Below are 72,089 nucleotides of genomic sequence, written 5' to 3' on the forward strand. Positions count from 1 at the left end.
TCTTGGTCGAAGATAGCTAAAAATGACCTCTTCTTACACATAAAGAATCCTCTATGAAACACTATATCTGACATCAACTACTGGACAAAATTTATCCAATTTTCTTGTTTCTCTTTCTCCCCTTTCATTTCTGATCTACTGTATTGAGCTTTCTGTCAAGTTTATAAACCTGATTTGAATGAAATTCGTGCTTCTGATTTGGCCTCAGGATCAGATTGCCTGGATAATATTTCTTCTATAAATAACTATAGATAGGACTTTAAGTTTCTCTCTCTATATATATACACATATTCTACAATAGCTAACATATGTATATTACATATGCATATATGTATAATATTTATATAGATATATTCAACAATAATCCCTAAATATTTTCTAAATGCTTCCTTTAATTCCTTTAAAAGCAGTGCCCTTGAATTTTAGCATTAGTCAATCTCTGTGTATAAATGTAATAGAATGTGCCTTAAAATAGATTGAAACCATAATTAGTTGCCATTTTTTTAGGCCAAAAGGAGTCAAATAGTGACAATTTGATATGGTAAAACCTGGTATAATATCCATGCATCCCACAAATACCCAAGTGCCCATGTTGTGCCTTCGGCCAGTTGCCATGGGAGGTGGAAAATGAGAATGAGTGGCTCCTCCTCGGAGCCTCTAGTCTATACAGCACAACTTGAGTACTAGGTAGAAAGCAATTCATTCTTTAGAAGAGTAGCACCTTTGTTTGGAGGAGCGGCCCATGCTTTCAAGAGTAATTCCCTACACTTTCACTGCAGTAACTAGAAGTCCACAGAATCCATGACAAAGCCCTATTCTCAAGAATCTTTGGTGCTCTAAAGCCTTCTACGTCAAGTTCAGAGCCCTTTGTCAAGCAAGCAAAGTACCTTGCTGTCATTTAGTCGCTAAGTCATGTCCAACTCTTTGTGACCCCATGGACTATAGCATGCCAGTCTCCTCTGTCCTGCAGTATCTCCCACAGTTTGCTTAAATTCATGTCCATTAAGTCAGCAAGGCTATCTAACCGTCTTATCTTCTGCTGTCCCCTTCTCCTTTTGCCTTCAATCTTTCCCACCATCAGAATCTTTCCAAGTGAGTCGGCTCTTTGCATCAGGTGGCCAAAGCATTGGAGCTTCAGCTTCAGCATCAGTTGTTTCAATGAATATTCAGGGTTGACTTCCTTGAGAATTGACTGATTTGATCTCCTTGCAGTCCAAGGGACTCTCAAGAGTCTTCTCTAGAATCACAACTCAAAAGCATCATTTCTTTAATGCTCATTCTTCTTTAGGGTCCAACTCTTAACTACCTACCTGACATTATTCCCTTCCCCTTATGTTTATATCAAGGGCTTCCCTGGTGGCTCAGCTGGTAAAGAATCTGCCTGCCATCTGGGAGACCTGAGTTCAATTCCTGGGTTGCAAAGATCCCCTAGAGAAGGGAACGGCTACCTGGCCATTCTGGCCTGGAGAATTCCATGGACAGAGGAGCCTGGAGGGCTGCAGTCCATAAGGTCGCACAGAGTTTTGGACACGACTGAAGCAACTTAGCATGCACGTAGAGCCTGATGCAGAGTAAGCACTCATTAAACATTTGTTATCACAATTTCTGCATGTCCAAATCTCACTTATCATTTTTTCCTTTCTAAAATTTTACTTATTAAACTACAGCTGATTTACAATATTGTATTATTTTCAGGCATACAGCTTAGATTCTTTCTCTTAATAGGTTATTATAAGATGCTGAATATAGTTCCCTGTGCTGTACAGGGAGCTGCAGGGCCTTGTTGTTTATTTTATATATAGTGTTTATCTATTAATCCCTTACTCTTAATTTATCCCTCCCTCCCCTTTCCCCTTTGGTAACCAGAAATTTGTTTCCTACATCTGTGATTCTGTTTCTGTTTTGTAAGCAAGTTGGTTTGTATCATCTTCTTTTTTTAGATTCCACATATAAGTGCTATCATAAGATACTTGTCTTTCTTTGCGTGATTTCCTTCAGCTGGTATGACAATCTCTAGGTCTGTCCATGTTGCTGCAAATGGTAATATTTCATTCCTTTTTAAGGCTGACACCCATCTTTTAAGGCTCCAGGCAGGGCCACCTTCTCCCAAGGCCTCCTCTAGTGTCCCTAGTTGCAATTTCTCTTTCCTGTCTTTAGTTTCCCACAGCACATCCGTAACTGTTGCATGATGCTTTTACTTCTCATTAGCATCTATGTCTTATCTCCTCTACTAATTTGTGAAGTTTGACGATGGGAGCTGCAGGGCTGCAATGCAGTGTAGAACTACTGCTGACTCCACAGGTGAGGAGCACAGTTCTTGACAAAACTGCCCTCCCTTCAGGTTCAGACACCAGCTGCACTGCAGGAGGTCCCTAGGCCACTACACTTCTAACCAACTGGCTACAAATTCAGGATTTCCCACAACTCTCTCAAGTTTTCTAATTACTAGAAGGACTCACAAAACTCAGGAAAGCACTATACTTCTGATTACAATTTTATTATAAAGGACCATAAAGGGTATATGAAATGAAGAGACACATAAGGCAAGGGTCTCAAGCACAGAGCTTCTGTGTCCTCTCAGGGTGGACTCGGGACATGTCATCCTCTGGGCACTTTGATTTGTTCACCAACCAGGAAGCTCACCAGAAATTTGGGTACCCCAAATTTTTATTGGGGTCTCATTATTGAGGCACGATTGATTAAATCATTGGTCACATGACTGAATTCAATCCCCAGCCCCCTTCCTTCCTGGAGATCAGGTTGATAACACCTGGATCAAAGCCCTAACCCTGAAATCACATGCTTCATCTCTCCATCATGACCCCACCCTCCATGAGTGATCTCCTTATCAAAATCTCAGGTGTTGTCCAGGGGCCCACCAGTTAGAAAAAAGGCACTTTTATCACTTGGAAAACTCCAAGAGTTTTGAATTCCTCTCTCAGAAACCCAGGACAAAGACCAAATTCCTTATTATGGAAAAACAGATATTTCTGATTGGCTTCAAATCCCCTCCTAAGTCTTGTACAATGCATTGCACATAATAGACACTCACATTTATTAAAAGAATGGGCAAGGTGTGCTTTTGGAAGATAAGTTTATATAGGATGGATTATACAGACCAGCTAAGGCTACAGTTGCTGATTGACTTGATGTTATTTCACTGACCCTTTCAATACTTTGTTGATAGTGAGACTGAAGAAATAGAAACTTTACAAAAGTTAAATCCTTCTATTGCTCTCTTTGATCTCCCCAATTATAAAGTCCTTCAGTAATTCTCCGTATCTTTAATTTTTCCAAGAGCGCCCTCCACTAGGAAGTTAAAGGTAGTCTTAAGTGGGAAGAACTCGGGCCTCTTCAGTTCAGTCGCTCAGTTGGTCTAACTCTTTGCGACCCCATGAACTGCAGCACATCAGACCTCCCTGTCCATCACCAACTCCTGGAGTCCACCCAAATCCATGTCCATTGAGTCGGTAATGCCATCCAACCATCTCATCCTCTGTCATCCCCTTCTCCTCCTGCCCTCAATCTTTCCCAACATCAGGGTCTTTTCAAATGAGTCAGCTCTTCGCATAAGGTGGCCAAAGTACTGGAGTTTCAGCTTTAGCATCATTCCTTCCAAAGAACACCCAGGGCTGATCTCCTTTAGGATGAACTGGTTGGATCTCCTTGCAGTCCAAGGGACTCTCAAGAGTCTAGACAATCTCTTTAACAAGTGGTGCTGGGAAATCTGGTCAACCACTTGTAAAAGAATGAAACTAGACCACTTTCTAACACCATACACAAAAATAAACTCAAAATGGATTAAAGATCTAAATGTAAGACCAGAAACTATAAAACTCCTAGAGGAGAACGTAGGCAAAACACTTTCTGACATACATCACAGCAGGATCCTCTATGACCCACCTCCCAGAATATTGGAAATAAAATCAAAAATAAACAAATGGGACCTAATTAACCTTAAAAGCTTCTGCACATCAAAGGAAACTATTAGCAAGGTGAAAAGACAGCCTTCAGAATGGGAGAAAATAATAGCAAATGAAGCAACTGACAAACAACTAATCTCAAAAATATACAAGCAACTCCTACAGCTCAACTCCAGAAAAATAAACGACCCAATCAAAAAATGGGCCAAAGAACTAAATAGACATTTCTCCAAAGAAGACATACAGATGGCTAACACACACATGAAAAGATGCTCAACATCACTCATTATCAGAGAAATGCAAATCAAAACCACTATGAGGTACCATTTCACACCAGTCAGAATGGCTGCGATCCAAAAGTCTACAAATAATAAATGCTGGAGAGGGTGTGGAGAAAAGGGAACCCTCTTACACTGTTGGTGGGAATGCAAACTAGTACAGCCACTATGGAGAACAGTGTGGAGATTCCTTAAAAAACTGGAAATAGAACTGCCTTATGATCCAGCAATCCCACTGCTGGGCATACACACTGAGGAAACCAGAAGGGAAAGAGACATGTGTACCCCAATGTTCATCGCAGCACTGTTTATAATAGCCAGGACATGGAAGCAACCTAGATGTCCATCAGCAGATGAATGGATAAGAAAGCTGTGGTACATATACACATGGAGTATTACTCAGCCATTAAAAAGAATACATTTGAATCAGTTCTAATGAGGTGGATGAAACTGGAGCCTATTATATAGAGTGAAGTAAGCCAGAAGGAAAAACACCAATACAGTATACTAACGCATATATATGGAATTTAGAAAGATGGTAACAATAACCCTGTGTACGAGACAGCAAAAGAGATACTGATGTATAGAACAGTCTTATGGACTCTGTGGGAGAGGGAGAGGGTGGGAGGATTTGGGAGAATGACATTGAAACATGTAAAATATCATGTAAGAAACGAGTTGCCAGTCCAGGTTCGATGCATGATACTGGATGCTTGGGGCTAATGCACTGGGACGACCCAGAGGGATGGTATGGGGAGGGAGGAGGGAGGAGGGTTCAGGATGGGGAACACATGTATACCTGTGGCGGATTCATTTTGATATTTGGCAAAACTAATACAATTATGTAAAATTAAAAAAAAAAAAAAAAGTCTTCTTCAACACCACAGTTCAAAAGCAACAATTCTTCAGCGCTCAGCTTTCTTCACAGTCCAACTCTCACATCCATACATGACTACTGGAAAAACCATAGCCTTGAATAGATGGACCTTTGTTGACAAAGTAATGTCTCTGCTTTTTAATATGCTATCTAGGTTGGCCATAACTTTCCTTCCAAGGACTAAGTGTCTTTAAATTTCATGGCTGCAATAACCATCTTCAGTGATTTTGGAGCCCAGAAAAATAAAATCAGCCACTGTTTCCACTGTTTCCCTATCTATTTCCCATGAAGTGATGGGACCAGATGCCATGATCTTAGTTTTCTGATGTTGAGCTTTAAGCCAACTTTTTCACTCTCCTCTTTCATAAAGAAGCTCTTTAGTTCTTCTTCACTTTCTGCCATAAGTGTGGTGTCATCTGCGTATCTGAGGTTATTGATATTTCTCCCAGAAATCTTGATTCCAGCTTGTGCTTCCTCCAGCCCAGTGTTTCTCATGATGTACTCTGCATATAAGTTAAATAAGCAGGGTGACAATATACAGCCTTGATGTACTCCTTTTCCTATTTGGAACCAGGCTGTTGTTCCATGTCCAGTTCTAACTGTTGCTTCCTAACCTACATACAGGTTTCTCAAGAGGCAGGTCAGGTGGTCTGGTATGCCCATCTCTTTCAGAATTTTCCATAGTTTATTGTGATCCACAAAGTCAAAGGCTTTGGCATAGTCAATAAAGCAGAAATAGATGTTTTTCTGGAACTCTCTTGCTTTTTTCATGATCCAGTGGATGTTGGCAATTTGATCTCTGGTTCCTCTGCCTTTTCTAAAACCAGCTTGAACATCTGGAAGTTCACGGTTCACGTATTGCTGAAGCCTGGCTTGGAGAATTTTAAGCATGACTTTACTAGCATGTGAGATGAGTGCAATTGTGTGGTAGTTTGAGCATTCTTTGGCATTGCCTTTCTTAGGGATTGGAATTAAAACTGACCTTTTCCAGTCCTGTGGTCACTGCTGAGTTTTCCAAATTTGCTGGCAAATTGAGTGCAGCACATTCACAGCATCATCTTTTAGGATTTGGAATAGCTCAACTGGAGTTCCATCACCTCCACTAGCTTTGTTCATAGTGATGCTTCCTAAGGCCCACTTGACTTCACATTCCAGGATGTCTGGCTCTAGGTGAAGGATTTTTAAAACTAGCTTGCAATAAGTTTGCAAAGAAAGATTGTACTCTATATTGCCATTAATAATACTCTTTTAAGACCTTTGAGATTACTTAACACAATGATCCATTCACAGTATCTGCACCTCATGACATTAGGAATTTGCTTTAAAATAATCCTGGAAGGGAAGGGGTTACAAATGAACAAGAATGTTCATGAGTTAATAAATGTTGAAACTGCTGATGGATTTCATTAAGCATTTTATGTAATTTTTGTGTTTATTTTATAGAATATATTTACGTTATACTCTTTTTTTTCTGCTGTATATTTTTGGGAATTTTTCATGATAAAAAGTTTTAAAAATTTTGTCTCCAAAACTGGGGATCTCACACAAAGTGGTATGTAACAACTTAGGGGCCATTCTACTTTAGGTAGTGAGTCTTACAAACCAGTACTTCACCCAACTGATGTGTTTATAGTATCCAACATCCAAAAGGTGAGTTTTGGAAGACAGGTGTCACTGCTGCCTCAAAGACTGCCCTCATCCATCTTCCTCCATGCATCTGGAACTAACTTCAGTTGGCAAGCCCTATGCAAGCTAGTCCTCTCACTGGAAATGTTGATGTTTACTCAGGTACCCCTGAGTTCTGATAATTACCTCCAAATTCCTCACTGAGAGTCAAGGAAAGAGAAAAGCAAATCAACAAACCTGGTTTATTCTTTGGGAGATGATAGGATCAAGGTGGAAGTCAAAAATAACATGAATGCCAGGGTTGCTGCTGAATGTGAGACCATGCCCCTCTGGACCATGACTGCTGCTGCTGCTGCTGCTAAGTCGAGTCAGTTGTGTCTGACTCTGTGTGACCCCATAGACAGCAGCCCACCAGGCTCCCTCGTCCCTAGGATTCTCCAGGCAAGAACACTGGAGTGGGTTGCCATTTCCTTCTCCAATGCATGAAAGTGAAAAGTGAAAGTGAAGTCGCTCAGTCGTGTCCAACTCCTAGCGACCCCATGGACTGCAGTGCACCAGGCTCCTCTGTCCATGGGATTTTCCAGGCAAGAGTACTGGAGTGGGGTGCCATTGCCTTCTCCGGACCATGACTAGATGGACAAATCTTCTGAAATGACACAAAATAAGTCAGGGAAACAGGAATGTGATTCTTCAGCTTTGAAACATACTCTGTAATGAATTGGAAGAGTAACAGATTCACCTAAGCTGGGCTGGCTATTTATGAACCTTGTGTCTCAGACCCAAAGAAGGAGCCTCCAAAATGGCTAGCTTTGGGGCACACAGAAGACAGGCTGCAAGAGACTTCTGGAGGTACTTTTTTTGTAGGTGTAACACCCTCTGGGGTTATGGATCTCAGAGAGTATGAGGTTCATTTGGAGCATACACTGAAAACAATTGCACAAGCCCAGGCTGTTATGAAGTCTGCTTAACTAGCAGGATCGCAAATAGCAAATTAACCATAAAGACTTTACTTTCATGAATTTGAAAGGAATCAGAGTGATTAGCATCAACTACAGGAAGCATCCTAGATCAGAATACAGAAGCTCCTAAACAGTATTCTTTAAAAAAAAAAATCATTTAAATTTAATGTTTATAAACACAAAAAATATAACTCACACTGATGCAAGTTATGATGCATAATTAAATAAACACTTAGGAGCCTACTGTCCAGTTAAGGAACTAGAACATTACTAGTTACATCCCTCCCTCCTTCTCTCCACACTGCATCAGTAACTACTATCCTGAATTTTCTGTTTACCATTTCCTTGTTTTTAATTACTTATTTTGATCCCTTACAAAATATACATTGGTTTTGCTTGGGTTTGGCCTTCATAAAATGACATCATTATATTTGTAGTCTCTCAGGACTTGCTTTTCCCCTCCACTTAGTATTGTGTTTCTAAGCTTGATCCATGGCCGTGTGAAGAGTTGTTTGTTCACTTTCACTGCTGTATAATAATCCATCGTGTGAGTAGAGCACAGTTTATCCATTTGCTGTGGGCTGTTTTCAGTGTTTCAATGTCATGAGCAGTGCTGCTATGACCATTCTCATGTCTGCCTCCTAGGGTACATGGATAAGAGTTTTTCTGGGTGGAAAGGCTGGACATCAGGACATCCATGTTCAATTCTACATGATAAACGGAATATCATTACAATATAAGGGAATGTCAAATTGCTTTCCAAAGTAGTTGTATTAATTTCAACTCCCAGCAGCACCGAGCAAGCATTACCATTCATTTACATCATCTCCAATCACTTACGCTGTTGGACTTCTGGATTTTTGCCAACCTAGTGGGTATAAAATATCTCACTGAAGGTTTAAATTGCATTTACCTGTTACTAGTGAGAGTTGGACTGTGAAGAAGGCTGAGCGCCGAAGAATTGATGCTTTTGAACTGTGGTGTTGGAGAAGACTCTTGAGAGTCCCATGGACTGCAAGAAGATCCAACCAGTCCATTCTCAAGGAGATCAGCCCTGGAATTTCTTTGGAACTCCAGTACTTTGGCCACCTCATTCGAAGAGTTGATTCATCGGAAAAGACTCTGACGCTGGGAGGGATTGGGGGCAGGAGGAAAAGGGGACGACAGAGGTTGAGATGGCTGGATGGCATCACCGACTTGATAGACGTGAGTTTGAGTGAACTCTGGAAGTTGGTGATGGACAGGGAGGCCTGGCGTGCTGTGATTAATGGGGTTGCAAAAAGTCCGACACGACTGATCGACTGAACTGAACTGAAATGAAGTTTAACATCTTACCTATGCTTATTTACCATTCGTTTTTCTTCTGTGAAATGCTTGCTTATGCTTTTTACCCCTTCTTTTATTCATATAAGGCTATCTTTTTTCGTTACTAATTTTGTAGCATTTTTTATATACTAAGCAGTGTTTGCTATCATTTATCAACTTGTTGATGTTTAAAATCTCAGATGTATGGCATTTAGAACTGGAAGGACCTTGCAAAGTATATTGTAAATCTCCTTCAGATTACCAGTGAGAAAAACTGACCTATAGAGAGGTAAGACAGCTTGTTCAATATCACAATTTGTGTTCATCAGTAGGACTGAGATGAGTACTTGAACCTTTTAACCCCAAATTAAGTTGTGTTCCCATTTTACTATGACAACCTCCTTTATTGGTTTGTCTCATTTTTATTTCAGAGAAGGCACCGGCGATCTACTCCAGTACTCTTGCCTGGAAAATCTCATGGACGGAGGAGTCTGGTAGGCTGCAGTCCATGGGTCGCTAAGAGTCGGGCACGACTGAGTGACTTCACTTTCCTTTTTTCCCTTTCATGCATTGGAGAAGGAAATGGCAACCCACTCCAGTGTTCTTGCCTGGAGAATCCCAGGGACAAGGGAGCCTGGTGGGCTGCTGTCTATGGGGTCGCACAGAGTTGGACATGATTGAAGAGACTTAGCAGCAGCAGCAGTATTTTTATTTAAAAATTTTAAAAGTGCTCAAGTAATACTTGGCCATGGAAAAAAAGGGAAAAACAAATATGAGCAAAAACAAAGAAAGTAAAAATCAATTTAATCCCTCCTTCTAGATGCACCTCCTGTATACATTCTGTATTTCCTTTCCAGATAATAATGTAATAGATAATTATTACAGATTGCTGACTATGGGATAATTAGTATGGAGCGCTTACTGTGTGCCAAGCACTATTCTAATCATTTTACATGTGTTTGTTGATTCTTTTGATCTTCTTCACAACCTCATGATGCAGATTATTACCATTATCCTGAAGGTGGTAGGCAGAATAGCCATTCAAAGATGGTCCACATCCTAATCCCAGAAGCCTGTGAATGTGTTATGTTTCATGTCCAAGGAGAATTAAGGTAGTAGATGGAATTGACGTTGCTAATGAGCTGACCTTGAAATAGGGAAATCATCTTAGATTACCCAGATGGGCTCAACATAATCACAAGGGTTCTTAAATGTAGAAGAGGAAGATAGAAAAGTCAGTGTGGGAGTGATACAATCTGAGAAAGATTCCACCAGCCATTGCTGGCTTTCAAGAATAAGGACTGAAGCGACTTAGCAGCAGCAGCCATGAGCCAAGAAATACATGAAGCCTCTAGAAGCTGGAAAAGACAAAAAGACAAATTCTCCCTTAGAGTCTCCAGAAAGGGCTGCCACCCTGTTGACACCTTGATTTTAGCCCTATGTGGTAGAATAATGTTTCCAAAGACATCGTGTCCTAATCTCTGGAACCTAAGAATGTGTTACTTTACCTGGCAACAGTGACTTATCAGATGTGATTAAGAATCTCGAGATAGATTATCCTGGATTATCCAGGTATTATCACAAAGATCATTTTAAAAAGGGGACAGGAAGATGAAAGTCCACCCAGACTGCAGAGATTGGTGTGCTGTGCTTTGAAGACGGAGGATAGGGCCACGATATAAGGAATGCAGGCAGCCTCTAGAAAAGGCAAGCAAACAGATTCTCCCCGTGAGCCTACATAGGGGAGATTTTGGCCTAGTGAAAGCTAGTTTGGGCTATCTCCAGAGCTGTAAAATGATATTGATATATCTGTGTTGTCTTAAGCCACAAAGTTTGTGTTAATTTATTACAGCAGCAATAGAAAACCAATGTATTTAGTTTATAGCTGACCACAGCCATACAGCTAGTTAGAGGTAGACTGTGCTTAGTCATTCAGTTGGGTCTGACTCTTTTCGACCCTTTGGACTGTAGCCTTCCAGGTTCCTCTGTCCATGGGATTCTCCAGGCAAGAATACTGGAATGGGTTGCCATGCCCTCCTCCAGGGGATCTTCCCCATCTAAGGATTAGATCCCTGCACTGCAGTCAGATGCTTTACCCACTGAGCCACTGGGGAGCCCAGTTAGTAGTAGATCGAGATCTGAACTCAGGCCAGCTGGCTCCAGAGCCCATCTCCTTTACCATGATGAGATAAACATAGAGATTTAAATAGTATATACATTTCAATGTAAATCTTTGACATTATTTTAATATCCACTGAGTACCATCATACTAAATAGTTGTGTTACACTGAATAATTACTAGATTGGCCAAAAAATTCATTTGAGTTTTTTGGACAACGTTATTGAAAACTCCAAATGAAATTTTTAGCCAACCCAATACCATATTTTATCTAATACATGTCCCTATTATTGGATACTTACATTGTTTCTAATGTTTCAGTGCTCTAAAACTAACAGTGATAAACATCTTTCCAGTGATAGTAATAATTTCTTTAGGAAAAACTCTTAGAAATGCTAGTTCAAAAGAAGTGCATTTAAAAAAAAACAAGGACCAGATTACTCTCATAAGATTGCACTAGAATAGAACTTAAAAGAAGTAAAATACCCAATTAGAGCAAGACTTCCTGTTTCTGCAGCACTTCTGATATTAGTCTATTTTTCTTACCCATGGTATACACTACATTTTATTTTTGTTTTTGAAGGTTTTAACTATAATCTTTTTTTTCCAGTAGAATCATAGGTGTTAGAGCTAGAGAATGTATAGAGGTCATTTAGTGTAACCCTTTAATTTGTAGGTAGAGTCCCTGAGGCTCAGAGAGGTGAGGGGATTAAAAAGGCTACCCCAGTGGAGCACATTTGGCCAGAACCCACTGGCCTGACTCTAAGCCCAGCATCCTTCCACATTTGCTGCAAATGTCATGAGGATGGCCCCTAAATTGGTAGAGTTATTTTTTTTTCTTTAAATCATGCCAGAAATCTCTTGTCCTCATTAATCAAAAGCATATGTTAAGGACTGTAGATTAATAATTAATTAATAATGATCCATATATCCAGTTCATCCAAAGATGAACTCTAGTCCTTTCTGGAGACAGCCTGTTTTTCTTTTCTTTTCTCATTGTGAAATTTGGTAGCATAGAGGCAGTCGATAACCTCCCCCTTCCCAATATCTTATGTAGCAGTTCTTAGAATGGATAATCTGAGGTTTCCATCCCACTTTTGCCTAAGAATGTATAACTTTCTAACTTTGGTTCACAGGTCACCCAACAGCACTAAGGTTACTCTGTCCTGGAATTTGACGTACATAGCTGTATGCAAACTCCTTCCTTCCCTCTGAAGCAAACAATGAAATAGGAAAACACACTGCCATTTTCTGACTGACCTCAATCGCTGAGGGTGGACCCCGCACGTTACATCAGCAGCCCGGCTCCATTACACTGCCCTGCGCTGTGCTCGAGCTACTGAAATATTGATTTTTACAGAGCCGGCGCGCACACACTGAAAAATCAATATTCCAGTGCACACAACTGAACAGGCAGCAGAGCCAGGACCAACTCCGAGGCCCAGCAAGCGCTGCCGGCAGGCCTTGGCCGAGGAGGGGTTGGGGGGCTGGACGAGACAATGCCAAGGGAGAGGCCCCTGCAAAGCCGGGAAGGGTCAGATAAACCCAGAGTGCAGAGGAAAGAGAAAGGAGAGTGGAAAAGCTCCTTGAGGATAAAACAGTTGGAAGGAGCAATGATTTATCTTTCCATAGGGGGAAAGGGGAGAAGGAGAGAGTAAATTAAGAAGAGAGGATGGGAAGAATTTTACAGGTAAGAATCTTCCCATGAAAATGTATCTTTTGCTTTTCTGTATCAGACTTTTGATCGACAAAGGATTAAAATGATACAGATATTTTATTACACGAAGGAAAAAATAATTAGGCCAATTTTGAGAAAGGTTTTTTTTTTTTTTTTAATGCAGTCCCTGTCCTTTTCCTTGGTGACTAGAAGCTGGCAGATCTTACAATAACCATCAGAGTAAGCATTTATAATATGGGCTTTACCTTTGCATTTGCTGCTACTTTCTTTTCCTTGGGGAAGGGGGAGGGAAGGAAGAGGTCTTGGTCATGTGGCCATTCATCGATTCCCTTTCTTTCTAAAGAGCACCTTCCTTGGCATGCTTGGGGAACCACGTTAGGCATTGATTGCTTTTACATGCCTCGTGACTTCTCACGGAATTCTGAGCTCCCGAAGTCACACCTCCATCCAGATGTAGGGAGGAGAACGCGTCCCTGGGTTCCACTCTCGGCTGCCCAGTACTCAGCAGAGGGCGGGGTGGAGATGGACCGGCCTGTCGGTTAGTCCTTGTAGACTCGTTTGCTTGTTTTTTAAATCAGGACTTTTAGTATTTTGGTTTCTTTTTATGGGGGTGGGGAAGAGGCAGAAGGCAGTTAATTAAAAGGGAGTACTTTTAACCCTGACGAATTCTTGATTTCGCTTTTGTCCCAGAATTCTCTGACTGGGAATCTCGCTGTTAGTTCTCTCAACTCCCTGCCAAAGGAGGAAACTGCCCTCCTCGAGGTTTCCATTTCGTTCTCAGCCCTGCAGGCAGCTGGCTGTCTCCCCTTCCCTGGTCTAGGAGACCCGCGGCCCAATCGGGCTCGGCTCGGGTCTGGTGGAAGGGACTCGGGAGGAAGCGGGCAGTGAAGGGTATCTTACAAAAGCCGGGGTTCCTGAGGCCCAGCGGGGCTAGCGGGGGACAAGGTCCAGCAGACTCACTAGAAGCAGAAAAAGCACGGAGCCGGGGTGGGATGGGGTGGCAGAGGGGCGTGGCGGGACGCCGAGCCAGGTGGCCACCTGGAGCACCCCGCCCCTCCCGGTCCCTTCCCGGGCCCCGCAGGCGAGCCGCAACCCCGCCCCCGCCCCCGCCCCCGCCCCGCGCGCCCCCGCCTACTCCCGCCTCCGTCCCGCCCCCAGTCCGGCGCGGCCGCTGTATTTGCATAAGGAGGTGGCTCCGGGGCTTGCCCGGGGCGCACGTGACCCCGGGGAGGCGGAGGGAACCTGCTGACTTGACACGAGCCGCTGTGCGGCTCCCCTTGGCGCGGAATAGCGAGAGCAGCCGTGACCTCCGACCCCGCCCGCCGGCAGCCAATAAGAGCGCAGGTCGTCTCCAAACCCAAAATTTCCACGTCGGCAAAAGTCAAGATGGAAGGGAGCTGAGCGGAGCGCGAGGGGGGGAGCCCGCCCGGGAATGCCTGGCTGCTGCTGCTGGAGGGGCAGGCTGGGGAGCCTGTGGCGGGCGCAGGAGGGGCCACGCGGGAGGGCGCCCCGGCCCTGGGAGGCCGGAGCCCGACCACCCGCCCCCAGTCCCCGGCGCTTCGGGGCATCCCGCACTTCGTCAGCCGCCTGTGCACCCCACTGCCCCTCCGGCCCTGGTTCTGGGGGGTTGTAGGGTAGGGGACTGTGGCGAGCGGTTGGGGGGGGGAAGGTGGGGAAGACACTTTCCAGACCTGTTGCACGGGTGCAACAGCTGTTCAGGTGCGGTATGTAGGGGGAGGGGGGCTGTCGGGGTTGGGAGGGCGCTTGGCCGCAGAGACTGCAAGGGCCGGGGGTGCAGGGCGGGGGCTCAGAACAGAGGGGCTGGTGTGTCCTAGGGGGAAGTACAGGGGATCAGCGGGAAGCTCGCTAACTACTGGGGCAGAGAGAATCCCAAAGAGTGGGTGGGTGGAGCGGAGGGGAGAGGACTGCATAGACGCGAGTTCTGGGACTGGGCGCGGGCAGTGGGAAGACCGGGAATTGAGTGGTGGGAATGGCTGGGGGAAGGGGGGCCGCTGTGGAGGCCCCGCGCTGCCTTGCTTCCCTGGGCCGTCCCATCCGCGGGGCATTTCCCGAGCCTGTATTCGTCCCTCTTCCCCCTGCTTTAACTTTTCCAGCTCCGAGAATTCGTCTTCGGGCAGCCCCTTCCCCCACCAACTTTCCAGAAGGGAAGGTAAAAAGTTGCCACGAGTTAGGTGGAGTGAGTTAGCAGCTTGCAAAAGTTTAAATAGCAGGACCGAGGAGAAGGTGGGGTTCGACCGGGAGTAGGTTCTAATCTGGGATGGGTTGGAAGACGGGGGAGGGTGTGTGATTGCAGCAGCCCGCTTGCTGTGACATTGAGACCAGAATTTGTCGAACCGGGCTGTTGAAACACCATTTTTGTTGGGCATTTGCTCCTGCTGACTGCAGCAGTAACTTTCCATAATTAATGACCCGTTCCATTATCGGTCGCATCCTGAGCTAAATTGCTTTTAACGAGTTGTTCTTTGTTTTAGCTGGGGGTTGGTGGGGGAGCACACCTGCAGGAAGAAACTTCTGGAGGAGGACAGTTTGGTCTTTTGAGGCAAAGTTCTGAGACACTCCGACTCTGAGTATGATAGAAGTCAGTGCACTACAGAACTTTGTCTCTAGGGACTGTGGTCGTCGTCGCCGCCGCCACCACCATCATCACCCGCTGCGAGGGCGTCGGCGGACTCGGGACCGGGTAGCCCCAGTGGCCACGTCGCGGCGCCTTTCCCTTGGGGGGAGGGGCGAGGCCAGAAGGGGTCCAAGCACTGTGGGGAAAGTGGTCAACATCCTTGAAGCCGGTGGCTTAAACCGAAATCCGAATCTCCCTTCCTTCATTTTGCCATGGTGGACTCCTGACTGCAGAGATTTTGGTTTAAAAAAAGAAAGAAAGGGGAAAGAAAAAAAAAAAAAGGTTTGGGCTTTTCAAGGTTATTTAAAAGGTACTCAAAAGACCGACTTCACTTATTGAGCGAGGAGAGGAGAGCCACAGGTTTATTAATGGGTGTGTGGGTGTGCAGTGCCTTACAGGAATTTAAACTCTACCCTTGAAGAAGAAAATGTATTTGTACAAAAGCCATGGATAATGGTCCTTTTACTCAAGTGACCTGCTAGATAAATGAGATCCTGCAAGGACTGAGTTTGGCGATCTAGTCTCAATTCTGTTTCTGATTTAGGTCCAATTCACTTTTATATTTTAAAAAATAGGTTTTATTAATGGAAAGGAAGCACTTTTGTCAAGAAAATTTTGAGAGGCAGATGGGGGGGAATATTTACTGTTTGGGGCTGTAGAGATACTTTTCGCTGGAGACACTGCTCCTCATTGCTGGAATGTGGGTTTTGGTTGGGGAGTTCCTGTCAATAGCCTGCTCTGTGCAGTGGGCCAGTGACTGGCACCCGTGTATAGTCCTGTTCCATTGACACTGCCCTATTTTGATTTTATGAGCTTTTGGCTGGAGAGCTGATTGATCCAAAGAATTACAAAAACTTTGTGTTAACAAAGGCATTTATCCAGCAAATATGCTTGAAGTGTTTGCTGGGTGCCAGGCCCACGGCACAGGGTGGTGAGTAAAAAGGAAACAGTTCATGTGCCATGTTGCTGACAGTCAAGTGAAGGAATGACTCAATTTTGATGTAATTTTTAGGATTTTTCAGAAGCCTTGGGGGTGGGGGTTGGGGGGTGGTTACCTGTTTGTGTCTGTGAGAGGTCCTTGATTTTGTAAAAGCCACCATTTCCATCCAGAGAGGGTGATAATGGAGGAAGGATCAATGGAGGGCAGGGAGGGGACAAGTATTCAGTTGCTTGATAGCAGAGCTTAATGGTAAGACTTAGTTGCTTTTCACAGGAATGGTGTGTCCTCATCCTAAGACATCCTGTATTCTCTTTTATGTGGCTATTATCCATTCGCCTGCCTTTCAATCATCAGTGACTGTTTTGCTTCAGTTCTTCAATCCTTTACCCCAAAGATGGCTGGATCATATCTGTGCAGTAAAATGAAGTATTTCAAACTCATGTACTTGTATTCATTTGAGATATAAGATGTGCTTACTTGTAAAAAGGATTCTTCCCCCTGATATTTGTATACGAATATGTCCATAAGATATTCTAAAAGAACTAAACAACAAAATTTAAACCGGCCTTGCAAGAGAATGAAGGTGACTCTTTGAGGGTGGGGCTGTGGAGTGGTTGACTGGGAGAGCAGTCATCCAAGCAAAGAGATGAGATCAGGGTCTCACCTCCGAAGAAGGTTAAGATTTGGAGTCCCCTGGTGGGATCATGTCTGCTTTCACTGTATGCTTTAATGATTTGCTTAGGAATCTTTTGCTTTGTCTCCTGCCTGTGACTGCTGGTGAGTTAAAGGACTAAGTAGATGGGGCTGTGGTATACTCTGGTGCTGAGGATGATGGGGGTGGAAGCAGGAAAATGGGCAAGCTGGGGGTGCTTAAGATAAACTTAGTATTTTCTCATTGACCTTGGTCATTCAGCAGCCTGTGTCTTGTCATCTCCTGAGTATCAGGTGTTACTCTAGAGGCTAAGGATTGGGGAGTGAACAAATAAGCCAGAATACCAGGTTGGAGGTTATTCTTGTGCCAGAAGTGGACAATAAAAATATCAAAGAAGAAGGGAAATCATGCCAGGAAGAGGAGAACGGGAAGTGCTAGGGAGGCAGAATGCTATTGGAAGTGGAATCGTCAGGCTGAAGGGTACCATCACCAGCAGCTTCCTTGGCATGGCCCAGCCCTCATCTTTATTTTCAACATTTCAAGTGAATAAACTAAGGTGCAATGGAAACTATATATTATTAAACATGGGTAGCCTTTCACTTTTTAAAAAGAACCTTTTAATTTTCAAGTGCAAAAGTTGGGAAATAGGGTGCTAGAAAAATCTTCCCATGAGAAACTGGTGAAACACGTCACTGATTCCTCACCTGAATTTAATACCCAACCCCACCTTCTAGGAGCAGAATGCTAGGTAACCTAGCATTTCTAAGAAAGCTTATTCCAAAGAACTCCCAAGTGCTCCCCCAACATTCTTCAGATAGTGGAGGGGAGGACTGGGGGGTAGACACGTTTTTTGGGATTCCCAAGAGCCAGAGGAGTCCACCATCTAGGCCCCATGTGATTTCAGGAATGACTCTTCCGCTAAACTTCTCTTGTTACTTGACTTAAATTTTTCTTATTCATGCGGGGAGTACATACAGGATGCTCTGATGACATAATTGCTACAGACACAGAGGAACCTTCAAAAAACTAAAGCTGTGGGCAGGAAAAGAAAAAGACAACTCATTGTGCACCCTGCTGTACATGACATGTCAGGAATAAAAACCTGTGTCACTTTGGTCACCTTGGCGGAACCAGATGGAGGATGGTGTGTCTTCAGCAGACCCCTGGCGACATTAGACACAAGGTCTCATGATTCTGACCTGTGACTTTATTAACTGGTGCTAGGAGAGCTAGCAGTGACTTCACCATAGCAAAAAGCTACTCTTGAAATGACTTGTCTGCTTTGCTCCTCAGACATGCCTCTCTTTACCTTTTAATAGGGAAAAAACCAACCAAACAAAAAAACTAGTAGTTAAATAGTACTTTATTTATGCTAAGTGCTATTATAAACATTCTCACTTGTTAAATCATTTACTCTAAGGTCAGTTCTGTTAATGCCATTTCCATCTTACAGATAAGGAAACAGCCTTTAAAGAGGTTAAATAACATGCCCACAGCACAAAGCTGGTCAGTGGCTAAAGCAAGGCACGGGCCCAGCTAGACTTAGCTCAGAGTCTATAGTCTTAGCAGCTGTGCTGTACTGGGTATCATTCAGTTGTCTAGTTGGTTACAGCAAAGGGTAAAGCCTGAGGGGTTCAAAGTTAAAAGCATTGAATACAATCAGGGTTTATACCTCAATGCAAATCTTCGTCTATCTTTAGCATGTGAGGTTGGTTCCCAAGGCCCTGTGGTAGCACTACTTTAAGCATTATTTTACTATTTTGAGTCCACTGGTCACTTTTGCCACTGGGCAGAGTTGAATCCTGAAAAGAGAGAACAGAAGTTTCATCAAAGTGTCCTGCTTGATACAGTACAAAGAAAGCAATAGAAATAAAAAATAACTCTATTAATGTACTCATTGAATAACTTTGCATTCCTACCATGAGTCAGCCCCTGGATGTGAGCAGTTTCAGTGTAGTGTGAGATGCTCAGAGTGCTGGGAACTACTGATCACTCAACCTGGAACGTCCAGGAAAGCCTCCCAGAACAGGTGATAACTGAGCTGAGTGGTATAGGATAAGTAGGAGGTAGCTGAATGGAGGGAAGGGCATTCTAGTTCAAGGGAACAGCAAGTACAGATTTGTGAAAATGTGTAGCAGTATGATGTGTTTAGGAGTCTGCAAGTTCTTATGTGTGGCAGGCTAAGTCATGTGCAAGTGAGTGACAGGAAATGAGGCTAAGGAGATTGGCGGGTGGGGTTGGGAGGGGGAGACCATGATGGGCCTTGTGTGGTATATTTAAATTTTTGAACTTGATCCTGAAATGGAGTAACTAAAGGATCTTAAACCTGATGAGCTCTGCTTTTTTAGATGTATTCTGGCAGCAAAGAAGTGTGAGTTGTTTAGAGGTGGATGAGCCAGTTTCTAAGCTATTAGAGTAAAGCAGGGAACAGAACAAGAGCCAGTGGGATGCACAGGAGGGGTGTGGACAGACTGAGCAGGAAGACCAGCTGACCAAGGGCAACCTTCCAAGGCAGCCTGCTCCTAAGGCCCTTACATACGTTTTGCTGGTCGTACTCACCCAGGGAATGAAATTGGCACTAAACTGCACTGTGTATGATATTTCGAAATATTAAACTTGCTTGGCTATCATCTCAAGTAAATTCTGGAAGTGTAATATTAGAAACATCTCCTTAACCCTTTATGGTATATTGGAAATTTTATCCTAGTTCATCAAATCTGAGAAGTCAACAGTTTCAAGATGTACCTTCATTTATGTGTCACTAAGAAGGAAAAAGTGCTTCCAACTAAACTATGACACAATGCTTATGTGTCACTTAGGTTTTCAAGGAAATTTTAAAGAACTCTTTTAGATTAATTAAGATATGATTTTAAAAAAACGCAGAACCCCAGCCAGAAACAAAAATCACCCTCTAAAGCCCAGCCAGAAACAAAGAGCACCCTCAAAAGTTGGAGGACTGTTGAGGGTTTGATGAAAAGAATACTAAACAAAGGGTGTAGGCAGGGTTGGGGGAAACCAGTAGGAAAGAGTTAGATGCCCTGGGGTTGGTTGGCATGGAAAGCAGGTACCACTTCCAGGCCACAAAGGGTGAAGAACAGATCCTGGAGAGAGCCAAGGTTGTAGAACAGTGGTCCCCAATCTTTTGGGTACCAGGAACCAGTTTCATGGAAGACAGTTTTTTTCAGGAACCTGAGTGGTGATGGTGGGGGGAGGATGGTTTTGGGATTATTCAAGTGCATTGATTTATTGTGCATTTTGTTTCTGTTATTTCATCAGCTCCACCTCAGATCATCAGGCATTAGATCCCAGAAGTTAGGGACCCTTGCTGTAGAAATCAGCTGTCCCATAGCATAGGATCTGGGGCCTGTGGTGGAGGAACGCAATAATGACCAACCCACAGCCCAGTAAAGAGGAGCCAGGGGAGTAGATGTGTGTGTGCCTGCTGTGTGTGTGCTTGCTAAGGTGCTTGGGTCGCACCTGACTTTTTGCAACCCTATGGACTATAGCCTGCCAGGCTTCCCTCTCCATGGGATTCTCCAGGCAGCAATACTGGAGTGGGTTGCCATTTCCTCCTCCAGGGGAATCTTCCCGACCCAGGGACTGAACTCACGTCTTTCATGTCTCCTGCATTGGCAGTCAGGTTCTTCACCACTCGAGTAATCTGGGAAGCCCAAGGGAGTAGAAACTTGGAACCAAATGTCCATAGAGTTCAGCCTTCCATGAGTAGGAAAGGGTAGAGGGTGCATCTGCAGGCTCAAATAGAGAATTGCCAAAACAAAGTGTGTCTCCTGTCCTCCTGTGCGTACATAACAAGGAAAACTATCAGAGAGAGAAATTGCTTTAAGTCTTCCTAGAACCTCATATTCAGCATCCTCAATGGCTAATTTTTTCACATAGTCTCATCCTCTGTGCCAATAAGAGCACAGGTAAAGATGAATTGTTTCTTAGAAGGGTACCCCACTGTTGTCTCTGCATCCAAGCCACTGATACCTTTTGTGTAAGATTGATGCTGGGCCTTTAAATTTTTTTTTAATTTAAATAACATTAAATTTACCATTTCAACCATTTGTAAGTGTATACTTCAGTGTGTTAAATGCATTCACACTGTTGGGCCACTATCACCGTCATCCATCTCTAGAACTTTTCGTCACCCCAAACTGAAACTCTCTACCCATCAGACAATAACTTCCCGTGATGCTGGGGTTTTCCTGGCCTTACCAGAAGGGACCTACAGAAGATTTTCGGATTGAATTTGTGCAAAGGTAGAAAATGTCAGTGAGATGATACCTGCTGCCTGGCTGGCAGTACTTACAAGGTGTTATCCGTTATAAGATGCATCTTAATTTCAGAGATAAAAATGTGAAAAAATACATTGCTTAGAATTAATGAGATACGATAAATCTCTCTAGAGTATCACTCACAGTTTGTGTTCCATGAATTGGTTTCAAGTGGGCCAAATATTGTTCTCCTCTGCCCTCAGGGAGGCCAGGCAGCTGGAGCCCTTAGACTGAAAACTGTTGGCTTTGAACAGTTTTATCTTTACCCCAGTGTGCCCTAAAATATTATCATTTACTATATGTAGTGTTATATGAGAAAGTCTAGGAAGCACAGTTCTGGAAGTTTCCCATCTTTAGTCTGGCCGGATTTCTGATTTTATATTTATTACAAAGGTGGTGCTAGTGGTAAAGAATCTACTTTCCAATGCAGGAGACATAAGAGACCCAGCCAGTTTCCATCCCTGGGTTGGGAAGATCCCCTGGAGGAGGGGATGGCAACCCACTCCAATATTCTTGCTTGGAGAACCCCACAGACAGAGGAGCCTGGTGTGCTACTGTCCATGGGGTCACAAAGAGTTGGGCACAACTGAAGCGACTGAGCACACACACACAGTATCATCTGTGTGCATCAGAAGGTAGGGGACACTGAGGGATGCGCTGTTTAAATATACTTGGACTACTGTAGCTAATAAAGCTACATTATTAATGGGAGTAATAAAGCTCCCATTCTAGAGAAAGAAAAGAAAGTGAAGTCACTCAGTTGTGTCCGACTCTTTGCGACCCCATGGACTGTAGCCCACCAGGCTTCTCCGTCCGTGGGATTCTCCATGCAAGAATACTGGAGTGGGTTGCCATTTCCTTCTCCAGGAGATCTTCCTAACCCAGGGATGGAACCCAGGTCTCCCACAGTGCAGGCAGATGCTTTGCAATCTGAGCCACCAGGGAAGCTCCTAGGGAATGGAAGATGTATCCAAACCACTAAGGTCCTTTTCATATTAATGCTATGAAAAGGTTAAACAGAGATTAGAGTACTTATCAGAATAAAACTCCTTTCATACCCTTTCAACCAGCAATCCCATTTGCATTGGTTGAAATAGTTTGGGTTCTAAGTATTACAAACCCAAACTCAAATGACTGAAATACTTAGCTCACTTGACAAGAAGCCCAGAAGGAGGGAGACTTCAAGGGGTGGTTAATTCAGCAGCTCATCAGCGCATTAAGGATTTGGGTTTTCCCATTTTTCCCTCTGCCATTCCAGTTCCTTTGCCTCATTCTCAGACTAGGTCCTCTCATAGCTGTGTGAAGGCTGCATCAACTCTGGATGTGACAGGAGAATGTCCCAGGGCCTCTTGTTTTCTCAAAGGCCCAGACACTTCACACTGTTTCCCATTGGAGCCAATCGAGTTGGATGCTCAGCCATTAACCAATGACTGCCAGTGAAAGTGGAACCATATGACTGGCCTGGACCAAACAGAACTTCATTCTGACTCATGAGGAGTTGAAGTGGACCCTGATTTGAATTTATTCAGTTAGTAAAGACAAGATGGAGGAGGGTGTGTCTTTTGGGTAGGCAAACAGAAATGTCTCTTGAACCATTTTTAAGGAGCAGTCTAACAGAGCAGCAACTCCATGCTGAGTGAACGCTTGTTGCAATACTATTTTTAAAGGCAAAAATTTAGAATTAATCAAAATGTCCATCAGTGGAGAACTGATAAACTGCAGTATTGCCATACAGTGAAATAGCTACTGCTGCTGCTGCTAAGTCGCTTCAATCGTGTCTGACTCTGTGCGACCCCATAGATGGCAGCCCACCAGGCTCCCCCGTCCCTGGGATTCTCCAGGCAAGAACACTGGAGTGGGTTGCCATTTCCTTCTCCAATGCATGAAAATGAAAAGTGAAAGTGAAGTCACACAGTCGTGTCCGACTCTTCGAGACCCCATGGACTGCAGCCTTCCGGGCTCCTCCGTCCATGGGATTTTCCAGGTAAGAGTACTGGAGTGGGGTGCCGTGGAGAGGGTAAGGTATTAGGTTGGCAAAGATGTTCATACAGATTTTCTATAATATTTTATGGGAAAACCCAAATGAACTTTTTGGCCAGCCCAATAGCTATGCATGCAATCAACATGGATGAATGAATGAGATTTACGTTTCAGCAAGGAAAACACTATAGAACAACAGAGGAGGTTGATCCTATTTTGATCCTTCTAGGTTCACTTAAGTATTGTATATATATACTCAGAATAGGCATGTTTGTATGTTCTGCTCTGAAGGGGATTAAGATGGGGAAGGCAGTGGTGGTGGAAAGAGGAAATTTCACTTAATAGATTTATACACTTTTGGTTTCTTACCTTTTTTAACAGTATAATACTTCTGTGATAAAAACAATTTGCCACATGGGAAGAAGGCAAATAGAATATGACTGTGACAATAGTATACTGCTGCTGCTGCTGCTGCTAAGTCGCTTCAGTCGTGTCCGACTCTGTGCGACCCCATAGACGGCAGCCCAGGTTCCACCATCCCTGGGATTCTCCAGGCAAGAACACTGGAGTGGGTTGCCATTTCCTTCTCCAATGTGTGAAAGTGAAAAGTGAAAGTGAAGTCGCTCAGTATACTGCTAGTAATGAGGTAATGCTCTCCCACATTATAGTTACATGTGTAAATAAATTAATCCCTACTTTGTTACTATCTTTTTTGAAGTCTCATGCCCACACTGGATGGGCCTAATCTTCGGTAGTTAACAGTGTAGCCTTTTGAGCTGGCCTGTCCAACACAGTAGCAACGAATCACACGTGGCTGTTTAAATTTAGATGAATTAAAGTGAAAGAAAATAAAAAATGCAATTCCTTAGTCACACCAGCCACATTCCAAGTGCTCAGTCATCGCATTTCACTGGTGGCTGCCATGTCGAACAACTTAGGTTATAGAACATTTCAATCTTGGGACGAAGGTCTATCAGACTGCGCTGCTTGAAACCTGGCTGCTGGAGTTCAAGTGAGGTCTTAGCCTCTTAGTAGCTTTGTGGCTCTGGGAAAGTGTTTTTAACATCCTTGTTCCTTAGCTTTCTAGTCATTAAAACAGGGAGGATAATAGTACTTACCTTATAGGACTGATGAACAGATTAAAATTATTAGTGCCTGCTACATGGTAAATCATCAATGTTTATTCATTCTTATGAGAATTCTTATTAGAAACATTTCTACCCACAGCAATTGAACACTTACTGAGTGTTGGGTACTGTCCTCGCACCATCATTTTATGGTTAAAACTGTGGTTTGACAAATGAAGTAAAGCAAGCCTGTCTACCCCAAAGAGGCAGAGCAGAGTCCGAGCCAGGTCATGGACCAAGACTTGTGCTCTTTGGTGTTTAATCTGTAAGTGACTTTTTTTTAAGGGGATGGGAGAACTGAGTAGTCGCTGCCCCCCCTTCTGCCCTCCTTCTCCCTTTCTGAACAAGAGCTAACTGATTCAAAAGCACTATCGATTTTAGATTTCTGGTTAGCTTTTCTTCTTTTCTACTTTTTTGACAGCAGAAGGATTGGAGGTGAGAGGACAATGAAATTTATTAGCAACTCCGTGCCCATATTCTGTGGTATGTGATTACTGTTTCTTCTTGTTTTTTCCAAAATTCGAATGGTCCTTTTAAAAGGAAACCACTTTGTGACCAAATTAGAGAAGGGGAGATCTTACTTGAGGATGAAACAGGAAGAGACAATTATCTTCAAGAGCTCCTAATCAAAGTTTAAAATCATCATCATATGTCGCTGCTTAAAAAAGTTTAGTTACACATCCCTTGCTTAGGGGTAGGAAATTTATAGGAAAGGACAGGGATTATGCAGACATTTACCATGGGCCTCCATAGGCTCACAAGAAGAGGCTGCTGCTGCTGCTAAGTCACTTCAGTCATGTCCGACTCTGTGCGGCCCCATAGATGGCAGCCCACCAGGCTCCCCCATCCCTGGGATTCTCCAGGCAAGAACACTGGAGTGGGTTGCCATTTCCTTCTCCAATGCATGAAAAAGAAAAGTGAAAGTGAAGTCTCTCAGTCGTGTCCGACCCTCAGCGACCCCATGGACTACAGCCTTCCAGGCTCCTCTGACCATGGGATTTTCCAGGCAAGAGTACTGGAGTGGGGTGCCATTGCCTTCTCCAACAAGAAGAGGTTAAAGGTGTCATTTTCTTCAATGATTTGGGAGGGGACTTGTGTCCGTCACAACTTCCTGGGCTAGACCTGGGTTCACCTTCACTGAAAATGGCACCCTTAATTAGAGGATCTTTAGAACTGTTTTCCTAATTATGCAGCATGCTGTCAGAAAATGTGTTCCATCTCAGTGGCGAAGATAAACCCCTGTTGCTGCTGCTGCTAAGTTGCTTCAGTCATGTCCGACTCTGAAAACCCCTGTAGCAGCACAGAAAAATAACTAGTATTTGCAGATAAGGTCTTGCTTTTAATTTCATTTCTTAAGTTACAATTCCAGTTGGCTGCTGTTTCCCTGTGAGTCAACATTTATCTTGAAGTTATTACCATGAGCTGAAGTGCTATGGAAAATACGCCTTCAGTTTTTTTCAGTCTTCATAAGCTCTGTGTGTGTGTGTGTATGTTAGGGGAGAGGAAAGACAACTAATGCAGTTTTGAAAAGCCATTGAGAATTGGTTTGTAAGGGTGTCACAGTGTTGTCTGGGGATGAGAGAAAAGGAAGAGGATGGTTAAGCAAGCCTAGCTGGGGCTGTTAAACCATCTGATGTTAACAGTTGATCAGGATTTATCTGTGCCTTGTGAAAACTGAAAATTGAATTCAGTTCATCCTTCTGGCTTCCAAATAGTGATTTCAAATTGAAATCACTATTTGGCACTTCACTGTACAATAAATTGTGAATAATTTACCTTGAAAAACTAAATTTGAGTAGAAAAACAGAAAATAGTAGAAAACTTTTACTCCCTTATATCATTCCTTCCTCCACAATGCAACACAAGAGATTTCATTTTGTTTCTGAAATATGATTTACTGAAAATAAATTTTAGCACCATTCCTAGAACATGGGCCACACTGGTTTTGACTCTAAGCTCCATGAGGGTGAGATCATTTGTACTTGACTTGTTGCTACATCCCAACATTTGTCAGATGGTTGGATGGCATCACTGACTCAATGGACATGAGCTTGAACAAGCTCTGGGAATTGGTGATGGACAGGGAAGCCTGGCGTGCTGCTGTCCATGGGGTCGAAAAGAGCTGGACATGACTGAGTGACTGAACTGACTGACTGACACATAGTGGCCATTCCATGAAGACTTGAATGTGTAAGTGAGTCTGGGGGTCTTAACCTTATGTGTGCTTTAGTACCTTTGACAGTTAATGTAATTTCAATCTATCTTCACTGATGTGGGTTCTTTAGATGTTTAATATGATGATAAGTGAGATTACCACATCCTTCCATATATTTGCTTTCCAGGGTTTTCTTTTGTGGACTTAGTTAAAGCATATATTTATCTTCCAACATTTCTTTTTAGGTTGACCCTGGATTGGAAAGTTTCCAGCCCGGAATGATTATAATCGAAAGAAACCTTTCTCCTTATTCTTCTTGATGCCAACATGCCCACTTCTCTCTTTTAAAACAATAGCATGATATCTTTGATTAATGTTATGAAGCCCAGAGATCTTCAGAATGGGTCTTCAGAGATCTTCAGTGACTCCATGCATTTCTACATGCTGTGTTTGAGACTTCATGGGCTGTTATAGTATGGGCTTGTAAGTGTAGGAGAAAGAAGACAAGGCAAGAGACACACAGGGACCACACATCACAGGGAGCCTAATATTCAATGCCAGGATATTGGACTTTATGCCAAAAGCCATCAGGAGCCTCTGAAGGGCTATACACAGGAAGAGACGTGGTGAACATGTTGACAAATAGCTCCTGCTGCAGAGAGAAGTATGATTTGGAATAGGTTTGTGGGTGTTGAGCAGGGGATGTGGGCAGTAAATCTGGAGAATGGTAGACCAGATAGGAGGTTATGGTAGTAGTAATTAAAAAAAAATTATTTTATTGAAGTATAGTTGATTTACAAAGTTGGGTTAATTTCTGCTGTACAGCAAAATGATTGTTATACATGCATATACCTTATTTTTCATGTTCTTTTCCATTATAGATTATCACAGGATATTGAATATAGTTTCCTGTGCTGTACAATACAATCTTGTTCTTTATCCATTCTATTTATAATAGTTTGCATCTGCTAATCCCACACTCCCAATCCATCCCTCCTCTATCCCCCTTCTCCTCGGCAGCCACAAGTCTGTTCTCTCTGTATGTGAGTCTATCTCTGTTTCATAGATAAGTTCATGTTGTATCTTAGATTCCACATATAAGTGATATTATATGATATTTGTCTTTTTCTATCTGACTTACTTCACTTAGTATGATCATCTCTCGGTCCATCCATTTTGCTGCCAATGGCATTATTTTGTTCTTTTTTAATGGCTGAATAGTATTTCACTGTAGGCATGTCCCACTTCTTTTTCCGTTCAGCTGCTGATGGGCACTTCGGTTGCTTCCATGTCTTGGCTGTTGTAAATAGTACTGTAGTGAACATCGGGGTGCATGTGTCTTTTCAAATTATAGTTTTCTCTGGATATATGCCCAGCAGTGGGATTGCTGGATCATATGGCAACTCTATTTTTAGATTTTTGAAGAACCTCCATGCTGTTTTCCACAGTGGCCGCACCAATTTACATGTTCATATGGTAGTAACTCACGCGAAATTGCTTAAGAGAGATTTAGGATGTGCGAGAAGCCAAACTTAGTTTTGGCCTAAATGAAAATGAAGCTTAGGCTGACATTCAGATTTCTGGCTTGAAAAGTTTCTAGACTACTACTTTTGGAGGTGTTGGTTGTGGTATAAAAGAGAAGGGAATTTGGAAGGATAGGTGGTAGAAATTCAATACAGAATGCTGGCATGGGAACTGTTAGTTCTCTCCCAAGTCCAGTCTTCTTTTGGAGCAATAGAAACTTTGATTTTTAGTTGAACTAAATAATTACATTTTTCAGTTTTTTTGTTTTTGTTTTTGTTTTTTGTATCTAGGCATGGCCATGTGACTAAGTTCTGGCCAACAAGGATAAAAGTCATGTGATAAATCTAGGAATCATCTTTGAAACATAGCTGATATATGCCTCTTACTCAGTCTTTAAGTCATGTCTGACTCTTTGTGACCCAATGGACTGTAGCCCACCAGGCTTCTCTGTCCATGGGATTTTCCAGGCAAGAATATTGGAGTGGTTTGCTATTTTCTTCTCCATATATACCTTTTACTTTCTTATTTTTTGTTCCCTCCTTCATCATGCTGCCTGAAATATGGTTGCTGTCATCTTCTAACATTGGGGCCAAAAGAGGATCTTGAGAGAGCTTAGCCTGAGCTCAAATGAGTCTGGATCCCTGAGGACTCAGTGGAGAATAGTCCCATAGCCATCCTGGACTGCCTGCTTCTAGATTTCACTTACATGAAAAAGACAAAGCTTTTACATTGGTTAGGCCATTGTTAAGTTGATTTTAAGCCACATAGAGCAAAACCTAACCCTAATGAATTCATAATGTATTTATGGAATTGATACATATTCTATTTTGAGGACTTCCATGCATTATCAGTTCAAGTGAGTGGTTTTATGGTTATTCAGTGAAGAGTCCTAGACAAGTAAGATTTTATTTCTTTACTTCAGCTTTCATTTCTTTGAAATTCTCAGAAAGAATCTTCCTGAGTTCAGGAGAAATGAGGGGTGAAATACATGTTTAGACCTTAACTCTCACTTCCTGTGTAATTCCAGAGAATTACAGTTGGTGTGTCTATTAGTCATGTCTTTTTATTCTGCATTTTGGTGCTTTGACATCTCAGAGTCTTGCTGACCCTGTAGAGACTGCCCTTTCCGGGGCCAGTTAATGCCCAGTGAGAGCAAACACCTCACCTGTGAGCCTGCCTTTCATATGCAGACCAACCAGTTCAGAACCCACATCCCCAACCACTGCCTCTGGTGGGTTCTTACTCATTGAGCCATCACTCCTCTGACCTCATCACCCCAGATCCAGATACCTAGAGACAGCCCCTCACTCTGGAGACCCCTGAAATTATTCAAACTTGCCAATACTAAACCTGCTTACCTTACCTTGTCCACCTTCCTGCAGAAACCACAATAAAGGCTCTTGCCCACGCTTTTCCCTCTCTCTGCTTCCTACTGACCTTTGTGTGCAAAGGGGCCAAGGGGAAGTCTTTGTTGATACTAATACATGGGTTACAGAGAAATAAATGGAGTGATGGTTTTTAGGGGAATAGAAGAGTAGAATCTCAGTCTCTCTCCACCTGCCTCTAACTCTCAGCTGCTGCCTTCTTATTGGCCATATTGGATGACAAGGCCTTGGTGGGAATGCCATGTTGGGTCCTTGGGGGCCTCTGCCTTCCTGGTCAGTGGTACAGGTGCCATCTTGGAAGTACCACCCTCAGGAGGAGCAGGGGCCTTGGTTTCATCTCCTCTGTGGCCCCCTGGGCAGCGACCTCTTTAGACACTTTGTTCTCCATCTTCTTGTCTGAGGAATAGCACCATTCTTGCCCTTGACTTTACCACATGGCCTTGCGTGGCATGCTGTCACCTGTTTTTAAGGATCTATAAATATAAAAACCTTCTTCCTTTATGACAGTCTTTTCTGTATCTGCCTGCCTTACCATACTGCTGCTGCTGCTGCTAAGTCGCTTCAGTCGTATCCGACTCTGTGCAACCCCATAGACGGCAGCCCACCAGGCTTCCCTGCCCCTGGTATTCTCCAGGCAAGAACACTGGAGTGGGTTGCCATTTCCTTCTCCAATGCATGAAAGTGAAAAGTGAAAGTGAAGTCGCTCAGTCGTGTCCGACTCCTAGCAACCCCATGGACTTCAGCCTACCAGGCCCCTCTGTCCATGGGATTTTCCAGGCAAGAGTACTGGAGTGGGTTGCCATTGCCTTCTCTGCCTTACCATACTTAATTAATACAAATCCCAAGTGCCCGTAAGACAATGTTTGCCTCAATTTACCTAGCTGAAAGATCAGTGTACAATTCTTCAGCAGGACACAATGAAATGCTTTGGAAAGAGAAAAATGCAAGCAGGAGAGGACTCAATAAAATGATGTACATTCATTCATTCATATTCATAACATTTGCTTTACCAAAATGATGATTCAGTCCAGCTGAGAATTTGTGTTTTAGATTTGATGTATAATAGTTATTAATAAAGGAATGTTATTGAATCCTTAGAGTAAGTACATAGTCTTCCAGGTGCTTACTGGTTTTTTCTCTGAACGTTTGTTCTATTAATTCATATTTATGTAGCACTTATTAACTGCATGGTATACTTTTACACAGGTAAACTATATGCTTAATAAGAAAGTAGGCCCTTGGGAGCCTGTAGTTAAGAAAACTGTTATTTGGAATTCATGTAATATAAGTATTTATAACTAAGATTGCCTTTCATTTAAAAGGAAAGAAATTCTCTTCTTGAGGACCACAATGGAGCATGTTAGAATCCTGAGTGAGTCATCCCCACACATGGTGCTGGAGGCCTGAGCCATCGCCTTCCTTCTTAATCCCAATTGCACTGCCAAAGCAATCATGCATCGAGAACCGCAGTTTGTTAGCTGCAGCTGAAGAATAAATCACTCCTGGGGACCCTGCAGTTCAAGTATATATATATTTCAAGCAAACCCAGGATATGAAAATCTGTATTTACACAACAGATAGATTAAGGATAATAATTCACTTTCCAAAGGATTTACTACTGCAGGCCCTATGAACTAACTCTCTCTATATAAAGTGTGATTTGATTTTCAAAAGATCCCTTCTATAGGCAATTTTGGAGGAAGAGTCTGTTGTGTAAATTAAGATGGTCAGGGGAGATAGGAATTATAGGCTGCTATGTAATGGGGCAGTTTGTTTTTTAGTTCCTTTGTGAGTTCATCTCTATGCTTTGTCAACTTCAAAGTTGTGACATTCTTTAGAACGTGTTATGGTGTACAGAGATGGAGGCCTGATTGCAAGCAATTAAAAGATTAATCAAATATATAAAGTTCTAGCATTCTTTAAGGTGATTGAATGGTAACTGTCTTTGCAAGGGCCTAGATAACTCTGGGCTTCCCTGGTGGCTCAGTGGTAAAGAATGTGCCTGACAATACAGGAGATGTGGGTTCAATTCCTGTGTTTGGAAGATGGAGAAGGAAATGGCAATCCACTCCAGTATTCTTGCCTGGGAAATCCCATGGACAGAAGAGCCTGGCAGGCTATAGTCTGTGTGTGCATGCTAAGTCATTTCAGTCGTATCTGACTCTCTGTAATCCTATGGACTGTAGCCCACCAGGGTCCTCTGTCCATGAGATTCTCCAGGCAAGAATACTGGAGTGGGTTGCTATGCCTTTCTCCAGGGAATCTTCCCGACCCAGGGATCAAACCCACATCTCTTACATCTCATGCATTGGCAGGCAAATTCTTTACCACTAGTGCCACCTGGGAAGCCTAGGCTATAGTCCATGGAATTTCAAGAGTTGGACATGACTGACTAAACAACAGCAACAAATAACTGCCTTCAGTAGAGCAGTTTATAGCTTTCTGAGCTTTCTGTATATAATATCTTATTATCTCATTTGCTCTCCATAGCAATGCTGTGGGGTAGAAGCCATGGTGATGTTTTCATCCCCATTTCACTGATCAGAGTCCCAAACTGGATGGATCAGAAGAGGTCGAGCTGGGTGGGGAACACAGATCCTAGTCTATGGCATGCCCCATTACCACAGGAGTACCCACTCTAACTGTGGTTGGTTTTAGAGTGAGCCAGTGGCCCCTAATTTATCTTTTTAACTCCTTGAATTTCATAAACTTTCATCATCTCTGGAAGAAAACTAGGCCTGCTTCCTACTTCATTGGTGTGTCTTAATCAGCTCTGAAATGCAGACTTAGTGATTTCTGGATTGTATTTGTGACTGGAGATATTGATAGTGGAAAATATTTACTCCTGAAGCTCTAGGGGAAAGTAACATGAGTTGTACTGCTTTCCTGCCAAATACACATTTGGTTCTTGAAAGGAAAGAGAAATGTTGAGAGATTCCTGTATTTATTTGTGGTGATGAATGCTTATATAAAATTAGAATTTGAAAACTACTTGGATAATGATCCAGATTTTTAGAGAAATTATATTAATAGTGTTCTCTTTAGTAGTACATGGCAAATACTTTCAGAACGGAAATTCAATGCAAGCATTATAAGAGTAATTTTGTAATAAAACTTACTTTCAAAAGAAAGGCTTTTAAAGCATCAGATACAATTATGGTGCAGTAAATGCACCAGTTAGGATAGGTACTTTGGCAAGGTCAACCTTGCCTACAGTAAGACCTTCAGGAAGAATCATCTTCAAACCCTCAACTCAGAAGGAAATTCCTCCCAGAGTAATGGATAGGTACTGATTTCAATTCAATTTGACTCAAGAACAGATAACAGCAATTATCCACTGGTAGCAAGAATCTTCTGAAGTTGCACATCTGACAAAATATGGTCCACTGGAGAAGGGAATGGCAAACCACTTCAGTATTCTTGCCTTGAGAACCCCATGAACAGTATGAAAAGACAAAAAGATAGGACACTGAAAGATGAACTCCCCAGGTTGGTAGGTGCCCAATATGCTACTGGAAAAGAGTGGAGAAATAACTCCAGAAAGAATGAAGAGACAGAGCCAAAGCAAAAACAACACCCAGTTGTGGATGTGACTGGTGACGGAAGTAAAGTCCAATGCTAAAAAGAACAATATTGCATAGGAACCTGGAATGTTAGTTCCATGAATCAAGGCAAATTGGAAGTGGTCAAACAGAAGATGGCAAGAGTGAAAGTCGACATTCTAGGAATCAGCAAACTAAAATGGACTGGAATGGGTAAATTTAACTCAGATGACCATTATATCTATTACAGTGGGCAAGAATCCCTTAGAAGAAATGGAGTAGCCATCATAGTCAACAAGAGCCTGAAATGCAGTACTTGGATGCAGTCTCAAAAACGACAGAATGATCTCTGTTCGTTTCCAAGGCAAACCATTCAATATCACGGTGATCCAAGCCTATGCCTCAACCAGTAATGCTGAAGAAGCTGAAGTTGAATGGTTCTATGAAGACCTATAAGACCTTCTAGAACTAACACCCAAAAAAGATATCCTTTTCATTAAAGGGGACTGAAATGCAAAAGTAGGAAGTCAAGAAACACTTGGAGTAACAGGCAAATTTGGCCTTAGAGTACAGAATGAAGCAGGGCAAAGGCTAATAGAGTTTTGCCAAGAGAATGCACTGGTCATGACAAACACCCTCTTCCAACAACACAGGAGAAGACTTTACACATGGACATCACCAGATGGTCAACATCGAAATCAGATTGATTATATTCTTTGCAGCCAAAGATGGAGAAGCTCTATATAGTCAGCAAAAAACAAGACCGAGAGCTGACTGTGGCTCAGATCATGAACTCTTTATTGCCAAATTCAGACTTAAATTGAAGAAAGTAGGGAAAACCACTAGACTATTCAGGTATAACCTAAATCAAATCCCTTACGATTATACAGTGGAATTGAGAAATAGACTTACGGGACTAGATCTGATAGAGTTCCTGAGGAACTATGGAATGAGGTTCGTGACATTGTGTAGGAGACAGGGATCAAGACCATCCCTAAGAAAAAGAAATGCAAAAAATGCAAAATGGCTGTCTGAGGAAGCCTTAAATAGCTGTGAAAAGAAGAGAAGTGAAAAGCAAAGATACACCCATTTGAATGCAGAGTCCCAAAGAATAGCAAGGTCTACAGATAAGAAAGCCTTCCTTGGTGATCAGTGCAAAGAAATAGAGGAAAACAATAGAATGGGAAAGACTAGAGATCTCTTCAAGAAAATTAGAGATACCAAGGGAACATTTCATACAAAGATGGGCTCAATAAAGGACAGAAATGGTATGGACCTAACAGAAGCAGAATATATTAAGAAGATGTGGCAAGAGTAAACCAAAGATCTGTACAAAAAAGATCTTCATGACCCAGATAATCACAATGGTGTGATCACTCACCTAGAGCCAGACATCCTGGAATGTGAAGTCAAGTGGGCCTCAGGAAGCATCACTTCGAACAAACCAAAGCTAGTGGAAGAGATGGAATTCCAATCGAGCTATTTCAAATCCTAAAAGATGATGCTGTGAAAGTGTTGCACTCAATATGCCAGCAAATTTGGGAAACTCAGCAGTGACCACAGGACTGGAAAAGGTCAGTTTTCATTCCAATCCCAAAGAAAGGCAATGCCAAAGAATGCTCAAACTACTGCACAATTGCACTCATCTCACAGGCTAGTAAAGTCATGCTCAAAATTCTCCAAGCCAGGCTTCAGCAATACGTGAACTGTGAACTTCCAGATGTTCAAGCTGGTTTTAGAAAAGGCAGAGGAACCAGAGATCAAATTGCCAACATCCAATGGATCATGGAAAAAGCAAGAGAGTTCCAGAAAAACATCTACTTCTGCTTTATTGACTATGCCAAAGCCTTTGACTGTGTGGATCACAATAAACTGGAAAATTCTGAAAGAGATGGGAATACCAGACGACCTGACCTGCCTCTTGAGAAACCTATATGTAGGTCAGGAAGCAACAGTTAGAACCGGACATGGAACAACAGTCTGGTTCCAAATAGGAAAAGGAGTACATCAAGGCTGTATATTGTCACCCTGCTTATTTAACTTATATCCAGAGTACATCATGAGAAACGCTGGGCTGGAAGAAGCACAAGCTGGAATCAAGATTGCTGGGAGAAATATCAATAACCTCAGATATGCAGATGACACTACTCTTATGGCAGAAAGTGAAGAGGAACTAAAAAGCCTCTTGATGAAAGTGAAAGAGGAGAGTGAAAAAGTTGGCTTAAAGCTCAATATTAGAAAACTAAGATCATGGCATCCGGTCCCATCACTTCATGGGAAATAGATAGGGAAACAGTGGAAACAGTGTCAGACTTTATTTTTTTGGGCTCCAAAATCACTGCAGATGGTGACTGCAGCCATAAAATTAAAAGACGCTTGCTCCTTGGAAGGAAAGTTATGACCACCCTAGATAGCATATTGAAAAGCAGAGACATTACTTTGCCAACAAAGGTCCGTCTAGTCAAGGCTTTGGTTTTTCCAGTAGTCATGTATGGATGTGAGAGTTGGACTGTGAAGAAAGCTGAGTGCTGAAGAATTGATGCTTTTGAACTGTGGTGTTGGAGAAGCCACTTGAGAGTCCCATGGACTGCAAGGAGATCCAACCAGTCCATTCTAAAGGAGATCACTTCTGGGATTTCTTTGGAAGGAATGATGCTAAAGCTGAAACTCCAATACTTTGGCTACCTCATGCGAAGAGTTGACTCATTGGAAAAGACTCTGATGCTGGGAGGGATTGAGGGCAGGAGGAGAAGGGGACGACAGAGGATGAGATGGCTGGATGGCATCACTGACTCGATGGACATGAGTTTGAGTGAACTCTGGGAGTTGGTGATGGACAGGGAGGCCTGGAGTGCTGCAATTCATGGTGTCGCAAAGAGTCGGACACGACTGAGCGACTGAACTGAACTGAATTTTATTTTATTGTGATTATATCTGTATTTAACAATGGACTCATTTTGTTTGAAACAGCACTTAGAGGAAATGAGTCTACTTTTGCTTCTAAAATATTTAATATGAAGTGCTACCTTAACTTCATTAAGAATAGATCAATTGGAGTAGTATTTAAACAAGAGTAAAAATAGTAACTCTTCAGGGAAATAGATGGATTAGGGTTTTATTGGCTCTCCAAATTTATAACGTGGAGAAGAAATGTGTTTGGCTTGTATCCACTTGCTTGGAATGGCAAGTAAATCCATCACACCAAAGGTTGGGACACTCTTTTGTGGTTTGAATACTGATGGGAGGGTATATACATAAGCATGTTTTTGCTGCATATAACAGAAAGGGGGACTCACACGGACTTCAGTAATAGAGAAATGTTTCTTTTCCCATTACTAGAAGTTCAGAGGCAGTCAGGCTCTGAAGCAGCAAAACTCAGGTATATGATCTAGGACCCAAGGATCCAGCCCGGATCACCTCATGGTCATAGAAGGCTGCCAGTAACCAGAAGGGGTAATATGTTTTCTTACTCAAAGCTTGGAATATTCCCCATTCTGCCCATCCCAGTCTAAAACATGGGATTAAAGTCCTCCTATACTGTCCATTATGGTAGTGGTTACCATATGTGTCTATTAAATACCTGAAATATGGAGAAGGAAATGGCAACCCACTCCAGTATTCTTGCCTGGAAAAGTCCATGGACAGAGGAGCCTGGTGGGCTGCAGTCCATGGGGTTACCTGACTGAGCACGCATGCATGAGGGTGGAGGGAGATGGGTTGGTAACTATAAACTGGAAATAAACTAGAAATAAATACCTGAAATATGACTATTCCAATGGACATGTGCTGTAAGTGTAAAAAGCACACTCAACTTTGAAGACTTCATATGAAGTAAAAGAATGTAAAGTATCTCAATAATTGTTATACTGATTATATGTTTGAATGATGATACTTTGGATATATATAAGGGAGCGACTTCACTTTCACTTTTCACTTTCATGCATTGGAGAAGGAAATGGCAACCCACTCCAGTGTTCTTCCCTGGAGAATCCCAGGGACAGAGGAGCCTAGTGGGCTGCCGTCTGTGGGGTTGCACAGAGTCGGACATGACTGAAGGGACTTCGCAGCAGCAGCAGCAGCAAATGTATTTTAGAAGTTAATTATTTCACCTGCTTCTTTTTACAGTGTGGCTACTAGAAAACAGCATTATGTTTGTGGCTTGCTTTATGTTTCTGTTGGACAGCACTGCTGTAGTCTGATGGGACCAGCTTTGGACACAATTTGGGCTGGACAGGAATGCCATGTACTAAGTGGCTGAGGGAGTGAGTAGCTATTGAGAAGAGTCGATAATCATGTCCTCCACAAAAGGAGAGGAATGGGGGACACCTGTGTGTCTCTGTGCTCTGAAAATGACTTTTCAGTACACTGAGTGTGTTCTGGTATGTGAACAATGGCAGCCCTCCCAAATCCACTCATTTCCCTCTTTCATGCCTGTTTTCTAGTCTACATGAAGCCATTCCCCAATCTGCTTGTAGAGAGGAAAAGATGAATTAAAGAGTGATGGGAACAGGAAGGCAGAGGGAGGATGCTGGCAGTAATTAGTCGGTTAGCTGCACAAATAGCTAAAGTTCCATCACAGGTGAAGACGCTTCGGAAAGGCCCTGTTGACACTGCTTTGCATAAGCTTGTCATTTCCCCACTTCATATGATGGAACATTCTAACAGACACTCCTTTTCTGCTGGCTGTGTTGGCCTGCATGAAAAAGCACATAGAAGGACTTGGTTAATGGGAAGTGGGGTGCTGGTGGCTTCTTTCCTGGCACCCTGTCTGGGAGAGGGAAGAAGCTGGGGGTGGAGGTGCTGTGCTAATCCCCTGTACCATCCATCCCAGAGCTCTGATTGCTTACCACGGTTGCCATTTTGATGCTTTCTGCTGATTTTCTACTCTCTTAGCCCTGTACATACTGACCACTTTTATCCACCACATTCTTTACTGTGGAGTTCCTCCAGATGCTCTTTGGCTTCCTCTCCACATAAAACCTAGTGTGTGTTAGTCACCATCACATTGTCTCTACCAGACTTTTTTCAAAGTGTCATCCGGGCCATGTGCTTCAGAATCATCTGAGGAGCTTGTTTAAAAGCAGCTCATCAGGACTTCCCTGGCAGTCCAGTGGTTAAGACTGTGCTGCCAAGGCAGGGGATGCAGTTTTGATCCCTGGTCAGGGAACTAAGATCCCACAAGCCATGTGGCAGCTAAAAGATGAAAATAAAGAGTTTGTTTGTAGGTCAGATGTTTACAAATGGAATTGAAAAAGAAAAAAGTAGTTCATCGAAGCTACTGGATTAGAATCTCTGGTGAGGTAGAATTTCTAACAGTCTCCCCAGGTGAATCCCACCCTTGCCCAAGTCTGAGAACTTCAGAGACTCTTATGGAGAGAATGAATGCAAGCAGGTGGGGAAGGGGTTGTTTTCCAGTGTGGATCCTGGTAAGGGTTCAGTCCTAAGTTGGGGAAATGGGCCTTTCTGGATTTCTGTAAGGAAAGCAGGACCAGTGTCTGGTGGACTGAAGGGTGATGGTAGTATCAAGATGAAGAAGTACGGCCAAGAAAGTGTGCTCTCTTTGGGGGCGCAGCAGCCAAGGCCAGGAAGCGACTCGTCCCTCTAGCGGCTCAAGGCCTCTCAGAAGCAGGCCACACCCTGGGGACCCAGGTGTGTTTGCTTCTGAGAAAAGGCACACTCACTGGGGATTTTCAGAAACAACTGTGGAGGTGGGGGAGGAGGTGAAGCCCTTCAGCTGGGCAGATGAGGCTTCACATGCTTTCTGGGCTTGGTAAAAATAGTAACCTGCAGTTATGCTAGTGAGGCTGGAGGACCGTTCAGTCACCGTCAAAAAATTTTTGCAAAATAGCAGGAAAGCGTCACTCATAATGCATCTTCCCCAGGATTCTGTAGCTTCAGTCTACACAGTTGAAGCCCCATTTGTGTGGGAGATGTGAGTAGAGATATTCATGCTTATTTTCCCAGCTCTGACCAGATCTCTGTGCCCCTTGCCTCACTATATATTCAGGGACTCAACCTTTTGCCTTGAAGGCAGGGCCAGAGCTCTTCAAATCTGGCAGAGCCATTGGAGTTGCCCCAAGCAGGGAGTGTCCTGACATTTCCTGCATCCCAGCAGATGCCAGAGAAGCACCAGGCATCTGAGTCAACTGCCCATCCTGGGGCCCACATAGGCATCAACACTGTACTTCTCCGCTGTGCCTTTGGAGGGTGCGGTTGTGTTTTGGGAAGAGATCCAGAAGAACTGGGAGCCCTAGGCCACATTGTGAGACTTCCACCATTCCCAGAGAGCCCAAGAGCTGCTCCTTGGGGTGGAGGTGAACAAAGAGGACAGCTGCCTGGAAACTTCCCTTCCAGGCATCTCCTCTGCATCAGAGGCTTCAATCTTCAGGCTTCTCCCCTGTAATTCCTCCACCCAAGAGGCCTTTGAAATTGCCGCAGTACCGCCCAGTACACTGGAACTTTGGACTTTCCGGCTTTCAGAAAGTGGAGGCACCTGGAAAACCCAGTCTACAGGCAGGAAGGGGAAGGGGTCCCTCTGTGTGGAGGGAAGGTGGTTGTGGGGTAGGAAGCACCCTGAGATCTGGAATTCTGGGTGCCCCAGTTGAAAAAACATTTCTCTCCGGTCTAGACAGTCAGCTGTCTCTGGCTGCATACATTTTGGCCTTTGACAACATGAATGTTAGTTATAGTCCTGCCTGTTTTCTATTGATCTTACCTGTGAATAAACTTTTTATTATATTGAAAATTAAATTGCTAAAGAACACTTTGGTATCCTCTAGATAGAAAATGCAGGAGCCACTTCAATTTGGACCTTTCGGGACACTGGGGTCACCATTATATGCAGGCTGCCTCTGATGGAAGGTATGGAGCTGGAATGTGTAAGAGCTGTTACTGTTCCCACAGAGCATGTTCATTCCTTTCTGACAGTATTTGAGGCTATAGGCTCTATTTCTCTCTAAAGAAAGAAAACAGTATACAATAAAAATCTTGTGACGTTAGACTAGGTGAAACTGAAGGCACTGATTTTTCTTTAGTCGAGGACACCCATTTCAATAACTGAAGAAATTGAGAATGTTTAACATTCTGAGACCATGTGAAGCTGAGTTTAAGTGAAAGATGACTCCTGGTTCTTTCAGTCTTGCTTTAAAAATAAACTATATAATTAAACAGCTATAGATACTTCTCTTGTGGGGAGGAAAACAGCAGTCAAGTTATTTTTGCAATCGTGCCAACAGGGCAGTAGGTTTCCTAACCTTTTGGCAAAATAGAGAATCAATACCAATCAGAAAAAATGCTAACAAAAGGGAAAAATCTCATGGGAGCCTCAGGCGATAAAAGATTTAAAATGTGAGTAAAACATCATAGGTCAGCATTAAAATAGACAGTACATTTTTTGCCAAGGCAAAGTATCCAGCTAATAACTAGAGGTGTAAAATGGACTTAACCACACTGAGGGGCCCTAGAATATCTACTTCACTTCCCTCTCACTTCCATACAGAAAGAAGTCTTAAAAAAAAAAAAAAGAAAGAAAGAAGTCTTCATAGGGAGCCAGTCACTCCACAAGCAGTCATTTGGGGTCAGATGTTTCTCCCTGAAGGTAAAGATCTCTGGGAATATAAAACTCATCCATGCCTAATTTCTCAATTTTGATAGCAAAGAGACCAGACTTGCTTTCAAAGAGGAAAACTGATTACCTGTTGGTTAGTTCTGCAAATAAATAAGATGCTTTAAAATACTTGGAAAATGATGAAGTAAAAAGTGGTCCATTATATAGACAGGCTGAATTCTGACTAAAAGCAAATTGAAGTCATCTCCATTTAAAAGGATTTTATGCTCAGTAGGTAAAGAATCCGTCTGCAATGCAGGAGACCCTGGTTCAATTCCTGAGTTGGGCATATCTACTGGAGGAGGGATAGGCTACCCACTCCAGTATTCTTGGGCTTCCCTTGTGGTTTAGCTGGTAAAGAATCCGCTGACAAGTGGGAGACTTGGGTAGGCTCTCAGGTTGGGCAGATCCCCTGGAGAAGGGAAAGACTATCAACTCCAGTATTCTGGCCTAGAGAATTTCATGGACTGCATAGTTCACGGGGTTGCAAAGAGTCAGACAGGACTGAGCAACTTTCACCATGGACTTATTAGAGAGGAACTCTCAGTTCAGTTCAGTTCAGTCACTCAGTTGGTCTAACTCTTTGCGACCCCACAGACTGAAGCATGCAAGGCCTCCCAGCCCATCACGAACTCCCAGAGTTTACTCAAACTCATGTCCATTGAGTCGGTGATGCCATCCAACTATCTCATGCTTTGTCGTCCCCTTCTCCTCCTGCCATCAATCTTTCCCAGCATCAGGGTCTTTTCAAATGAGTCAGTTCTTCCCATCAGGCAGCCAAAGTATTGGAGCCTCAGCTTCAGCATCAGTCCTTCCAATGAATATTCAGGACTGATTTCCATTAGGATGGACTGGTTGGATCTCCTTGCAGTCCAAAGGACTGTCAAGAGTGTTCTCCAACACCACAGTTCAAAAGCATCAATTCTTCGATGTTCAGCTTTCTTTATAGTCCAACTCTCACATCCATACATGACTACTGGAAAATCAGTAGCTTTGACTAGATGGACCTTTGTTGGCAAAGTAATGTCTCTGCTTTTGAATATGCTATCTAGGTTGGTCATAACTTTCCTTCCAAAGAGTAAATAAGTGTCTTTTAATTTCATGGCGGCAGTCACCATCTGCAGTGATTTTGGAGCCCAAGAAAATAAAGTCTGACACTGTTTCCACTGTTTCCCCATCTATTTGCCATGAAGTGATGGGACCAGATGCCATGATCTTCGTTTTCTGAATGTTGAGCTTTAAGCCAACTTTTTCACTCTCCTCTTTCACTTTCATCAAGAAGCTCTTTAGTTCTTCTTCACTTTCTGCCATAAGGGTGGTGTCATCTGCGTATCTGAGGTTATTGATATTTCTCCCGGCAATCTTGATTCCAGCTTGTGCTTCTTCCAGCCCAGCATTTCTCATGATGTACTCAGTTCAGTTCAGTCGCTCAGTCATGTCTGACTCTTTGCGATTCCATGAATCGCAGCATGCCAGGCCTCCCTGTCCATCACCAACTCCCAGAGTTCACTCAGACTCACATCCATCGAGTCAGTGATGCCATCCAGCCATCTCATCCTCTGTCGTCCCCTTCTCCTCCTGCCCCCAATCCCTCCCAGCATCAGAGTCTTTTCCAATGAATCAACTCTTCGCATGAGGTGGCCAAAGTACTGGAGTTTCAGCTTTAGCATCATTCCTTCCAAAGAAACCCCAGGGCTGATCTCCTTCAGAATGGACTGCTTGGACCTCCTTGCAGTCCAAGGGATTCTCAAGAGTCTTCTCCAACACCACAGTTCAAAAGCATCAATTCTTTGGTGCTCAGCCTTCTTCACAGTCCAATTCTCACATCCATACATGACTACTGGAAAAACCATAGCCTTGACTAGACGGACCTTTGTTGGCAAAGTAATGTCTCTGCTTTTCAATATGCTATCTAGGTTGGTCGTAACTTTTCTTCCAAGGAGTAAGCATCTTTTAATTTCATGGCTGCAGTCACCATCTGCAGTGATTTTGGAGCCCAGAAAAATAAAGTCTGACACTGTTTCCACTGTTTCCCCATCTATTTCCCATGAAGTGATGGGACCAGATGCCATGATCTTCATTTTCTGAATGTTGAGCTTTAAGCCAAACTTTTTACTCTCCTCTTTCACTTTCATCAAGAGGATTTTTAATTCCTCTTCACTTTCTGCCATAAGGGTGGTGTCATCTGCATATCTGAGGTTATTGATATTTCTCCCGGCAATCTTGATTCCAGCTTGTGCTTCTTCCAGCCCAGCATCTGGAAAACTGACCTTTTCCAGATGTACTCTGCATAGAAGTTAGAATGAGCAGGGTGACAATATACAGCCTTGACGTACTCCTTTTCCTATTTGGAACCAGTCTGTTGTCCCATGCCCAGTTCTAACTGTTGCTTCCTGACCTGCATATAGGTTTCTCAAGAGGCAGGTCAGGTGGTCTGGTATTCCCATCTCTTTCAGGATTTTCCACAGTACATTGTGATCCACACAGTCAAAGGCTTTGGCATAGTAGCAGGGTGATAATATACAGCCTTGACATACTCCTTTTCCTGTTTGGAACCAACCAATCTGTTGTTCCATGTCCCGTTCTGTTTCTTCCTGACCTGCATACAGATTTCTCAAGAGGCAGGTCAGATGGTCTGGTATTCCCTTCTCTTTAAGAATTTTCTAGAGTTTGTTGTGGTCCATACAGTCAAAGGGAGAAGGCATTGGAATCCCACTCCAATACTCTTGCCTGGAGAATCCCATAGACGGAGGAGCCTGGTGGGCTACAGTCCATGGGGTCGCCAGCAGTCAGACACGACTGAGCAACTTCACTTTCACTTTTCACTTTCATGCATTGGAGAAGGAACTGGCAGCCCACTCCAGTGTTCTTGCCTAGAGAATCCCGGGGACAGGGGAGCCTGGTGGGCTGCCGTCTATGGGGTCACACAGAGTCGGACATGACTGAAGAGACTTAGCATACAGTCAAAGGCTTTGGCATAGTCAATAAAGCAGAAGTAGATGTTTTTCTGGACTCTCTTGCTTTTTTGAATCCAACAAATGTTGGCAATTTGATCTCTGGTTCCTCTGCCTTTTCTAAAACCAGCTTGAACATCTGGAAGTTCACAGTTCACGTATTGCTGAAGCCTGGCTTGGAGAATTTTGAGCATGACTTTACTAGCGTGTGAGATGAGTGCAATTGTGCGGTAGTTTGAGCATTCTTTGGCATTGCCTTTCTTTGGGATTGGAATGAAAACTGACCTTTTCTAGTCCTTTGGTCACTGCTGAGTTTCCCAAATTTGCTGGCATATTGAGTGCAGCACTTTCACAGCATCATCTTTTAGGATTTGAAATAGCTCAATTGGAATTCCATCACCTCCACTAGCTTTGTTCGTAGTGATGCTTCCTAAAGCCCACTTAACTTCACATTCCAGGATGTCTAGCTCTAGGTGAGTGATCACACCATCGTGATTATCTGGGTCATGAAGATCTTTTTTGTACAGATCTTTGGTTTACTCTTGCCACCTGTTAATATTTTCTGCTTCTGTTAGGTCCATACCATTTCTGTCCTTTATTGAGCCCATCTTTGTATGAAATGTTCCTTTGGTATCTCTAATTTTCTTGAAAAGATCTCTAGTCTTTCCCATTCTATTGTTTTCCTCTATTTCTTTGCACTGATCACCAAGGAAGGCTTTCTTATCTCTCCTTGCTTTGGAACTCTGCATTCAAATGGGAATATCTTTCCTTTTCTCCTTTGCTTTTTACTTCTCTTCTTTTCACAGCTATTTAAGGCCTCCTCAGACAGCCATTTTGCTTTTTTTTGCATTTCTTTTTCTTGGGGATGGTCTTGATTCCTGTCTCCTATACAGTGTCATGAACCTCCATCCATAGTTCATCAGGCACTCTGTCTATCAGATCTAGTCCCTTAAGTCTATTTCTCAATTCCACTGTATAATCGTAAGGGATATGATTTAGCTCATACTTGAATGGTCTAGTGGTTTTCCCTACTTTCTTCAATTTAAGTCTGAATTTGGCAATAAGGAGTTCATGATCTGAGCCACAGTCAGCTCCCGGTCTTGTTTTTGCTGACAATATAGAGCTTCTCCATCTTTGGCTGAAAAGAATATAATCAATCTGATTCGATGTTGACCATCTGGTGATGTCCATGTGTAGAGTCTTCTCTTGTGTTGTTGGAAGAGGGTGTTTGCTATGACCAGTGCGTTCTCTTGGCAAAACTCTATTAGCCTTTGCCCTGCTTCATTCTATACTCCAAGGCCAAGAGATCGCCTTTATCTTCATTAATTTAAAGTGAAATCGCTTTAAGATAGTTTCATTACTTTAAACTATCTTCCATAGTTTAAAGTGAATTCACTCAGTCATGTCTGACTCTTTGTGACCCCATGGACTGTAGCCTACCAGGGTCCTCTGTCCATTGGATTTTCCAGGCAAGAATACTGGAGTGGGTTGCCATTTCCTTCTCCAGGAGATCTTCCTGACCCAGGGATTGAACCGGGGTCTTCTGCATTGTAGGCAGACACTTTACCATCTGAGCCACCAGGGAAGTCCCCTCCATAGTTTGGCCCCAGGTCAATAACAGGGAGGGAACACAACCTCACCCATCAACAGAAAATTAGAGTAAAGATTTACTGAATTTGGCCCCACCCATCAGAACAAGAACATCTTTCAAATCCTGAAAGATGATGCTGTGAAAGTGCTGTACTCAATATGCCAGCAAATTTGGAAAACTCAGCAGTGACCACAGGACTGGAAGAGGTCAGTTTTCATTCCAATCCCAAAGAAAGGCAATGCCAAAGAATGCTCAAACTACCACACAATTGCACTCATCTCACATGCTAGTAAAGTCATGCTCAAAATTCTCCAAGCCAGGCTTCAGCAATATGTGAACCGTGAACTTCCTGATGTTCAAGCTGGTTTTAGAAAAGGCAGAGGAACCAGAGATCAAATTGCCAACATCCGCTGGATCATGGAAAAAGCAAGAGAGTTCCAGAAAAACATCTATTTCTGCTTTATTGATTATGCCAAAGCCTTTGACTGTGTGGATCACAATAAACTATGGAAAATTCTGAAAGAGATGGGAATACCAGACCACCTAACCTGCCTCCTGAGAAATTTGTATGCAGGTCAGGAAGCAACAGTTAGAACTGGGCATGGAACAACAGACTGGTTCCAAATAGGAAAAGGAGTACATCAAGGATGTATACTGTCCCCATGCTTATTCTAACTTATATGCAGAGTACATCATGAGAAATGCTGGGCTGGAAGAAACACAAGCTGGAATCAAGATTTCTGGGAGAAATATCAATAACCTCAGATATGCAGATGACACCACCCTTATGGCAGAAAGTGAAGAGGAACTCAAAAGCCTCTTGATGAAAGTGAAAGAGGAGAGTGAAAAAGTTGGCTTAAAGCTCAACATTCAGAAAATGAAGATCATGGCATCCAGTCCCATCACTTCATGGGAAATAGATGGGGAAACAGTGGAAACAGTGTCAGACTTTATTTTTCTGGGCTCCAAAATCACTGCAGATGGTGACTGCAGCCACAAAATTAAAAGACGCTTACTCCTTGGAAGGAAAGTTATGACCAACCTAGATAGCATATTCAAAAGCAGAGACATTACTTTGCCAACAAGGTCCATCTAGTCAAGGCTATGGTTTTTCCAGTGGTCATGTATGGATGTGAGAGTTGGACTGTGAAGAAGGCTGAGCACCGAAGAATTGATGCTTTTGAACTGTGGTGTTGGAGAAGACTCTTGAGAGTCCCTTGGACTGCAAAGAGATCCAACCAGTCCATTCTGAAGGAGATCAGCCCTGGGATTTCTTTGGAAGGAATGATGCTAAAGCTGAAACTCCAGTACTTTGGCCACCTCATGCGAAGAGTTGACTCATTGGAAAAGACTCTGATGCTGGGAGGGATTGGGGGCAGGAGGAGAAGGGGATGACAGAGGATGAGATGGCTGGATGGCATCACTGACTCGATGGACGTGAGTCTGAGTGAACTCCGGGAGTTGATGATGGACAGGGAGGCCTGGCGTGCTGCGATTCATGGGGTCGCAAAGAGTCGAACGTGACTGAGCGACTGAACTGAACTGATCTGATCAGAACAAGACCCAATTTCCCCTCAGTCTGTCTTTAAGCTTCCATAAGCCTCTTACCCTTCTCCATCAGAGGGCAGATAGACTGAAAACCACAATCACAGGAAATTAACCAATCTGATGTCATGGACCACAGCCTTGTCTAACAGTGAAACTATGAGCCATGCTGTGTAGGGTCACCCAAGATGGACGGGTCATCTTGGAGTGTTCTGACAAAACATGGTCCACTGGAGAAGGGAATGGCAAACCACTTCAGTATTCTTGCCTTGAGAACCCTATGAACAGTATGAAAAGGCAAAAATAAAGGACACTGAAAGATGAACTCCCCAGGTCAGTAGGTGTCCAATATGCTACTAGAGAGTAGTGAAGAAATAACTCCATAAAGAATGAAGAGACAGAGCCAAAGCAAAAACAACACCCAGTTGCAATGTGACTGATGATGAAAGCAAGGTCCGATGCTGTAAAGAGCATAGGAATCTGGAGTGTTAGGTCCATGAATCAAGGCAAATTGGAAGTGGTCAAACAGAAGATGGGAAGAGTGAACGTCGACTTTTTAGGAATCAGTGAACTAAAATGGACTGGAATGGGTGAATTTAACTCAGATGACCATTATATCTACTACAGTGGGCAAGAATCCCTTAGGAGAAATGGAGTAGCCATCATAGTCAACAAGAGTCTGAAATGCAGTACTTGGATGCAGTCTCAAAAACAACAGAATGATCTCTGTTCGTTTCCAAGGGAAAGCATTCAATATCATGGTAATCCAAGTCTATACCCCTACCAGTAATGCTAAAGAAGCTGAAGTTGAATGGTTCTATGAAGACCTACAAGACCTTCTAGAAAAATCACCCAAAAAAGATGTCCTTTTCATTATAGGGGACTGGAATGCAAAAGTAGAAGTCAAGAAATACTTGCAGAGAGAAACTCTCAGTAGTTAGTAGTTATTCAGGGTCATCAGTTGTTACTGAATGCTCTCACCATGGGAATTTCCATATTTCAAAACCTAATCCTTACACAAAACAAAAACCCTGTTATGGAATCTAGCTATTATCAAGGGAGTGCATTTGGCAAATATAAATCAATTCTTTTTTTTTTTTTTCCATATCATGGAGAGTGGATCTGTATCTTCACCATTTGAAAGAATGCAATCCACTTCTAGAGACAATCTATCTGGGCTGATCTTATGTACCCTAAAGCTGCTACATCAGTGCCTGAAGATCTCCATGATAAGGCTGGCCATGACAAATTAAATATTTTAATAACTAGAGTCTAAGCTTGCACCCAGATTTCATAGTATTTTAGAATTTAAAATATTATTATTATTATTTTAGAATTTAGAATTTTTTAAAAGTGTATTGCAGAACCTAACTCACATCTTTGTGTTAAAATGAACTGCATTTTAAATTCATTTAAAATGAATGTGAGTTTATCACAGGGGCATGATAACAACAGCTAGTTCTTATTCCTGTTTCTCAATTAACCATGTGGCGTTAATTGGCATTAATTGGCGTTCATGTAATAATGGTTAATACTTTATACTTATTGAGCACACACATATGTGCTAGGCATGATGCTAGGCCCTTTATTTACATGAGTTTTTGCAGTCAATTCTCATAGCATCCCTATGATGTTATTACAGCCACTTTACAGATACAGAAACTGAGGGTTGGTGAACTTGGGCAGGGTCACCCACCTCTACCACCAAAATGAGGCCAAGGCAGTTTGGTAGGAATGTGGGCCCTTAACAAGCACTGCACGTGGTTTCCCTGAGTTCAGGCGATGTGGACTGTGTCCATATTCACATGCATACCACCTCATTACTCAGCTACTATTTCTGCTCTAGAACTGCCAATATTTTCAGTCCTTATGAATTTTCATTCAATTTTCTTCCTTTTAGTTTTCCCTCTCCCATTTATTTCCTGTTTCCAGAATTGTTTGTCTTACACAATAGGTAGTTATCTAGAAATGCTTGTTTTCTCGGTGTTAAATGCCACGAATATTGTTCAATTTGTTGTTTTTGCTGTTCTGGCTGGTCTAGCTTCAGTAATATAGCTTTTACTTCAATTTAGAGGAAGCGTGCAGAGGAAATAACTCAGTATCTCTTATTTACATACTGATGTGTGGGATTCACAAATTATAAAGGTGGCATCTGATAATGCAGTGCCTGTACTGCCCTTTTCTTTATACATTCTAAAATGGTGACACAAATCACTATCCTTGTAGTTGATGTTTTCCTGGAGCAATCTGATATTTGCTGAAAGATCTAAAATGCAAGTTTCTTTCTTTTTGAAAAATTACAGCTATTCTTCCTTCACATGAAGTTGTTATACAGTTGATCTCCAACTGGGAACATTCTAATTAAGAAACATAGGAGAACTTGATGGTGCAAGATATATTTGTGAACAATGAAGTAAAAGTATTAATGTTTCATGTTCATTGTAGCAATATTTATAATAGCTTAAAATTGAGAATAATGTAAATGTGCCTAAGCAAGTGATTGGTTAAATAAACTATGTCATCCATATTTTAGAATATCATACTGCCCCCCCCCCAAATATTTTAGAACATATTTTGAAGGTATAGGAGAAAACTGTATGATAGATTATTAAGTGACAAAAGCAAATGATGAAGTCGTATGAGTTATTCCTTAATCCAAGAATTATTTAGATGTCTATTTTTACTTTTCCAAAAATAAACTTTTTATTTTTGTTGTTGAGTTTACTATTTGATATTTTTTGTATTATTGTGGACAGACAACACTGTCTCTATGATATCAGTTCTTGGAAATTTGTTGAAATTTTCTTCTTATTTGGTACAGGCCTCGGGGCAGCCAATTTTTATACTTGTATATTGGCTGGATTTTCTTTTCACATGACAACTCAAAATTAATTTCCATACACGAAACTGGGCTTGGTGCCCCAATCTTTCTCAGATATCTCCCAAATCAAACTCTACCTGATATTGATATTTGTGTTCGAGTCTTGTCTGGATTCTGGAAATAAAAGACACATTTTTGACCAGTTCTAGAATGCAAGTCAGAGCTTATGGGATTAATCATTTTCTTTTCTCAGTTTGACATTTTATAATATAAGTGTTAAGCTACAAAAGATGATATGTTTATTGGTTGATGTTGGCTATAGATCAGGGTTTCTCATCTTCAACACCATTGATATTTCGAGCTGGAGAACTTTTTGTTGAGGGGGTATGTAGTCTCGTGCATTGTAGAATGTCCAGCAGCATCCTTAGCCTCTACCCTCTAGATGCCAGTAGCAAAGACTCCCTCCCCAGTTGTGACAATTAAAACTGTCCTCTAGGGGGCAAAATCACCCCCAACTGAGAATTATTATTATAGAGAAATGGCAAGTTCCCTTTTAAAACTAGTGACTAGTGTGGGTTTCACTGAGTCAATAAGCACTGTATTGTAATAAGTCAATGTATTGAGTCTTTAATGTGTACAAGGCATGGTGCTTTTACAGAAACAGTTTTATTTAGGCATATAGAAAGTAAGCTAAGGTCTGCCTTACTCTCATGAAGCCATCTGTGGAGCATGATGACTTTGTAATACCAGGTTTCACTCTGTACTATGAAGGCAATCACTCTGTCTTCTCAGAGCCCTTGGAAGAATGTGTGCACAGAGCGTCAAAGCCTGCCAGGACATACCGTCACTCAACAAATTGCAGCTTTTACTATTATTATTATTCAAACTGACTTCATGCACGTAGACCAGGACCATCAACTGGCTTGAGGAGTCTGCCCCTTCAGCTCACAATACACACAACACCCACACATCTTTCTGAATTGTTTTTACCAGAACAATCTCAGCATCCATGAGCAAACAAACAAGCAAACAAACGCATTAAAGAAAATCATGTGAAGCAACTGAGTATCTGGCCAATAGTTAAAGTTCATGTTCCAAAGCCCCTCTGTGCATCGGAAGAACCATGGTCTCTGCAACAGCGTATGACCCACGTGCTATTTATATCTTGGGTGGCACATCGATGCTACTGCTGGAGGAATGAACGGCTGTTTGGAGACTTCTTTTGCCTGGTTCATTATCTGTTTTAAGCTATCAGGGCTCCATCTGAGTGGGCCAACAGGAAGCCTGCTTTTGATTTAACAGTGCTCTGAACAAGCTCCTTCTATGGCTTTCCAAGAATTAATTACAGAGCTTAGTAAAGGCGCCGGCTGCAAAGTCCCACAGATGCCTTTATGAGCAATTACAGCAGCCACACTGATGCCAGTAGAATAAGAATTTCCTTGGAGGACTGCTTGGAAAGAGAGGACTGGCTTGTGGAAATATAGGCACACAGAGTTCCCATCTGTAGTTTACAGGGGAATTAAAAAGTCACAAAGCGAGAAGAGATTGGTTGACGGTGCACAACATCTGTGTTATTGGGCACTTGTAGACCTAGGCTTGTGTAATTTGACCAGAAAAAAAAAAAAGAGAGATCATTTGATATGTTGAGATTGGAGCACTGTAGAGGCAAAGAAACACCTTAGAGCTCACCAGGGAAGGGTGCAAAGCCAAAGAAGTCTGGGATCTAATTGCATGTCCGTGCAGCACAGAGTCATTCAGACTGGTGGGCTTGCAACTCTGGGCATGAAGCAAATCCATACAGTGGCTCTTAACCAACTGTAGCAATCGAGTGAGTCCTGGGAGCATGTTTGTTTTAGGAGGGCAAATTGAATACTGCTGGACTCCTTGCTCAGATGTTTCCATTTTTTGTATTGGCAGCATGACTGTATTGACAAGATGCAGAGGTGAATCCAGTGGGAAACCCATTGAGAGAAGGGGGTTCCTTTGCTGAGCAAAAGATTGTACAAACCTTCCTGGGCAGGTGCCCGCTGTCTCCTGCAGGGCAGGCTTACTGCTCCCATGCAGGTGGATGGAGCTAAAATGGCTTTCCATAGCTACTTAGTGAATGAATGAAGAGATGAATGACTCAGAACTGGTCACTTCACAAGCCACCCACTTACACCATTAGAAAGAAATTAAAGTAGTGGTAGAAACCACTCAGCCTCTTATTCTTGTTGGTAACAAGGGTAGATTTTAGAAGGGCAGACATTTTAATATAAATATCCAGCTGTGCAATAGTCTCATGGACTTTAATTACGGGTCCTACTCACCAGGGACCTGTATGTCCCCTCTCTCCTTGTGTCCTGGGCTGTTGGATGCTAAGAGTGAAACTTTGTCTCCCAGTAATTGAAGAATGTGGCCTCTGGGTCTCTCTGCACTTGTGGGTTTTGCCTGGTGCTAGTGTTTTCATGTACACAAGGAAGTTCCACACTTACTCCTTGCCCACACATTTGTGAGCTTTTTGTAGAGGCATGGGGCTCCTGGCCAAAATCTGTTACCATAATTGAGAAAAATAAATTTAAAAATTAAGTTTGCTCCTATAATTTTGTTTTCCTGTGGGGAACTGTCTAAATCATCGTCAAACAATCCTTTTGCTCTTAATCATTTCTCCCTGTTATTAAACATTTGGGGAAATGAAATTCTCCATTTGGATGAATGGGTCATTCTCACCAGCCTTTACCAGACAGCAGAAGCCCCTTAGAGGTCTTGTCCAATCTTGCAGTTTTTGTAGACTGTAACTTCCAAATTTGCATTTCCAGCCCAGCCTGTTCTCCCAAGACAGGCTCCTGTCTCTAAGACAACTACACCCAACTCCTGAATTCACTGATGCAAATCTGTGCCACCTGGCCTCCCGCGACATCAGGAGATGGCCAGTTCAGCCTTCCAGCAGCTCAGGTTAAATACTTTGTCATCAGGGACTTCCTTGGTGGCTCCGTGGTTAAGAATCTGCCTGCCAATTCAGGGCACACAGGTTCAGTCCCTGGTTTGGGAAGATCCTACATGCCCCAGGACAGCTAAGACTGCACGCGGCAACTACTGAAGCCCGAAACTAGAGAAAGCCTGCACACGGCAATGAAGACCCATCACAGCCAAAAACAAAAAATAATTTTAAAAAAACTTTGTCATTCATAAAAAGGAATGAAATATTTCCATTTGCAGCAACATGGACAGACCTAGAGATTATCATACTGAATGAAGTCAGACAGAGAAAGACAAATATTATATGATATCACTCCCATGTGGAATCTGAAAAATAATGCAGATTAATCTATATACAAAACAGAAATAGACTCACAGACATAGAAAGCAAATTTATGGTCACCAAAGGCAAAAGAAGGGAGGGAGGGATAAATTAGGAGTAGGGGTTAGTAGATACTACTATATATAAAGTAGATAAGCAATAAGGATTTATTATATAGCACAGGGAACTATAGTTGATATAACCTATAATGGAAAAGAATCCTAAAAAAGAATAAAAATACATATGCATAAGAATATATACATATGGTCTTCCCTGGTGGCTCACACAGTAAAGAATCTGCCTGCAATGCAGGAGACCTGGGCTCTGTCCCTGGGTTGGGAAGATCCCATGGAGAAGGGAATGGCTACTCACTCCTGTATTCTTGCCTGGAGAAGTGCATGGACAGAGGTGCCTGGTGAGCTACAGTCCATGGGGTCGAAAAGAGTCAGACATGACTGAGCGCTTTTACACACACACATATATATAACTGAATCATTTTGCTGTCCACCTGAAACTAACACAATATTGTAAATCAATTATACTTCAATTAAAAAAAAAAGCAAACAAAAAACTTTGGCATCAATCTGGACTCTTTGCTTTTGCTCACCTATCCTGCCCTACACCATCTAATCTGCTCGGAAAATCTGTGACTCCTTCTTCAAAAATCTATCTGCAACCCAACCATTTCTCCCACCTCCTCTGCTACCACTCGAGACTAGGTTACTTTTGTCTCTTAACTAGTTACTTCAGTTAGTGAGGATTCTGGGCCAAGTTCCAATGTGTGTGTGTCAGGGCTGGGGCGGTGCATGGGAGGGGTGATGAGTTTCTCCACAGATTCCACAAAAACTCTGCTTCATCAGTTATGTGCCCTACAATTCATTTCAATTCCGTCACTATCTACCCAGAGATAGTATCAGATTCCACAGGTTAAGGGCTCAGTCCTACAAGACGGTCCCCCTCCCTCTTCAGAGGCCAGCCTCAAGTCCTGGTTGTTACTTGTGCTTCTGATCAACCTAAAGATGGGAAGTTCCAACAATGTTGTCCTTTGTTTGATTAATTTGTTAGAGCAGCCCACAAAACTCAGGGAACCATTGTACTTACCAGACTGCTGGCTTATTATAAAAGGATAGAACTCAGGAACAGTCTGGAGAAGGAAATGGTAACCCGCTCCAGTATTTTTGCCTAGAGAATCCTGTGGACAGAGGAGCCTAGTGGGCTGCTGTCTATGGGGTTGCACAGAGTCGGACACGACTGAAGCAACTTAGCATGCATGCATGCATTAGAGAAGGAAATGTCAACCCACTCCAGTATTCTTGCCTGGAGAATCCCAGGGACAGAGGAGCCTGGTGGGCTGCCATCTATAGCGTCGCACAGAGTCGGACAAGACTCAAGTGACTTAGCAGCAGCAGCAGCAGGAACAGTCAGATGGAAGAGATGCACAGGGTAAGGTGTAAGGAAAGGACAAGGAGCCTCCACGTCTCCCCTGGGTGCACCACCGAAGCTGCATGTGTGTGCCAGTCCAGAAGCAAGACAAAGCCTGTCCTTTTGGACATTTATGGAAGCTTCATAGTGAAGTCCTGTAGTATAGATGTGATTGATGAAATTGTCGGCCATCAGTGATTGCGTCAACCTCTAGTTACTCTCCCATCCCAGGAGGTCCGGTGATGGGGCCTGGGGGATGGGACTGAAAGTTCCAACCCTCTTAACACCTGGTTGGTTCCTCTGTGACCAACCCCCATCCTTAGGTGACCTAGGGACTCACCAAAAGTCACCTCATTTACGTAACAAAGGGCATCTGTTTTGCTTTCTTCACTTAAGAAATTTCAAGGATGTTAGGAACTCTGTGCCAGGAAGAGATCAAAAAACAAATACGCATTTCTTATTATGAATCACAAGATCACACTTGGATATTTAGCGTCTCCTAACTGGTCTCCTTACCTCTATCCTTGCCCTGAGGTTCTTCTCAACACAGTGGCCAGGGTGGTTCTTTTAAAACCGAGTCTCATCATATCACTCCTCAGCCCGCAACCCTCAGGGGTGTCGCATCTCGCCAAGAGTAAAGCCAGGGCCTTCCAGGGGACTACGAGGCTGTGTAAGATCACACCCCCCACCCCTTCTCGCTCTGTGGTCTTTCCTCCTCTCTCCCTCTTGCTTACTCTGCTTTAGCAACACTGGCCTGCTTACAGCTCCTGGCCATGACCTTGCACTGACTGTTGACCTTGCTGGAACATTCTCACCCCAGAAATCCACAAAGCTAACTGACTCATGTTCAACCAAGCTCAGATATTCTCTATGAGGCCTGCTCTGGGCATCCTCTTTAGAACTGCCATCTGCCCCACTGCCCCTCTGAATTCCAAACTCCTCTTATCCTTCAGTATTTATATTTTCCTTTAACCCACATCACTCTCCAATATAATATATGGTTTCTTTATTCATTGTGGTCCTTGTTCATTGTCTGTTTCTCCCAATTAGGATCTAATCTCTGTCAGGACATATTTTTGACTATTTTGTTTAGTGATACATTTCAACTGCCTAGAAGTTTCTTTGTACAAATATTTGTACAAGGAAACACCTTCCTTCATCATATGTAAAAATGTATGAGGTACTATAGAAACAGGCAAAGGATTCAATTATTGAAAGGGAACGAGTATAGAAATCAATGGTTTGGCTCAATTTCGCTTTTTTCCTCTTCACCTATGATGTACAATAGACGAGTCAAATCCATCAAATTTTAGATTCATTAGGCTTCATTAGTTTCATTAGGAAACTGCTTTTGTAGGTAGGGACCAATCAACCCAGTTTGGCACTCTGTTCTAACCCTGACCCTGAGCTCTGCACTTGGTAGGTACTCCACATTATGAGCTGAATGAACTACGAATGAATTTAGGGCTTAGTCTTTCCATCCACACAAAGGTCTATGACGGACTGCTATTCTGGGTCACTGAAACAAACTATTTACCTATATTTTTTAACTAAGAAATAAATTCACTAATGTGAGGTTTCTTTTTTTTTTTTTTTTTAAATTAAGGATGTGGTAGGGTAGGGGGATGTTGTGGTGGAAGAAGTAGATTTGGGAGTTGGAAATCCTGGGTGCAGTTTCTGGCCCCAACACACTGTGAACAGTTTTACTTATTCAGGGTACTATATGACTTTGTATGTGCTGTTTCACTTGTCTGAATATCTGTTTCCTTTTCTAAAAAGTGTGGGAAATGACTGTAAAATCTGGAGAGATTTTTCTAAACATTCTTTCTTTCTAAGAAAAAGAAGCAGCAGTAACTTTTGTTCACTTTCCTTCCTTCTTTCATTCTTCCTATTCCCTTCCTCAGCAGCTAAAGAATGAGACTCTAAGGAAAAAATAATTATTAATGCTAGAGCAGCTGGACCAGGTTTGAATCCAGGATCTGCTTCCCACCAGCTGTATGACTTGGGGGTAAATCATTTAACTCTGCTGAGCATCATTTCCTCATCTGAAAAATGGGATAAATACTTCCTGCCCTCCAGGATTATATCACATGGATCATAGGAGATGATGTCCACTGCACTGTACACCATCTGGCACAAAGGAAGCATTAGGCGGATGGTCGCTATGGGTAAGGACGCACGGGAAGGAAAGAGGGCATGTGTGCCCTTTGAGAAGTGGAGTAACTCAGAGGTGGGGGCCTCCCAGTGAATAGCGTTTGAGGGATTTGCACACCAACCTGCATTGCAGGGTTTCTCAAAATCATTCTATGACATACATAGAAGATGGCAAAAGTGTTCTATAATCACATTTTTGTAAAAAACAAACCAAAAAAAAAAAAAAAACCATGCCACTGCTTTTCACTTCTTAATAGTTATGGAGAAGAATGTGGTCTCTCCATGGTGGGTGGATATATTTGACAGAAGGCTCTCTTTCCTGCTCTAGAGAACAAAATGCCCATCTGTATCGGAGAGACTCTGACTTGGGCTCAGTAATATAAGGATATGACTTCTTCTTTTTTTTAAGAATTAGTTTAAAATTAAAAATTTTTATTTATGTATTTATATTTGGCTGTGAGGGGTCTTCATTGCTGTGAGAGCTATTCTCTAGTTGTGGAGAGTGGGGGTTACTTTCTAGTTGCTGCGAAACATATGGGATCTTCTGGGATCAGGGATTGAATGCGTGTCTCCTGCATTGGCAGGCAGATTCTTTACCACTGAGCCACCAGGTAGGTCCTCTTTTTTTTTTAAGTACATTTATTTATTTATCTGGGCTTCCCTGATGGCTCAGTGGTAAAGACTCCACCTGCCAAGCAGGAGATGCGGTTCCATCCCTGGGTCGGGAAGATCTCCTGGAGAAGGAAATGGCAACTCACTCCAGTATTCTTGCCTGGGAAATCCCATGGACAGAGGAGCCTGGAGGGCTGCAATCCATGGAGTCACAAAAGAATTGGATATGACTGGGTGACTAAACAATAACAACAATTTATTTAATTTATTTTTGATTGCACTGGTTCTTTACTGCTACACTCGAGCTTTCTCTACTTGTGGTGAGCTGGGGCTACTTTCTAGTTTCGGTGAATGGGCTTCTCACTGAAGTGGCTTCTTATGGAGTACAGGCTCTAGGGTGTGTGGGCTTTATAGGTTGCAGCACACGGGCTTAGGTGCATGAGACACACGGAATCTTTGGGGACCAGGGATCAAGCCCATGTCCCCTGGGCTGGCAGGTGGATTCTTATCCACTGTACCACAAGGGAAGACCTGGTTTTCTTTTTCTGAGTATTTTTCAAATATATATTTTAGTATATTAATTTATTTTCATTTATTTATTTTGCTGCACTAGTCTGAATTGCGGCATGTGGGATCTAGTTCCCCAGCCAGGAATCAAATGGGGCTCCCTGCACTGGGAACTCAGTCTTAGTCACTGGACAACCAGGCAAGTCCCAAGGCTATGGTTTCCTAAGCAAAGTAAATTATTTTTTAAAAAGAAAGAAAGAAAAAAGGGGGGAAAACCCAACTGAGTGTTTTTTCTCCAAAGCAGAATTTGTAAGCAAAACTGATGGCCTGAAGGCTATATCATTCATGTCCTTTCTCTTTATATAGCCCTTCATTAGCCTCTATTGGATCCAAATCCTGATGTGTTTAATTAGATTTAATTTTTGGAGATGGAGAAGAAATAATTAAATTATCTGGGCCCCAGAAAAACAAAAGACCCTTATTTCAGCCATCCATCAGGCCTTGACATCTAGTGTATTGCAAGCTATAATTCAAATGAAAATATTTCACCTGAAAGTATAGTGCCCCTGTCCATGATATCATTAAAGGAAATCATTAAGCATTTATGCAGCACTTTGTGCCGGAAAAGTGCTTTACAGTTATTTTTATTGCTCACCAAAACCCTCTGAGGAAGGTCCTTCTCTACTTAAACCAAAGTAGAGAGAAGAGATTAAATTACTTAGGGTTTGAGAGAGAAAAAATAACTAAATGACTGTATCAGAATGAGACCTCTGAGCGCCAAAGTCAGCTGTTTTATTGAATCCACTGAACAATTCCCTTAGAAGTTTATTCACTGTATAAAGCATTATCTGATTTGGGGTTGACTGTTTTTTCTTTGATACCTAGATCATTGAGAATGTAGCCCTAGTGCAAGAATTACTCCATGTACAATCACTTCCTTTCATCATGAGCATCTCTGAAGATGCTATGTTCCTAAAGAAATTTAATTAAAAAGAAAAAAAATCAGTGTATTTTAAAAGATAGGCTTTGTTATGCTCTGGCATTAAGTGAACCCTGGACTCTCTGTGACTTAGCCCTCATATTAACATTTGCCTTCCAGGTTGGAGGGTACACCTCCATCGAGTGACTCAGGAATCCAGGCTCCCTCCATCTCAATGCCTGGTTTCCAGGGTTACTGAAGCAGGAAGAAGGCAAATGTGTGGGACTCCTGGGTACTTTTGACTGTTCCTAAGTACTCTGGACCAAAGAAATACACAGTCCACCAGCCCTTCTGCTCCTAGTCTTTTGGTCAGAGACAGTCACATGGTCCCTGGACTAACAGCAGCAGAGGTTGGAAATGTCAGGGAGCAGAGGGACCGTTTGTGCACTCGTGCTTCTTTGGCAGACTGGTTTTGGTTGGATTTTAATTCTTTCTTTTGAACTCTGCATTCAAAATGTTTGTGATACGATTAATTCACTTTTTGTCCAAAATCAGTGACATGACATTCCTTGTGATACTTCTTTTATGGCGTCACATTGTCTAATGCTTTATCCTTTTCAAAGTCCTTTTCCATGTTTCATTTCATTTGATTGCAGTAGAATTTCTGACAGTTAAGGGAACTGCTGGACTTCCTTTTCATTTTCTTAGGTTCAACAGCTTTGGTACCCAGGAAGCAAGATCTACAAACGGAAGGAGGATATAATCTGTTAGCTCACCCTCTGGAACTGGTCTAGCACACAGGATTATCAACAACAGCAGTCTTATATAACTGGAACTAAATCTTGGTAGACTGTTACTGTGTCTTTTGTTCCCTGTTAGAGATGTGAGTGACATCTGGCCTGTGTTTGTGGAAGCTGCTTGGAGGAATGGGAGGTGGGATGGGATGGACTGACTGAGTCTGGGAGCCAGAGTAAAGCTATACTGTTTCCCAGCCAGGCAAAGCCAGGGGTTGGAAGTTATTCACAGCCTTACCTAATATCTTTGTTTCAGTAGTTATGAAAAAAACTTCTGAGGTGATTCTGAATTTAAAAGATCATGAAAATGAAAATAAAGTGTGAAATGGCATGAACACAGTTACACAAGTAATTGGAAGTTCTGAATTGTGGAATGATTTCCTTTGGTAGTGGTGAGGGCAAATGTAGAGAAGGAAATGGTAACCCAGTGTTCTTGCCTGGAGAATTCCATGGACAGAGGAGCTTGGCGAGCTACAGTCCATGGGGTCGAGGGCAAACTTAGATTTCAACTTTTGCTCCTAATATATTTTCTTAAAACATTATTGCCAGTAGAGTGGGTAGGGTCCATGGACTAGTTTATGAAGAAAGCCAATAATGAATATGTTTATAGACTGACCAGTCTGTGTTCTGACTTTAACGTCTAGGTCCTTCAACTAACGCTGACAACTTTGACCTGATTTGGGGAGTCAATTATATTTGGCTGGGTTGCTGAGCTCTTTCTCAGAACCTCTTCTCCAGGCAGTTGCCAACTGCTCTTTTTGTAACTGTGTTGTAAAATCTGAGGAAAGTTGTCTTGGGTCATTGCCCAGGACCTAATGCCCCAATTGTAGACGTACATGGTTGCAAATCTTTATATTCCATTAGAGCTGAAACCAGACATCACCCACATCCTCCCAAAGCTCTCAATAACTAGAAAGATTATCTGATGTCCTCTTTGCCTAATGGAATGCAAGGAATCTTATCTCTCTATTAAGGTAACAATTTCAAAGTCCAGCATAGCCCTTCTGGATGCTTTTAAAACCAGTATTGTCTTTTATAACTTACACAAGATTTCGAGCTTAATGTACTAAAAAGATTAGTATAGCTCCCTTACCTCTGTTCTGTCCACTGACTTGAATAATTTGGGTAGCTTTCTATTTCGTACAATCACACGTTGCTTAACTAAGCCTCTGAAAACTGAAATGGTGTCTAGAAGTGTCACTAAAACATCATCAAGTTTCACCTCTTCAAAATGTGAGCAGGATATTATTGTCCTCAGAACATTAATATTTCTTCGGGACTCATAATGATTATACCAAAATGTAGCCTTTTCTTTAGATTTGTTTAGAAGAAAACAGTAATGTTTAATCAGAAAAGAGATATATATTTAGCAAGGGGGGGTGGGGTGCGGGTGACTCAGGAAGAGTACAGTGGGGAAAAAATGAAGAAAGAGCAAAACTGTCTACACAGCCTTTGCTGCTGGGCTCTGAGCTATTCTCATCCTGTCAGCACAATTAATGAAGGAAAAATAGTCCCCAGAAGAAATGTGGCTGGAGGCACTGACCTGCCCTCCATTCCCCTCATGCCAAGAGGGACAAAGTCTAGAGAAAGTTTCCCCAGTGGAGTTACTGGGAAAGTGACTCCTTGGCCCTGGGTAAAACCTCCTTTCTTTATCAAGCTCAGGGGCAAGTTAATTCAGGGCTGAGAGTATATACAGAGCTGCCAGTGCAGACGAAGAATCTCTTTTCTCAAATAGTTTCCGGCATATCTGGGGAGGAAATATTTATACCCTAGAAATGATGAATGGACCTCACAAAGCAGGGGGTAACCCAGAGCTGGCTTTTGGGGTTTGCAGGTAAGAATAAGGGTAAGGTAAGGGTAAGCTTTCCCTCTGGAGCACCGGGGAAAGACTTCAGGAAAAAGGCGATCCTGGGTAAACCGAAAAGGAAATACAGCTACAGCTGGATGGGGAGATAGAAAGAATATAGATGCAGGGTTGTGCATTGGATTAATAGAAACAGCCTGGTCGGAGGGAAGGCTTTCAACTGGGTTGCTGCAGTTAACACTGAAAAATTTCTTGAGTTTCTGCCACCTCCCTCTAAATGCCAATTACACCTGAATCCATTTTCCATAAAAGTGTTGACTGTTGGTTTAGTCTGCATAATCCAAGACAGTCTTCAACTTTATTTCATGCATTTTACAGTAGGCTCATCTGAGATTTCAGATATCTCATAATTTTTGTGTGTATATGTGACTTCAGAAAGAGATGTGAGAAATTATGCTAATAAGAAAGTCATCTCTTATTTTCTTAAATGTCTTTTTTAAAAAAAATATTGTTTTGATGCAGACCATTTTTAAAGTCTTTATGGAATTTGTTACAATATTGCTTCTGTTTTATGTTTCTGTTTTTTGGCTGCCAGGCATGTGGCAGACCAGGAATCAGACCTGCACCCTCTACATTGGAAGGAGAGTCTTAACCACTGGACTCCTAAGGATGTCCCACCTTCTCTTATTTTGAAAAAGGAAAACTTAAATCAATATTTCATCTTTTGTTTATAATGTACATACTCAAATCCTAATTTTTCTTAGGTACTAGTAGCAATGGGTAGGGCTTTTCTGGTGGTTTAGTGGTAAACAATATGCCTACAATGAAGGATACCAGGGTTTGATCCCTGGGTTGGGAAGACCCCCTGGAGAAGGAAATGACAACCCACTCCAGTATTCTTGCCTGAAGAATCCCATGGACAGAGGAGCCTCTTGGGCTACAGTCCATGGAGTTGAAAAGAGTCGGACGTGACTAAGTGACTTTCACTCACTCACTCGGCAATGGGTAAGCACCTGGCAGTAATAGGAAAACCTTGTGTCTGTGTGTGCTAAGTTGCTCCAGTCGTGTCCGACTCTGAGTGACCCTATGGTCACTGTAACCTGCCAGGCTTCTGTGTCCATGGGATTCTCCAGGCAAGAATACTGGAGTGGGTTGCCGCTTCCTCCTCTAGAAGGTCTTCCTAACCCAGGGATCGAACCCTTGTCCCTTACGTCTCCTGAATTGGTGGGCAAGTTCTTTAGCACTAGCGCCACCTGTGGCAAAGGGAAGCCCTTACATTTTACATTTACAAAACATTTGCATATTTATTATCTCACGTGGGCAGTCATTACCGTTTCAGTTTTTCATTCTTCCTGCTGAGGGTTTTCCACAGAGTTGCAGAGCTAACTAATGGAAGAGCCTACCTTCAAGCCCAGGCCTCCGGACTCCCAGATTACAGCCCTCCCCATCCCTGGGCCACACCACCTGTTTCGACACCAGAAGTATCTCTTGTATTGACCAGGGTAGGAAAACAGCAGTTTTCCACGTGGATGAAAACACAGCTAACTAGGGCATCTCATTCACTGCTGGTGAAAGCATAAATGGACAAGCATTGGAAAAAAGAGTTTGGTGAAATGTATTAACACTGCTCCTCTATACTTTTACCCAGTAATTTTATTTCTAGGAATCTATCCTAAGGAATTAATACTAAGGATATGTGACTAAAGATTTACATAGGAATGTGTTTACTGGAATGCTACTTATAATATCCACCAATAAGAGGTTAGTTAAGAGTATTATGATACATTCCAATAAAAACCTCATTTTGAAGATTATTGGTAGTAAATAAATATTGAGAAGATATTTATGATATAAGATGTAATGAAAAAAGTCAGCATCCAGATAGTGTAGCTACCAGAGGAAAAAAAGAATTTATGGAAATGTTAACAATGCTTAACTGTGGGTGATGAAATTATAAATAATATTTTTAAATTTTTAGTCATTTCTCATGTTCCAAATAGTTCCAATTTTATAGTGAGGAAAAATTCTATTTAACTTTTTAAATATAGTAAAAACAGAGTAAACACTAAAAGCAAATAGTGGTTAGTATTTAAAATCATCATTTTACCTACACTAGTCTATAAACTAGCTCATGTAAAAAGAAAAACAAACAAATGGAGGGCTAATTTGTTATGTTGCCAAGGAGAAGATGATACAAGATTTATGATATAAGATTTGTAATAGAGTGTGTGGTAAATACTTAAAGCTAGAAAATTTTGGCTCCAAACAATTGACTCTGTTGCATGAGCTGAGCCAGTTCCACTAAATGTGCAGGAGCTGGGCTCTAGGAAGCCTTGCTACGAGAACTTCTTGAAAGTTCCTCTACCGGGTAGTCACGTGGTTTCTGCCTTCACTGTCTTTGGCCCTGGCTTGTCCTGTGGGATCAGGAGAAGCAGGCTCAGCCCTGAACAACATCCCCAGCAAGCAAAAGCCCAGAGATAATTTGGGACTTTCTAGGGGGGAAGAAAGAGAAGTACAGACCCAGAGGGAAAGCAGCCGAAGGACTCGGGGTTAACATTCCACTCTGGGAGGAGACTTTAGTCCTTGGAGGGCTTCCAGTCTGAACTTGGAGAATTCATCAACAGGAAAACAAATAGCTGGCGTGCTCTGTATTTACTTTGCCTTTCTCAAGGTTGCAACATAAATTTCCCAACTTTGCTAGCTGTTAAGGCTGAGGAGACATTTTGTGAGTTCAGGGCCTTTCTTCCGGCCTGTGTGACCCACACGTGGAGCCCCGTTTGGGGAAGATCTAGACCCCCTCGGGGTGCAGGGGAAGATGGTGTAGACACTGTTGGACTCTGGCGCCGCACACAGTGTTGGGGTGTCAAGAAGCTGGAGAACTTGAATTCTTTAGACGAGAGCTCCAGGTGGGCTGCTTGGGAAAAAAATCCACTTATGCCACAGGAGTGAAAGCCCTGAGACTTTCTCACGGGGTGAATTTACGGCAGACTGGCCACACAAACTACCCAGTGGTGTTTTAGTGGCGTGGTGTCCAAGGTGTGATGCAGCTGGATCAATTCCTGGCCTTCCTCCACACCACGGAGACATCTGTGCTCTCAGTCCCAGAATTTCCAATTAGCAGAGCAGCTAATGTTGAAAACCACCACATATAATCCAGAAAAAAACTGTCAACGTAACATTATAAAAATTGAATATGTGTCAGAAGTGGATTTAGATTCTTTAGGTTAATATTATTTTTGCTATTAGGTAATGAAGTGACATTAATTTACTTGTGCTGTGTGATTAGGTTAATTTACTCCAGAATAATCTTGCATTTTAAAAATTAAAAATGGTGGCTCTATCTTCCCATTATCAATCAAAGCAGCAGTAGCACTATAGAAAGCTTCACCATTTTGTACTCAGTTGAGTGCTTATACGCAGTCAGACGAGCAGTAAAGATGACTAATGACCACACTTGGATAGATCTTCATGTTTAAGTACCTACAAATAACTGTCCGTTTGTGAACGGTTAAACTTAATCAATTATTTTTCCTATAGGCAAGATAACCTCTTTCATAAATAAAAATCTACAATTCAGTAGAAATAATATTAGCGTGGCTTAAATCTTATATATAATAATGCCACAGTATGTGAAAACCAAAAGAGGCTCACACACAACACAAGAACGCTTAAGAGTTCATCCTTTTTTTGACCTTCGAAAATATAAGTGCTCTCTCCATGGCTCTATAAATTGTTTAAATCCTTTAATGATTCAAATGTGCTGATAATGTTCCTGCACTCGCTGGAACTGTGGTGCTGTTAATATTTTGAAAATTACTTTAATTAACCTTATTTCATCTTGTAGTAGTTACAGAACACGTTTATATATTTTAAGTACGCATTAATTTGTTTCATCATTAACCTTGGATTCTACCCTTGGTGATTATGGTAATTTATAATTTGGGTTGCATCAGGTGCTAACGCATTAGAACAATACACGTTATGGGTCCTGTCAATAGCTTGAGTGGTCAGGATCCTTTCATTTACAGCCTGGAAGAGTGGAAGCAGGGACAGGGGCCATGGTTCAGCAGGTAATCCCAGGGATGGATTTTATATGGCCAGTGATTTTGGTGGAGAAGGAGGGATTCTGAATGGCCAAGCCTGGGACAGACATCCCCCTGCTGTCCACCCCACCTCCTCCTGAGATCAGTGAGGGTGTAATAGACCAAGGGAAAGGAGGAAAATCAGCCGCCAGCCCCCAAACAATGTCAATCATAATAGTTCATCAGATTTAGGTTAAAATGTAATGGTGTACTATTAAGAGCATCTGTGTCCCTGCTCAGCTGACAGATTTCCCTCCTCTGTTCCTGTCTTTTCTGACACATCCAGAAATCTAGTACCACTGGCATAGGAGTCTTGGATTTTTACATCTGCCCCCCAATTTGTCACAACTTTCAAAAACCCAGGTTTCATCCCTCACCGGTTCTTTTGGATATCCCAGCACTATCCAATTCAAGACACCCTGCTGTGGGCCCCGTGGGCACCATGAGCCACAGGGACGCCAGGCTCCCTGCCCCCCAAGGTGCAGAGCTCGGGAAGCAGGTAGGCAGCAGCAGGAGTGATTTGCCAGTGTTCACATCTTATTTCTGAAAGTGCCAAACAGGGCCAGAAGAGGGCGAGATTCATCCCAGCATAGGGCACCCAGCTTGAATCACAAATGCAGCAAACAACACACTCCTTCCTGACTGGTCTGGGAGTCTGTGTGATTAAAACCCTCCCTCTGCAGACTTTCTCTGTATTAACATTATCTTCATGTTGCACACATCGTATTAAGTGACAGAAAATGATGTCACAGGAACTGTTGAAGATATTCTTACTATCTTAAATATAATCTTTTATAGATGTCTAAGTGACTTTATGTGAAGAACCATTACTTTCAAAGAGCAGAATTCCTTTCTATTTATTCTGATGCTTGACCACTTTTGAAGTCTTGGTCTACGGTCAACTCTACTCCTGTGGAAGATGTTTTTATCCCCATGCAGATCACAGAGGAGGCAGGAGCGCGACAGGGGAGGTTGTGATGTCCAAGGGTGAGCCATTTAAAGACACTCGTTCCCTTGATGGTACATCTTGCATCTCATGGTGTGGTTGAGAGGGGTGCCTGGCGAGTGGAGGAAAGGTGTCACATGGAAAGGAAACCTGGGCAGATCAGAGTTTGAACTGAGTCTTTCCCGGTCCAGGCAGCTGTGATCCTGCATATAAGGATGGGTAGTGGGGGTGGGGGTGGGGGGTGGCAGGGACTGCAGTGGGTGAGGGAGGGGCACCACAGAGTTATAGGACTTTCTCTTTCCTGGGTTGGGAAAATCCCCAGAGAAGGAAATGGCAACCTACTCCAGTATTCTTGCCTGGAAAATCCCATGGATGGAGGAGCCTGGCAGGCTACTGTCCATGAGGTCGCAAAGAATTGGACATGACTGAGCGACTTCACTTCACTTCATTTCTCAGACCACAGAAAGACCTTAAAGATCATTTGGTTCAATGCTTGTCTTTTAGTGATGCCCACGAAGGTTGTGACAAGTTTATGATCTGAGAACTAGAACAAGGCCCCAAGGGCCCTGGGTGGGTGAATGGAAGCCTTCAAGATGCCATCGTCTTTCCTTGTCTATTATTATGTATTGAAAGCAAACTAACCCACAACCCCAAATTATAGTGGTTTAACACAGCAGAAGTTCAACAAGAAGTTCAACATCTTGCTTGTTGGACCAATTAAAGTCTGTCTGGTGGGTGCCTTTCATGCAGCGATTCAGGGATGCAAACATCTTTTGTTCTGTGGCTTCCTCCATCCCCAAGGGCCTGGAAGTTAGTTGTTAGATTGAGACAGGTAGAAAGAGGGAGTGAAGGGCTGCATATGAGATGGTCAGGCCTGGAAGTGGGGTGTCTCACTTCTTTCTATTCATATTCCTCTGGCTGGGAGCCATTTACAAGGCTGCCTTTCTGCAAGGGAGGTTGGGAAATGTCGTCCATCTGCGTGCCCAGCAAGGAGATGGGATGGGTCTCGACAAGCCCGCAGCACTGTCATTTTCAGGCTTTGGGAGGTTTATGTTGAGGGGCAGAGGGCGTGTGATCTTTGTAGTTGGATGGACTTGGGTTTGGATACTGGTTGGACAACCTTTGGCAAAGAATCAATCTCTTTTAGCCTCAGTTTGTTTAGCTGGGAAATGCGGGCGGCTTGTGGGGTTACTATGAGAATTAAATGGTTGTAAAATGTCTATGTCACAGTACACTTTCACCTTGATTTTAAACACCACTGGGATGAGAAGGAGGGGAAAGGAGGAGAAAACAGACTGAGTTCCTGTGTCTTATTTTGTTCAGCCCTGTGTGCCTGAACTGCCAAGCAGGGCCCAGCTGAGTCCAGAAAGCAGGCTCCATCAGATGCCGAGAGTGGTGGCATGTTCTTCTGTCTCTTATTAAATTTCAACACAATTCATCCTAATCGACATAGCATTTTGAAAGGAAAAGAAAAACAATAACTCAGGAGCATCTATTTTATTTGATTAATAACAATTCAGTCATTTAGCATATAGTTCCTGCTTGAGATTTTAAGCCCTCATGCTCAGGCTGAAACTGACACATCTAGAGAGCAATGATTTAACTGTTTTCTTTTGAAAAAAATAAATTTCTGGCTAGCAGTGGAAAGAGAAATGATCTAAACAGCAGTTGTCACCTTTCACTTAGGGATTTTGATGCTCTAAGACGAAATCTGGCTCTCAGGAGGAAAGAGAACTGTTTTCTCACCTTGGGTAAGACCCTGGGGGAAGGGACATGGCTCAAGTCTCCTGACGTACCCAGGACCTGGCACATTAAGGGCTTAATAAATATTTGCTGATATTGAATTAATAAATGAATGAAGACAGGTACACAAGTAATAACAATGAAAACAACCCATTTGCCTGACACACCAAGGTTTTGGGTGGGCAGGGAACTCCCTCTATTGTAGTTTTGAACTCTGTGAATGGTTTCTTTAATTGTAAAGCTAATAATAAAATGTACAGACACACACCCACCCCCTACCTCCACCACCCCCGCCACCGCCACCCCCTACCCCACCACCACCACCTCCTACCCCACCCACCCCCTACCCACCCCCTACCCACCCCCCACCTCCCGCCTCCCCCAACACACACCCAAGGCGACATTCTACAGGGAGATAAAGCCAAGAAGCCTGACTGTGTTTACTTTTTATGGCACTGTCCTTTAAAATAACCTTCCAAGCCGGGTTAGTTAAGATGAGTGGCAATGGCATATTGAAAGTAATAAATAAAACGACGTCCGGGGCTCAGAAGGTTAACGTTTTTTTTTCAAGAAATTATTTTCCCAAGTCCAAGGGTAAAATGGCGCCTGGAATTACCAAATGTGATCCTGTAGTGCCCCCTGGTGCCCCTTCTATGGAATTGCCAGAGCCTGTAATTGTGCCCCGCTTTAGTCATTAGCATGATTCTTGATTTATTTATAAGCTTGGGGCTTACTTAGAGGCAGAGTGGAAGACGCAGGAGGAGGCTGGGAAAATCCTTTCTTTCAGTCCTTTTTCAAATGGGTTACCACCACAATGTCAAAATAATTAATACATTAACACTGGTCTAATATTTAAAACTGAAGCCGTGTGCTATCTTGAAAAAAAGCTCTTTCACCTCCAAAAAATTATTGGTTTTTTAATTTTATTTGTCAGAAGACAGATTATTAAGCAGTTTCTTTTGCCCATTAAGAGGTTCTTTGTAAATCAGTTGGACAGAGGACAGTTTTTAATTTCAGAGATTAATTATCACATACAATAATTGAGCCATTTTTTATGTTTTTCTTGAGACCTATTCATTTAAATAAAAGACATACAGAGCTAGTCTATGAAACAAGAATGAAGATTGTGGATAAAATGTAGAAGTATTTTGTCATTAAAAAGTGTGTTGAAATTTATTTCAATAAGGATATTCATATTCCCAGGAAAGGGAGACTAGTTAAATTATAGCTATTTAGTAAGCAAAAATTGTGACAAGTAATTGTCAAGGATTTGAGGTTATTGGATGTCTATGGGTGAATTTGGCTTAGCTTTAAATGTTGCAGCCAAGATTATGAAATGTGATGAAAGAAAGAAGGGCCTTTTCTTCTTCTATCCCCTCCATGATGACAAAAGTCAGCTTAATTCAGTTTGCAGATATTTAACACTCAGTTCTGGGTGCCAGGCGCTTCACTGTGCTTGACCAAGGCATTGTGGGGTCCCTGCCCTTCAGGAGCTCCAGGCCCAGGAGGGAGACGTGCCAGGAATTCCCACCATTTCCAATCCGTGGGATGGATGCTGGGCTAGAGAGGGAGCAAGCAGGCTGAGCCTCGAAGGATGGAGCAACCAGGGAACACTTCCCTGGAGGACATGACCTTGGGAGACAGGAATTAACCAGGGGGCAAAAGAGGGTCAAGGGTGTTATAAGAAACAGGCCCTGGCCCAGGCCAAGAAGCCAGAATTGCATTTCTGTCTAGTGAGGGTGTGTGAAGGGAAGAGGACCATGCCTTGAGAGCATCCCCAACTTGTGTACTAAACAGAGGCCTGGGCTGCTCTGGAGGGTTTGGCAGGAGAGGTACATGAGGGTGAGTTGGAGGGGGCTGGAGATGGATCAGTGGAGGCAGACAAAAGATTTTCAGTGCAACGACGGTGTGGCGTCTCCAACTCTCTCCTGGCTTTGTCACTGGGGCTTACAGGGATCCTTGCAATATGAGGAGGCAGCTGGGGGTAAAGAAGAAACCAAGAGCCTTGGAACTTGTTCATCCTCATTCAAACCCTGGCTTGGCCCCTGCCAACCTCTGGCAGGTTTCCTAACCTCTCTCAGCTTCAGTTTTTCTCACCAGTGACTGGGCATAATAATGCCTACTTTACAGAACTGGGATGTAAATAGGAGAGGGGCTGACACATTGCAGGCATCCTTTGTAAATGGTACTTAACTTTGATTAAAGTGAAAATGATTCATGTGTAAATGCTCCAAAAGAGCCTGGCCCCTGTGTGCTCTCACAGCATCCTGAAACCATCCATAGTGCCTGGCTGTGTAATTATACAATGACACCATCAATGCCTGCTCCTTCTCATGTAAGCCGCATGAGGTCAAGGGCTGTATATATTTTGTCACCATGATTCAAGTGCACCACAGGTGCTAAAAATTGCCATCAACCAAAATCCAGAACACTGACAACACCAAAAGCTGGCAGGATGTGGAGCAGCAGAAACGCTCATTCATTGCTGGTGGGAATGCAACATGGTACAGTCACCCTGGAAGACAGTTTGGTGACTTTATAAAACCAAACATACTCTTACTACCCGATCCGGCAATGCACTCCTTAGTGTTTACCCAAAGAAGCTGAAACTTACATCCACACAAAAACCCACACACAGATGTTTATAGCAGCTTTATTCAAAATTGCCCAAGCTTGGAAACAACAAAGATTCCGTTCAGTTACGTGAATGGATAAATAAATCATCCAGACAATGGAATATTCTTCAGTGCTAAAAGGAAATGAGTTATCAGGCCATGAAAATACATGGATAACCTTAAATGAGTATTACTGGGTGAAAGAAGCCAACCTGAAAAGAATACGTACTGTATGATTCCACTTATATGATGTTCTGGAAAAGACAAGACTGTGGCCATGGTGAAAAAATCACTGATTGCCAGGGGTTGGAGACAGTGGGGGATGTGAATAGGTGGAGCACAGAGGAGTTTTAGGCAGTGAAACTGCTCTGTCTGATACTGCGATGGTGGAGACATGTCATTAGACATTTGTCCAAACTCATAGAATGTACAGTGCCAAGGGTGAACCCTAATGTAAACTGTGGAGTTAGAGTGGTAGTGATATGTCAGTGCAGGTTCATCAGTTGTAACTAAGGGGCCATTCTGGTGCAGGGTGTTGATAGTGGAGGAGGCTCTCTGGGGACAGGGGATATATGTGAAATCTCTGTACCTCCTCTTTATTTTGCTGTGAACCTAAAACTGCTCTAGAACAATGAAGTCTTTAAGTAAACGGCCATCAAAGGAAGGACCGAAGACAATACCTGAGGACAGCTCTGCCAACATCTCATCTTGCTGCTGCTGCTGCTAAGTCGCTTCAGTTGTGTCCGACTCTTTGCGACTGCATGGATTGCAGCCTACCAGGCTCCTCCGTCCATGGGATTTTCCAGGCAAGAGTACTGGAGTGGGGTGCCACTGCTTTCTCCGCTCATCTTGCTAGGGTGATGACAAAAGTGAAAAACAGTAAAGGAACCCTCCATTTGGGGGCAATATTCCCCACAACTCTCTGATTCTGGGACTGATAACTTGTTTTGGAAAGAGCAGTTGAATTAGAGGCATTAGCATCCTCATTGTAGCCAGGTGCGAGGATAGGGCAGTGGCAGAAAGGTCTGGCTTCCAAGGCAAGAAGACCTAGCTTCAAGTTCCAATCTCATCACCAACTTCTCCCAGCCTCCATCTGCTCATTTGTAGAGTAGGAGTAAGATGCTTTATTAGCAGAACCCTTCTGAAGATTAAACAAGATAATCCATTAAAAACCCTTAGCACACACTCACACCTGTTATTATTAATTGTTGAATTTACTGACAACAAAAAAATCTGTGGTTTTGGTTCACTGCTGTGTCATAGCAGTACCCACGTTTATTCTCTGCAGTAGGGACAAAGTACCCTATATTCAGCTTTACATTTCAAAGAAATCTTAAAAACAATTAACTCGTCTTTCATCACTAAATTCACATCAAAATTTGTCACCGTACAGATGAAAGTTGTATATAGTTGCATTGGCCAATATTTATCATGTGCCCTTTTCAAGTTTCACATACGTTTTTTGAATATATGTATGTTTATATCTATTTTCATGAAATAAAGAAATTGATGTGTTTGTCTATATAAAATATAAGTACATTTTTATATAAACATGAAATCAACGAGAGACTGGATGAGTTGGACTCATCCTCGTGCCACGTACTGAGTGCTTGATAAATATACCATCCCTATTATTATACTACTTATTCTTGTTTTTGTGTGGGTCTCACCCTGCTCATACATTCATCCCACAAGTAAGGGCCAAGTGCCCT

At 42.7% G+C, this 72,089-nt stretch overlaps 1 long non-coding RNA gene across 1 annotated transcript; it reads left to right on the top strand.

Moving 5' to 3' along the window:
- The first annotated feature begins 14,592 nt into the window (after window positions 1-14,592).
- On the top strand, window positions 14,593-39,809 carry LOC139182730 (uncharacterized). The gene is made up of 2 exons (XR_011566269.1): window positions 14,593-27,195; window positions 30,763-39,809. It is a non-coding gene; the product is annotated as an uncharacterized lncRNA (long non-coding RNA).
- Window positions 39,810-72,089: the final 32,280 nt, after the last annotated feature.

The sequence above is a fragment of the Bos indicus genome, chromosome 4 (assembly GCF_029378745.1).
Source record: "Bos indicus isolate NIAB-ARS_2022 breed Sahiwal x Tharparkar chromosome 4, NIAB-ARS_B.indTharparkar_mat_pri_1.0, whole genome shotgun sequence".
Taxonomy (NCBI): domain Eukaryota; kingdom Metazoa; phylum Chordata; class Mammalia; order Artiodactyla; family Bovidae; genus Bos; species Bos indicus.